At 45.0% G+C, this 72089-nt stretch overlaps 1 long non-coding RNA gene and 2 pseudogenes across 1 annotated transcript in view; all 3 read left to right on the top strand.

The window, feature by feature from the left end:
* The first annotated feature begins 13296 nt into the window (after positions 1 to 13296).
* LOC101440160 (1-phosphatidylinositol 4,5-bisphosphate phosphodiesterase gamma-1 pseudogene) lies at positions 13297 to 14576 on the top strand (annotated as a pseudogene).
* A 954-nt stretch (positions 14577 to 15530) lies between these two features.
* Positions 15531 to 35181, top strand: LOC101438001 (large ribosomal subunit protein uL30-like 1 pseudogene; annotated as a pseudogene).
* A 34664-nt stretch (positions 35182 to 69845) lies between these two features.
* The window catches only part of LOC131280767 (uncharacterized), a 4821-nt gene continuing 2577 nt past the window's right edge, over positions 69846 to 72089 (top strand). The window contains exons 1-2 of the long non-coding RNA XR_009188462.1: positions 69846 to 70272; positions 70687 to 70729. This is a non-coding gene — a long non-coding RNA (uncharacterized lncRNA). The remainder of the gene's footprint in view (positions 70273 to 70686; positions 70730 to 72089) is intronic.

Here is a 72089-nt window from a genome sequence, read left to right on the forward strand (position 1 = left end):
GTGGCACAGTGTCCCGCGGGCAGGATGAGGGGTGTGGGTGGGACATGCGAGCCCAAGGTGGACACGCAAGCCCGAGATGGGCGTGTAAGCCTGAGATGGGCGTGCAAGCCCAAGATGCAGGTATAAGCCCGAGATGGGCGTGCAAGCCCAAGATGCAGGTATAAGCCCGAGATGGGCGTGTAAGCCTGAGATGGGCATACAAGCCCGAGATGGGCATGTAAGCCTGAGATGGGCGTGCAAGCCTGAGATGGATGTGCAAGCCTGAGATGGGCGTGCAAGCCAAGATGCACATTTAAGCCCAAGATGGGTGTGCAAGCCTAAGAAGGGCGTGCAAGCCTGAGAGGCACGTGCAAGCCCGAGATGGATATGCAAGCAGGGCATTGAGAAGGCAGCGGGCACACAAGACAGTGTGCAGAGAGGCTCAGGCCAGAGTTGGGAGTGTGGGAGCTGTCAGGCACCGATGGTGTTCAAAGCCATGAGAAAGAGCTGACAAAGAAGAGAAAATGTAAAATAATAAAGGAAAATTAACTTTAGGCTCATGTGAAAATGTTAATTTCACCCAAAGAAAGACAAGGTCATAAAAATATTCACTGGGACTTTGAAAAAAAATCACAAACTATCAAATACGAACTTGGTATAAGCTATAACAGGACAGGTGAAACCTCCAGCTCTTAGTTGGGCCTCTTCCCCTTGAACCCGTTGTTTTAATCTTTAAAAAGGATGAGGGGAAGCGGACGTGGCTCAAGGGATAAGGCCTCCGCCTACCACATGGGGGACCCGGGTTTGATCCCTAGGGCCTCCTGGTGAAAAAGACGAAGAGAGCCTGCCTGTGCGGCGAGCCAGTGTTCACAGGGTGAGCTGAGTGCCTGCCTGGAGAACCGAGTACCCACGCGGTGAGCTGAGTGCCCATGTGGGTGCCCATATGGCGAGCCAGTGCCCGCATGGCGAGCCAGTGCCCACACAGTGAGCCAAGTGCCTGCATGGTGAGCTGAGTGCCTGTGTGAGTGCCCGCATAGTGAGCCAGTGCCCGCACGGCGAGCCAGTGCCCACACAGTGAGCCAGTGCCCGCATGGCGAGCCAGTGCCCACACGGTGAGCCAAGTGCCTGCATGGTGAGCCAAGTGCCTGCATGGCGAGCCAGTGCCCGCATGGCGAGCCAGTGCCCACACAGTGAGCCAAGTGCCTGCATGGTGAGCTGAGTGCCTGTGTGAGTGCCCGCATAGTGAGCCAGTGCCCGCACGGCGAGCCAGTGCCCACACAGTGAGCCAGTGCCCGCATGGCGAGCCAGTGCCCACACGGTGAGCCAAGTGCCTGCATGGTGAGCCAGTGCCCGCATGGCGAGCCAGTGCCCGCATAGTGAGCCAGTGCCCGCACGGCGAGCCAGTGCCCACACAGTGAGCCAAGTGCCTGCATGGTGAGCTGAGTGCCTGTGTGAGTGCCCGCATAGTGAGCCAGTGCCCGCATGGCGAGCCAGTGCCCACACAGTGAGCCAGTGCCCGCATGGCGAGCCAGTGCCCACACGGTGAGCCAAGTGCCTGCATGGTGAGCCAGTGCCCGCATGGCGAGCCAGTGCCCGCATAGTGAGCCAGTGCCCGCACGGCGAGCCAGTGCCCACACAGTGAGCCAGTGCCCGCACGGGCGAGCCAGTGCCCGCATGGCGAGCCAGTGCCCACACAGTGAGCCAGTGCCCGCATGGCGAGCCAGTGCCCACACAGTGAGCCAAGTGCCTGCATGGCGAGCCAGTGCCCACACGGTGAGCCAAGTGCCCGCACGGCGAGCCAGTGCCCGCATGGCGAGCCAGTGCCCACACAGTGAGCCAGTGCCCACACGGTGAGCCAGTGCCCGCATGGTGAGCCAGTGCCCGCATGGCGAGCCAGTGCCCACACAGTGAGCCAGTGCCCACACGGTGAGCCAGTGCCCGCATGGTGAGCCAGTGCCCGCATGGCGAGCCAGTGCCCGCACGGTGAGCCAGTGCCCGCATGGTGAGCCAGTGCCCGCATGGCGAGCCAGTGCCCACACAGTGAGCCAGTGCCCGCATGGCGAGCCAGTGCCCACACAGTGAGCCAGTGCCCGCATGGTGAGCCAGTGCCCACACAGTGAGCCGAGTGCCTGCATGGTGAGCTGAGTGCCTGTGTGAGTGCCCGCATAGTGAGCCAGTGCCTCCGCGGCAGGCTAGTGCCCGTGTGGTGAGCGGACTGCCCACGCAGCAAGCCGAGTTCCAGCACGGAGAGCCAGTGCCTGCGCAAGTGAGTCAGGTAGCAAGATGGTGATACAGCAAAAGAGAGACGAAGGGGAGAGTCAAGGTGAGGAGCAGCAGAGACCGGGAACTGAGGTGGCGCAATTGACAGAGAACCTCTCTCCCCATCAGAGGTCTCCAGGATCGAATCCCGGTGAATCCTAGAGGAGAAAGACGAGAAGAGAAGACAAAAAGAGAAATAGATACAGACGATCACACAGCAAATGGACACACAGCAAAACAGCAGGGCAGGGGGAAAAAAATTAAACATTTTAAAAAGGCTGAGAAGGTTGTATAAAAGGGGCATTTTACGTTGCCTTAGCTGCCAGTTATCTATCTGCTTTTTTCAGTGTAGAGTGATGCCGGCCTCTCCAAGTTACCAAAATGTTAAATTACTGACAGCAGATTGGGAAAGCGGTAGAAGGGCTCTTTGAAAGGTGTGATCTGAATTTGTTCCTAGAGATGGTATCTGTTTTCAGAACTTCACGGGCCCAGCACTGCGCAGGTTACATCTGTGGCCTGCTTGGATGCCGAGAACTCCCCGCAAGGCGAGAAGGAGCGAGCCGGCCACGAGCACCGAGAAGGAAGCCGTCCGCGTCCCTGACACCCCTTTCCTGGGTGCTGGACGTGGACCCCAAGGATTGAAGGGTTTGCCCAACCCGGGCCCAGTCCTCTCTCTACCTCGGTGTTTCTTTTCAACTGAGAAAGAGGAACAGGTTGACTCGAGGAGGGTCAGAAAAGATGGAGAGAGTTGGAGGAAGGCAGGGAAGCAAAGGGAAGCAGAGAGAGAAAGAAAACCCCCAGGGAAGAGCGGGGAGGGGGCATCAGGAAGCGCGAGGGCACAACCTGTTCCCAGGTGCCCGCCGCCTACCTGGGGCCAAGAGGCGCTCGTCTGCCCTACAGTTTGCCCCCTATTAAAACGATTTTACAAGGGTACAGCTTGGTCCCCGTCCTCCTCCTCGGTCATCCAGGGCCCTTCCCAGCCACGGCGAACGAGCCAGGCCGGCACAGGACAACCTGGGGCCTCCTGCCGGCGTCGAGCCTCCTCACCCTGCAGCCTCTGGCTGCACCGCGCTGGGTCGCACCCCCCCCAGACCCGAACCCACCTGGGAGCTCAGCATGTGCCTTCTTTGGAACTGGGGTCTTTGCGGGTGTAACTGGGTAAGTAGAGCTGAGCTCATTCAGGGTGGGGGGGGCCCTTATCATTACTAAGCCCTGGTGTCCTTAGAAGAGGGGACACAGATGCAGACCCAGAGCGAACATGGGACCTGAGGGTGGACACTGACTGCCTCACGTGGCCTCAGCCAAGGAGGCCCGCAAGTGTGAAGAGGCCGGAGGGATCCTCCTCTAGAGCCTTCGATGACAGCAGGCCCCGCGACCCCTGGACTTTGGATTTCCAGCCTCCAAAATTGGGAGGATAAATTCCTGTTGAGCTACACCATTAAGCTTGGGGTGACTTGTTACAGCAGCAACAGGATACTGACCCCCTGAGCCCAGCCACCTGCCCGCAGCCCTGGCAGGGCGCCCCTAAGCACCCAGGTGCTCCGCCTTGCTCATCTCACCCGCGCCCTCAGCACTATCCTATCAAGTCTCTCTCTTCCGTCTCTCCTGCCACCCTTCTGCCCCCCACCCGGGCTCTCCGATCCTTGTCCTAGAAGACGCCAAATCTCCCCAGCTTGCCTCCTCTGGGTGGCCTGGAGGACCCCTTCCCAAGCACAACAGTGGTTGTGTCACTTCTCCACTTATCAATACCCAGTGGCTGCCCGCAGCAGACACGGACTGCGATCGGCACACCTTCACAGCAGCCTGCCCCACCCTCCACCCATTCTCACCCCAACCCCTGCCTATGGCTGACGAGTCCATCCAAAGACCCCTGGCCCCAGTACTGAGGGGTCAGTGTCTCTGAGAAGTGGACACAGCAGAGGGACTCAGCCCCAGACGAGTTCCAAGGGCAGCTCTGTCTCCACCCCGCTTGGCACGGGAGCTAACGAGCTCCCCTCTGGCTCGCTGAGGTTGGCTCTCTGTCATTTGCAGCCTGCAATCTTGATTAAGTACACCCACGAGCGGACAGATTTCAGTGTCAACTCTTTGGCGCCCTCCCCTAATGGGCGGTGGTCCCCTCCTGGCTCTCGCTTCTGCCCTCCAGGTGCCCACAGGGCCCCAAGCCAGCCCTGTTCCCAAAACGCATCCTTGGGCGCTCTTGCCATCCTGCCCACTCCTTCTGCTGCTACCGCCCCATTCCCACCTCATCCCTCTCCTCACGCGGTTAAGCTCGCGCCCTGCCCAGGTGTCACCTCCACCAGGGAGCGGGCTCCAACTCGACCCTCTGAGATGCCGAATCTCTGCTCCCTCCGCCTGGCTCCGGCAGCCTTCCAGCTTGCGCCCCGTGGTTGACCTGCGGCCTGTTAGCCTGATATCCAGGTCAAGTACCCCCACTCCTTTGCTTCCCTGGTCTGAATTTGGTTTCTGGCATGCCACCTAAAGCATCCTGACCACATAAACCATCTCAGCTAATCCCTGCAACAACCCCACTTTACCGATGAAGTAATTGAGGATTTGTGGCAGTTTGAGATTATTTGTGAATTCCAAAAAGAGATATAGATTATGTCTGTGAACAGCTCTGTTCCTCTGGGCATGAGCCCCTTTGATTGTATTCCATTCAGCTGAGATGTCTGATTAAATTACATTAGGATTAGGGCTTTGCTTCAACCACATGAGTACAGTATGACTCAGCGTTGAGTCCCAGCCCCCTTAGGGGCTGATAAGACAGGTTCTCACATGGAAGTAGACACAGAGAAGAAGAAGAGAGGAAGAGAGACAACTCATTAGATAGGGCAGAGGCTCCAGGAAGAGAGATGAGCCTGATAGTTTACAGCTGAGCGGACCTTGTGGCACGAACAGAGCAGCTGAGCCTGGAAAGAAACAAGCCCAGAGGACAGAGATGAGCCCTATGCCAGACTCCAGCTGAGATCAGAAGAAGCTGGGACCACCGAGCCTCAAGGGGAAAGAGGAAGCCTGAACCCTTACAGACACCACTGCCATCTTGCTCCGACACGTGGCAACAGACTTTGGGTGAGGAAGTACCTCTTTTTTTTTTTTTTAAACACTTGATTTCTTTTTTTTATTTCTCTCCCCCCTCCCAGTTGTCTGCTCTCTGTGTCCATTCGCTGTGTGTTCTTCTGTGACCATTTCTATTCTTGTCAGTGGCACCTGGAATCTTTGTCTCTTTTTGTTGCATCATCTTGCTGTGTCAGCTCTCTGTGTGTGCAGCACCACTGCTGGGCAGGCTGCCCTTTCTTTCGCACTGGGCAGCTCTCCTTAAGGGGCGCACTCCTTGCTTGTGGGGCTCCCCTACGTGGGGGACTCCCCTGTGTGGCAGGGCACTCCTTGCATGCATCAGCACTGTGCATGGGCCAGCTCCTCACAGGTCAGGAGGCCCTGGGTTTGAACCTTGGACCTCCCATATGGTAAGTGGATGCCCTATTGGTGGGCCAAATCCGCTTCCCAGGAAGTACCTCTTATGGTACCTTGAGCTGGACTTTCTATGGCCTTGTGACTGTCAGCTTCTACCTCAGATAAATACCCTTTATAAAAGTCAACAGATTCCTGGTACTTTACATCGGCACCCCTTTGGCTGACTAATACAGGATCAGAAAAAGTAACTTTGCCAAAAGCTGCACAGACGTAAGTGGTGTCTGCAGTTCGCACCTGGACAGGCCACCCAAAGCTCAGGACTCTCCCAAACCTTTGTCTTATCTGATTCTCAAAGCAGTCTTGTCCTGTCAGGTGGCCTGCCTAGGGTTCTTCCCAAGTCAGACATTAACAAATAGGCCTCAGAAGCACTAAGTGAATTTTCTTAAGATATGCAGCTAAACAGAAGCAGAGCCAACATCTGAGCCCAGGTCATCTGGCTCCAAATCCAGGCTCTCCTGGGCATCTGGGATCAGTTTTCACCCCTGATCTCCCACTAACATTTAGTGGAAGAGACAAAACTTGACCAGATGAAATGGCGGGCAGCGCCTGCCATCTGGGGCCATCTGGAATGTTGTCAAATCCTAGCGACCGGGGGAGCCTGGCCACGTCCTCGGCCTCTGGACACACTCCTGGATATGCCTTGGCACCAGTATCTTTGACCCCTTTGCCAACTCCCCCCCCATAAAAATTATCTTCCCTTTTATCCTAAGGACTAATTAGTTATTTTGTGAAGACGTAAACACCCTAGAAGACTCCATGGCCTACAATCGTCTCCACCACTGAACATTCTACTTATCTCACAGTGGGATGAACCTCAGAATGAACCCTCCATGGCGGGAAGAAATGCTAAGATTTCCCGTGTGCTCATTGGGCAGGCTCAGGGGACATATCTTCACACCAGCACTTCAAAGCGGCAGGCTCAGAGCTAATCGCCCGAGAATCAAAGCCCTGCTTCCCATCCTGCCCCGCCCTTCATCAGCCGATGACCTTGGAGAAGGCCTTCCCTTACCTGCATCTCATCCACCAGTGGGAGATGCAGCGTGCCTGGCCCGTCTCAAAAGGACGCTGTGATCCAAAAAGAAAATGAACTCGTTCAATAAGTGCTTGGTAAATTATGTATGTGGGAACGCTGTGTACATTATAACCAAAGGACAGCTGTTGTTACTTCTTCAGCAGAAGGCAATGAACACCTTGTTCTCTTGATATTCCAGATTTCAAAGGCCTACAGCACCCTCTGAGTGTCAGCAGAGGCGGGAAGAGCTCTGCGCAGTCCCACGTGGGGCTGTAGGTACACATTTGCTGAATTTTCAAAGGAAGGAACAAATGGTTAGCGACTACCTGCTACATATTGCCCATTCACATTTTTGTTTATTTAGATCACCGCTGCATCTCCAGCATTTTGAAAAGTACCCGACACATACTGTATCCCATCACATCTAAGAAGCTTCAGTTGTAACAAGCACCATTGTTGGCGGCAGACTTGGCCCAGTGGATAGGGCGTCCGTCTACCACATGGGAGGTCCACGGTTCAAACCCCAGGCCTCCTTGACCCGTGTGGAGCTGACCCATGTGCAGTGCTGATGCACGCAAGGAGTGCCCGGCCACGCAGGGGTGTCCCCTGTGTAGGGGAGCCCCACGCACAAGGAGTGAGCCCCGTTAGGAGAGCCGCCCAGAGCAAAAGTGCAGACTGCACACACGGAGAGCTGACACAAGAAGATGACGCAACAAAAAGAAACATAGATTCCTGTGCCACTGACGACAACAGAAACGGACAAAGAAGACGCAGCAAATAGACACAGAGAACAGACAACCGGGGTCGGGGGGAGGAGGAGAGAAATAAATAAATAAATAGATCCTTAAAAAAAAACAACACCATTGTCTATGTACCACTAAGAAAGAAGAAACTGATGACTAAACTCTGATATTCCATTAATAATAAAATATATCCCAATTCAAGAGATGAAAAAGTATGCATCTTGCAATCAATGAAATACAGTAGATGCATTCAAATAAATATTTCCAGAATGATTCTACACTTTTACATAAATTGCATTTTATCATTTTTTTTTTTCCTGTGTAGTTAAAACTATATGCTGCCTGGGCACAGGGATTGTGTCCTGTACTTGTATGTCAGCACTATGTCTCAGATATAGAAGGCATTTGAAATGTTTTCCTTCAGTGATACTGAAAGTAGATATTGTGAAAATCCGAGATTGTTTGGGAAAAAATTATTTCCAAAACCAGACACTCATCCCTTATTTGGACAAAACTATCAGCAGAGGTTCTCTGGGTAAGTAATATGTCTTATTCAACTTCGTGTCTCTAAAACCAGACAGTAAAGAGATTTACGAAAATGTAAAACAATGCTCACTAAATGTTAAAAAAACTCACTAAGTATGACCAATAGGTCATAAAAATATGCCATTTACATTAACATATAATGGACTCAGTACTGTTATTTTCAAATTAATTAATACATATTTTTTAAATTTCTCAGCTTTAATGTAAGTAGATATAATCCACATAAACCAAAGCTCTTTGGAGTCTTTATTTTTTTAAGCAGTTGTAACTGTGAAATTCTCACTCCAAAAGAAAAAATTATGTGTGTTTTTGCCTTAAATTATTAGAGTTCTTTTTCTGGAACAAATACTGAGCTTCTACAATGTGTTAAGCATGGATTCAAAATATATAGAGATGTAGATTATGTCAGATTTAGAATCCAGTAGCATCAGCTCTTTAACTAATTTCAGAAGAATGTGGGTAAATTAATGAACAGCTAAGCCACCAGGAAATAGAGGGAAGATGAGGATATTGCAGGGTCAGAGTTTTCTTTTTGTTTTCTTGTTACAGAAATTATTTTACCTAGAGAAGATGTTGGTTTACAGAAAAAAAAAGTAATGCTGAAAATACCGAGTTACTGTATAACCCCGTTACCACCACCTTGCATTAGGGTGGTACTTTTGTTACGTTGATGAGAGAATACTGTTATGACTGAACTGACAACCATAGCCCAAGGTTGATGTAATGGGTCACTGTGTTGTACAGTCCTATGGCTTTTATCTTTATTCTAGTAACATATGCAACCTAAAATTTCCCCTTTTAGCCACATTCAGCTACACAATTTGTGCTGACAATTCTGTTCACAACGTTGTGCTGCCATCACTACCATCCATTCATCCATTACCAAAATATCTCCTTGCCCCAAACAGGGGTGATGGGGTCTTCAATTTTTAAGAGCGTAAAGGAGTTCTGAGACCAAAATGCTTGAGGACTGCTGGTTTAGAGACAAACAATAAATAGGTAAATAATAATTAGGGGGAAGTGGATTTGGCTCAACTGATAAAGCATCCGTCTATCACATGGGAGGTCCAGGGTTCAAACCCAGGGCCTCCTTGACCCTTGTGGAGCTGGCCCATGCGCTGTACTGATGTGCACAAGGAGTGCCGTGCCACACAGGGGTGTCCCTGTGTAGGGGAGCCCCATGCACAAGGAGTGTGCCCCGTAAGGAGAGCTGCCCCGCACAAAAAAAGCACAGCCTGCTCAGGAGTGGTGCCGCACACAAAGAGAGCTGACACAGCAAGATGACACAACAAAAAAGAGACACAGATTCCTGGTGCCACTGACAAGAATGTGAGCAGACACAGAAGAACACACGGTGAATGGACACAGAGAGCAGTCAATGGGGTGGGGGGAAGGGGAGAGAAATAAATAAAAAATAAATCTTAAAAAAAATAAGTAATTAGGATGTGTCAAGCACCATGAGCTTATGTCAATCCCAAGGGAAGTTCTCCCCCAGAAGCTGAGTGCTAACAGACAAGAGCTGCAAAGCCTGCGGACGAGGGTACCGCACGGAGCGCACAGTCGGACAGGGAAGGGGCCTGGCGTTTCCTTAGACCTGATTAAAGAAAAAACAAACAAATCCCGTGAAACTGAATGGCAGTGAGCAGGAGACAAATTGCTAAGAGGACCAGACCTCACGGGTCTGGAGAACCATGGAACCGCTGGACATGCTAGAACCATCTCTCTGGTTGCTGAGCGGAAACTGTCCTGGACGGAGGCAGGGGGTGCCCGGTGCAGGAGCCCCAGCGAGAGAAGGCGGTCTGGACTGGATGGGCGCAGCAGAGATGTGACGTGCTCTTTAGAGCGCTTTAAGAGGGCCCAGGTATTGGCAATGCCCTTTAAAGACTCCCCTCAGCAGCCGGCTCCTGGCACACCTGTCCTCTAAGTCTTTGCTACTCAGCTCACTGCTGGGATTTGCAGTTCCTTAAGAGTAAGAACATGGATCAACCGAAAGGGTAAGAGTGACTTGCCGCAACAACCCGCAGTCAGCATCAGAGCCTGCACTGACACCGGGCAGCGGAGCTCAGCATCCAGGGAAGAAGCCTTTCTATGCGGGTGGGGCCCAGAGAGGAAGAGCAGTCCCGAAGGTGTTTAAAAACTCGCCTCAGGTGGACTATCCTACTGTTTCTTTACTGCGACCTTAATCTCACTCTCTTTCTCTCTCTCTCTCTTTTTTTTTTTGCTTGTTGTCTGCTCATTGTTTGGCCTTAATCATTTTTGAAAATGTAATTTACAGTTACTATTCCTGTTTTGTTCTTGAAAATAGTGTGAGCTTATAAAACTGTCACCATCCTGTCTCCTAATATCTCTCAGTACAGGACAACTAGCCATTAAAAGGACTGAGGCGACTCGACGTGGTTGCTGTGGAATTGTCAAGGGAAAAGTGCAAGGTATGGCACTGGAGCGGGTGGTGGGGGCTGGGGAGACAGCTCTTCACCAGGGCAGTTGGGCAGCATTAGTCACTCCCGTTTTAAAGAAAAAGATGCTAAGCCATGTTCCTCAAAACCAAGACACAAATACTGTTAGGGGGCATTTATTGAACGCTTAAAAGCGGGCAAGGAACCCTTCCAACTGATTTACCTGGATCATGAGTGTAGTCTTTTTTTTTCTTATTGAATGGACTTTATTTCTTAGAGCATTTTTAGGTTTACAGGAAAAATGTGCAGAAAGTACAGAATTGTCATATATCTCCTCTGCCCCATGGTTTCCCCTATTATTAACATTTTTCATTTACAGGTGTACCTAAAAGAGAATGAACGTTCACCCAATTGTGGAGAAGAAACGAATTTATTCATGATGTTGCAAGAGCAGGCGCATAACCTGAATAAAATGGCTGGTGAGCCAAGCAAGAAGACACAACATTTTTACCCTAAGTTTAACAAGCAGGTCCCTACCCTGCTCCCCACTGATTGGGTACATCAGTGGTTACAGCTTGTTCAAGAGGTCTAACTAATTTACATGAGTTCCCATTCTCAGTTACCACTCCCATTCCCCATATTGTGGTGACTTGGTAGTTGGCACCACTTTGAAACTTGGTGCTAATTTTCAGGCTTACATTAGAGCTCCTCCTCCTCATGTTTTTATCCACATAAGGAGTTAGTGCCACTTTCAAAGTTGGCACCAAACATTAGAAACCATGAGGCTGGTTGTAGTTCCTATTTCCCTGATCCCATGTCACCTTCATGTGAAAGCTAAACTTAACCCTTTTCTTACAAATCCCCCCTTTATTTTATTTTATTTATTCTTTAAAGATTTATTTTTTATTTATTTCTCTTCCCCCACCCCTCACCCCATTGCCTGCTCTCTGTGTCCTTTCATTGCTTGTTCTTCTGTGTCCACTTGCATTCTTGTCAGTGGCACCGGGATTCTGTGTTTCTTTTTGTTGCGTCATCTTGCTGCATCAGCTCTCCGTGTGTGTGGCGCCTCTCCTGGGTGGGCTGCACTTTTTTTGCACAGGGCGACTCTCCTTGCGGGGACACACTCCTTGTGCATGGGGTTCCCCGATGCGGGGGACACCCCTGCATGGCACGGCACTCCTTGAGCACAACAGCACTGCATGTGGTCCAGCTCACCAAATAGTCCAGGAGGCCCTGGGTTTGAACCCTGAGCCTCCCGTATGGTAGACAGACACTCTATTAGTTGGGCCAAATCCACCCTCCCCCTCCCTTTCTTTTAGACCCTTTTTAGTTTTCACAATTTAGTTTTTCAAATTTGCTAAGAGCTTCCTCACATTCTTCATCATAGAGATCTTCCTCTTTAAGGGGTACAAGTCGTTTTGCTTATTCTGCATGAGCGTCTGTTTGGTTAGGGCTATTTCAATGAGTTTTTGAGCTAACCCTCGGGCACATGGGATGATGTAACATCCAACTGCTATGAGTTTTCCAGCTATAATGATAAGGGAAGTCAGGATAGACAGTACAAACCTTTTCCATTTTCCAAACCAGCTTTCCAGCCATTCTGTGAGGGGGTTGTCAATGCCAGAATTTTCTGCCAATTCCTTGGATGCTGTTACACCCTGCAAAGCTCTGGTGATAGTCCTGTCTGGTGCTGTATTATTGGGGATGAATGTATAACAACTACTCCCAATCATAACGCAGACACCCCCTTTTCCATTTAGCATCATGTCCAGGGTCATCCTATTTTCCCAAAGCATCTAATAGCATCTAATTGTCCTGCTATTCCTTTGACTGCATCTCTGGTGTAATTAATAAATCTTTGCAGATTGGCTGGCTCAGGATCCCTCTTCCTATTGGTTAGTGCAGGACCCCTCTGTTTAGGGGTGCCAGGGCCAGTTACCTGCTCGCTCTTTCATTCCCCCCTTTTTCTTTTATGGAAGATGGGGTGCAGTTTCTGAGTCCAGCTACTTCCTGCTCTACAGAGTCATAATTAAAAGGGAGGAGGGTTTGGCACAAAGGGTTAAGCAAAGGATCTGGCAGCCTGATCCAGTTTCCCCAGGGCAGGTTGGAGTGCAAGCTGAGATTTCAGGGCAGCCACCAGAGAGAACCGGTGAGAGTGTAGAGTGGCTCCAAAAGCCACTCCCAGCAAGAAGAGGCAGAAGCAAGAGAGGCAAAACATAACTGTGTTTAAAGAAAGAGAGGGATATGCAAGAGGAACACAAAAACAACACTACACAGAAAGGGTCAGCAAGGAGAAGGTTAGGGCTCTCCAACATCAAGCAGAATTTTTCTGGAACATGAACTTGAGATCTTTGACAGCCTCCTAGGAATAGGTGGGGGCCTCCAGAATTTCAGCAGCAGGGCCCTGGAATCCTTGGAAGAGAGTATTTCTGGATCCAGCAATCTAGGATGGAGTTGAAGCATCTCTGTCTGAAATATATGACCAAAAATGAGAAACAGAGCTACCATCTGTCCAAGCAAAAATGTGGGGGAGCCCTGGACAGACCACAGACCCACTTGATGCTGTACTAGACAGCCTCATCAAAACCAGTGCAACAGGTGGCCTGGGGCCAATAAATGCTGAGGTGATAGCAGACGCTGCTGCAGCCCCGGCCTCCGGAGGTTGGTTTCAAGCAAGGTCATTGGAAGGATGTGCAAATTCATGGACAAGACATGCCCATCTCCAACTCCCACTCCAGAATATCATCTCACATGGGATGACATTGCGTGACACCCACATTTTATTTGCTGTTTGGTACCAGCAAAGTCAGCTGCCATCATTGCCCTCTGATCCAGTCACTGGGACAGGTCACGCTCTCCTGGCTCCCATGAGAGGGAGACCTCTGCTTTCATGTCTCTGGAAACAGTCACAGAAGCCCTGCTGACCAGGGACCAGTTCTCCAGTGAGTCCCCCCAGAGGCCTACACTCGCTACCTGCAGATAGGCCGCCGCTGCGATGAGCTGGACCGCTGGGATGGCCCTGAAGAGTTGCTGGTCATTTACCAGGGACACACACTTACCACCAAGATCAGCTTCTTGGGCATCCTGCACACCATCAAGGAGCACGCCTTTGTGGCCTCAGAGCACCCAGCCATCCTATTCACCAAGGACCACTGCGGCATCACCCAGCAGAGGACCATGGCCCAGCACTTCAGGAAGGCGCTTGGGGACACGTGTCTCACCAAGCCCATGGACACAGCCGCCCACAGTCTCCCCATCCCCAACCAGCCCGAAAGGAAGATCCTCACTGAGCACAAGAGGCTGGCCAAGGGCAGTGCCTGCGAGGAAGTTCCCACCTCGGTGATGCACGCTGAGAACAACGTCAGCAATTCCATCAAGAAGGGCATGCTCTCCGAAGCAGGATGTCTATGACTAAATACTTGGTACTAATGAGTTAAAGTGACTCAAGGTGTACCAGAGAGGAAAAGTACCAAAATAAAGAGGCCCAAGAGCAAAAAAAAAAAAAAAAAAAAAAAGAAGGGCATGCTCTACCTGGCCGATCCTGCCAGTAGCATACGCTTGTTCCAAAGATTAAGCTGTGCCTGTCTAAGTGTGCACAGCTGGTACAGTGGCCCACGAATGGGGCCCCCACTACTTTGTTCTGATCAGCAGCAAGATCTACTTACTCTGAGGAGACCAGCAGTGCCCAGGGCAATGAGGATGAGGAGGCGCCCAAGGAGGCCAGTGGCAGCACAGAGCTGCACTCCAAGGAGAAGTGGTTCCACTCCAAGCTCGGGGCAGGACGGGACAGGTGGCACATCGCCAGGCGGTTGCTCCCCAAGTAATGCCTTGAGGCCGGTGCTCTGGACAGCTCCTTCCTCGTGCATGAGAGGGAGACCTTTGTGGGCGGCTACACGCTCTTTCTGGCAGAACAGGAAAGTCTAGCGCCGCCATATTCACTCCCGGCAGGATGTCAGGCCCCCCAAGTTCTTCCCAACGGACAACCTCATCTTTGATTTCCTCGATGACCTCATCACACACTACCAGCAAGCGTCCCTGCACTGCAATGAGTTCAAGATGTGTCTTTCAGAGCCTGTCCCTCAGACCAATGCTCACGAGAGCAGAGTGGTGCCACACGAGCTTGACCAGAACTCCCCCTCCTTGGGCAGCCGTGGCTGTGCTGCAGCCTGATGAGGTGAGCTTGCACTCTGCAGGCACTGCACTTCTTGAAGAAAAAACCTGCACACCTTGGACAGTCTCCGGACATTCAATGACAAGAGTCCTGAGGAAGTATTTATGGCAATACGGTATCCTCTGGAATGGCACTGCAGGTAAATGGATCATTCTGTTGGACTCAGTTTCAACTCTGACTAGCTTTGCACTGGTTGGACACCTCTTCAAAGGATATAGGCATCCTTCACCTGCTATTGTTGCAAGAACAATCAGAATTCTGCACATGTTGCTAACTCTGGTTAACAAACATGGAAACCGGGACAAATTTGAGGTGACTACCCAGAGCGTGGCTTATTTAGCAGCCTTATTCACAGTGTCAGAGGAGGCTCAAAGTCGCTGCAGCCTAAAACATAGAAAAGTCTCTACTTCAATAGAAAATGTTCTATGGGTATATCCCACTCACCATGGTGACCCAAGCTATAGGACACTCAAGGAGAATCAGCCGTGGTCCTCTCCCAAAAGTTCTGAAGGGTACCTTGCAGCCACCGATCCAACCATGGGTCAAACCAGTCCCCAAGCAAGGAAATCCACGAGCCCAGACATGGGACAGCCCTCCCAGGCTAACACCAAGAAGCTGCTTGGAACAAGGAAAAGTTTTGATTACTTGCTATCAGATACCAAAGCTCCCAAAAGGCAAGAAATGGAATCGGGGTTCGCAACACCCCCTATTTTTCTGCCAGGTTCTAGATCTATCTATTGATTCCTAATTAGCCAACCTGTTCCCTTCAATGAAGAGAAGACTGACATAAAACATGCCCACCATTGAGTCATGCCATCCCTCCCAGAAACCAAGGCTGAGAAATACATGAACAATGCCAAGGGTAAGAAGTTCCTCCAGTACAATCGGCTGCCGCTCTCCCACGTCAACCCAAGGGCTAGTGGCTGGAGTCCTCCAGTTATGACCCCTTGCCCATGTGGATCCACAGCAGCCAGCCAGCCCTCAACCTCCAGACCCCAGGCAAGCCAATGCAGGTGAGCTAGGCACTCTTCCTGTCTCATGGGCACGGGTATGACATCAGAACGCCGATTCTGGACAGTGTCCAATAAGTGGGAAGCACCCACTGTCTATAGTGGTGTCATCCTGGGAAGTAAAGACAATTTAACAAGCGATTTGGTTTACATTCTTAAGGCAAAAGATTGGCACGCAGTGCTGCCGAGGACTGTGCGCATGCCAAACAGCCATTTGCTGCTTGTCTGGAGTTGTCAATAGAGTTCTCACTGAAACTTCATCAGGTCTTGCTGAATGAGATGCTGCTTTTGGAATTTTTTTTTTAAGATTTATTTATTTATTTCTCCCCCCCCCCCCAAGTTGTCTGCTCTCTGTGTCCATTCGCTGTATCTTCTTCTGTGACCACTTCTATCCTTATCAGCGGCACTGGGAATCTGTGTTTCTTTTTGTTGCGTCGTCTTGTGTCAGTTCTCCATGTGTGCGGCGCCATTCCTGGGCAGGCTGAACTTTCTTTCGCGCTGGGTGGCTCTCCTTACGGGGTGCTCTCCTTGCGCATGGGGCTCCACTATGCGGGGGACACGCCTGCGTGGCATGACACTCCTTGCGCGCATCAGCACTGCGCATGGGCCAGCTCCACACGGGTCAAGGAGGCCCGGGGTTTGAACCGCTAACCTTCCATGTGGTAGGTGGACGCCCTAACCACTGGGCCAAGTCCACTTTCCTGCTTTTGGATATTAATACAAATGAAGCTGGAACTGGGCAATCTGGAGAGAGACTGCCCCCCAACCTTATTAGTAGGGTTTGAGGATATCTAGATGTGAGGCTCCCCTATATTCCTCCTCGTCAAGATACAGCTGAGGAGTGGGTTGCCTCTATGTTAAACTAGACAGAAAATGAATACCTTATGCCACAAGTTCCTACCCTTCTGCTTCAGAATAATCCAAATGTAAAGCCTGGACAGCCTCCAGCAGCTACACACACAAAAACCTCCAGGCCCCAAAGAAAGCAGATGGACTGAGCCCTGCGTGACTGGCCAAGACCCTTCACTGCCAGATCAGTAAGCCGGAGTTGCCTCCTGCGCTTCACGGTGTATGAGGAAGACATGGTTTATTTTTTTTTTTTTTTTAAGATTTATTTTATTGCCCACCCCCCCAGTTGTCTGTTCTCTGTGTCCATTTGCTGCGTGTTCTTGTTTGCTTCTGTTGTTGTCAGCGGCACGGGAATCTGTGTTTCTTTTTGTTGTGTCATCTTGTTTCAGCTCTCCATGTGTGCAGCACCATTCCTGGGCAGGCTGCACTTTCTTTTGCGCTGGGCAGCTCTCCTTACAGGGTGCACTCCTGGCATGTGGGGCTCCCCTACACGGGGGACACCCCTGCGTGACACGGCACTCCTTGCGCGATCAGCACTGCATGTGGGCCAGCTGCACATGGGTCAAGGAGGCCCGGGGTTTGAACCGTGGACCTCCCATGTGGTAGGCGGATGCCCTAACCACTGGGCCAAGTCCGCTTCCCTGAGGGAGATATGTTTAGTGACCAGAACTTCCTGGCTCAGGCCACCCTCCTGACCAAAGACCTGAAGACAAGGTATAGAACCTTTGAAGAACAATTACAGCGAGGACCTGGAGTTGGCTTCCCTGCTTATCAAAATCCCGTTCTTGCAGCCTGGAGCCTATATTCCAGCAGCAAATGCTAGACAAAAACCCAAGCCCCTCTTCTTAGTGTTCTAGCTACCCTGGTAAAATATGCCACAATGAATCTGACCAATGACTTCCCCATGAAGACCCAGCAGAAGCAGTGCTGTCCTCCACAAAGTCCTTCCCGCTGTGCACAACCTGCTGGACGAGGGTCCCATCAAGGTCCTTCCAGCAGCCATCTTGTGGCGTCTCCAGGGCCACGTGTTTAATTGCAGTGGTTTTCTGCCAGGTTGCCAATTTGTCTCTTTATTCCCTAATCTAGCCTGCCTCAACTCCCCCTGAGAGTTTACACCTTCATTCTTAAAAGGGTGCTGAAGGACGATGGCCAGTCTTCTGTAACTGCTTCCTGCTGGTTAGGGGCAGTAGGCCTTACCTGGCAAGGTGTAAAACCCTCCTGCTAGTCTCTTGTGGTTGGAGGAAGTCAAATCCGGCACCCTGGATGAAGCTGGATGAAATCCCTGTATGGCTAACAAAACATTGATTCTGGAAGAAATAAACTTAATTAGAATTTTGAAGATAGAGGGTTTCCCTAAAAGGATACTGGACCACAAGAGTAGAAAGGGCCAGGTGCTAGGAAGGCTGCACCTTCCTAAAGTTGATGGACTTTATTTTGCAGGTTTTAAATGCTAAACTACAGGAAATGAAAACAGACAAGGTTTCTTAGAGGTGTCTGATTTGCCCTCCCCCTAGGCAATAGGCACTTGGCTTAGAGTTAGAGGGAACGGCTGACTTTGACACAGACACTACTTAGCTTGTTCCTTGAAGAGGTATTTCAGATTGTCCAATGACTGGCACTTCTTTGACCCGTCAGATGCTTCTGGTGAGCTGGAACTTCCTTGGATAGGTGGCATAAAAAATGTCATACTTTTGAAGAAAAAGGCAACAGATTAGCTGATAAAAGGCCAAAGAGGCTTCCCTCTGTTCCCCTCTGGAACTAATGGTCCTGATACCCTCCATCCCCAAAGAAATTGGAATCCTTGTATTCTCTGAAAAGAAAGTAAAAGAACTAAAACAATTGAGGGCAACCTTGGATGGCCAAGGGAAGTGGCTCCTCCCAGATGGCCGGCAGATGTTGAAGAAGCAAATAATGAGGGAAGTACTAGCTGGTTTGCACTAAGGGAGTCACTGGGGAGTACACGCCATGTGTGACCTGGTGCTCAAGCATTTCGGGTGTGTGGGTCTTTATATATAGCCAAACAAATAAGTGAACAGTGCACAATCTGTCAGAAAATTAGTAAGAAAGTTTTAAAAAAGCAAGTGCCGGAGGGGAGGGAGCCCGGCCTCAGACCATTCCAGAGCATTCAGGTTGATTATACTGAAATGCCCCTGTAGGTCGACTAAAGTATGTTCCGGTTATTGTGGATCACCTGACAGGGTGGGTAGAAGCATACCCTCTTGCTTCAGCTACAGCATCAGGGACTTCAGAAATTACCCTTGAACAAATCATTCCCCAATATGGGTTAGCAGAAAATATACATTCAGACAATGGTAGTCACTTTACACCCAGAGTGTTGCAAAATATTATACAGGCTCCAGGTGTCACGTGGAACTTCCATACACCCTGGCACCCGCCATCCTCAGGGAAACTGGAAAGAATGAACCAAGCCTTAAAAAAACATCTCTCTAAATTGGTCTTAGAAACCAAATTACCCTGGATTAAATGTTTACCTAAAGCTATGTTAAGAATCCGAGCTGCCCCTAGGAGGGAACTGGAAATTTCTCCTTATGAAATGCTTTTTCGTCTGCCCTTCCCTGGAAAACCTGGAGAACTCCCCTCATTTGAGTTGAAGGATCTCTTTCTTCAAAATTGTCTACTGGCCTTGTCTTCCACTTCGTCATCCCTCAGACATCGGGGTTTGCTGGCTCAGACTCCACCTCTTGAATTTGCAGTCCACCCACACTGACCTGGCAGCTGGGTCCTAATCAAATCATGAAAAGAGTTCAAACTCCAACCGACCTGGGAAGGACCTTATCAAGGCTTGCTGACAACTGAAACAGCAGTCCAAACATCTCAATACACTTGAGTAAAGGGACCAGTACCTGAACCGGACACTAAATACCCAACAACTTCATCTGAGTCTTGGAAAATAATTTCAGCCCCAAATCCATTGAAGATCACATTAAAAAGATAATAATTGGGGAAGGGGGGAAGGGGTTGAGCTGTGTATTGTCCTAGTCAACAATGGCCCTAGTCCTATCAGAATACCAAAGGAGAAATTCAGACCTTAAGTTACAGGTGAAAATACTCTTACTAGCCATGATGTTTCAAACCTGAGAAGAACTAGCCCCATTAAATTAGTTATAAATGTGACTGAAGGTCTGGAGTCTCAGACCATACAGTTTGCCAAGTAATAGACTGTGGAAATTTAGAGCACCAGCGATGGCTGAGCAGGATAAATAAATGCCCAGAGCCAGTGGGGAGTGGTTACAGTCAAGCCCCTCCTTGCCCCTCCTGGGATGATGTATGGTGGACTACCCAGTGTAAGGGATAGACCGTGAATATGGGATGAGTCTCACCAAGTTTGAGGCCATTAAAGGGTAAGAAAACTTTTTATAAAGATGACACCCCACCAGACTGCAAAAGTCTTCAGCGCAATCCAGTAGTAATAATTATTAAGAAGGCAGATAAATTAGAAACTGGGGGCAGCACCAGGGACCAAGGAGTCAATAGAGTCTATGGAATGGGAGCAGACGTTACAGGTAAAGATCTTCTGGGGAGGCTCCGTATCCGAGTCCTTCCTCCCCTTGTAGATATGATGTCAACAATGCCCCCTCCAGCCTACCCTTCAGAAATACCACAGGAAACCCACCAAAGGCCAATTCAAAATGATCCCGAAGCAGTCAGGATACTTAAGGCAGAAGATTTAAAGCAAACCATAGAAATAGAGACAGAAAATGGGGACACAAATGCCTGTAGAATGGATCAAATATACAGTCCAGAGTCCGAACAAAAGCAACTGTTATGCTTGTGCAACAGGCCGGCCCACAGCTCATATTGTACCCTTTCCGCTCGGTATGGAAAAGCATGAAAAGGAGTTTAAGTGCGTGATACTCCTCTTCCAGAATGCTACTCCTGGTGAAAATTGTAGTACGTTGTCCTCTCTCTTCCCATCGGTTAAAAACGGTTAAAATACCTGCCTGCCGTCTGGGCCCAGGGAATCACTCTGCCTGTCTCTCTAGACAGGGGGAAAGGATTCCGGGACCTTAGAATATGGCCTCGTGTACACAAGTGTGGAATGTGAGCAGTGATAGTACTGACAATTTCTCCAGTTTGGTCAGACCTCAAGCAGACCTGTGGTGGTCCTGTGGAAGGGGTGTTCTCCCACCAATACTGCCTGAGAGGTGGGGCAGAACCTGTGCTCTGGTCCAACTGGCTATCCCATTCACCTCGGCATTTGAAAAAGAAGTGACAATGACATGCCAGGAAGAGAGAGTAAAGAAGTCTACTTGGTTCTTTTGACAAGTTGATCTATCTAGACAATATAGGAGTTCCCCGAGGAGTCCCAGATGACTGTAAGGCTAGAAATCAGGTAGCAGCTGGGTTTGAATCATCCTTGTTCTGGTGGGTCACCATTAATAATAATGTAGATTAGATTAATTACATTTATTATAATCAACAGAGATTTATTAATTACACCAGGGATGCAATTAAGGGAACTGCAGAACAATTAGATGCTACTAGCAGAATGGCATGGGAAAATAGAATGGCCTTAGCTATGATGCTAGCTGAGAAAGGGGGCGTCTGTGTTGTGATTGGAGGTAGTTGCTGTACATCATCCCCAGGTACACTGCCCCTGACGGAACTATCACTAAAGCTTTACAAGGCCTAACGGCCCTATCTGAGGAATTAGCAAAAATTTCTGGCATTAGCAACTCACAGGATGGCTTGAAAATTGGCTTGGAAAATGGAAAGGGGTTGCACTGTCCATCTTAACTTCCCTCGTTATCTCAGCTGGGGTGCTCACCACAGTTGGATGCTGGATCATTCCATGTGCCTGAGGGCTGGTTCAAAGACTCATTGAAACTCCCCTAACCAAACAAATGCCCATTGAGTGTAGGCCCATTCATCTGTACCCCCTTAAAAAAGGAGACCCCTGTGGTAAAGAGTGTGAAATAGCTCTAAAATTTTTTGAAGAACAGAAATGCGAAAACTAAAAAGAGCTTAAAAGAAAGAAGGGTGATTGTAAGAAATGGAGGTTAGTTTAGTTTTCACATAAAGGAAAAAAATATTAATTAATGTAACCTGGCAGCCTACTGCCTCAGTCTCCCACTCCTGGCTTAAGCAGGAACAAAGGAAACCAGCTTGAGCCAGTCCTATAGCCAGTAAAAGGGATGCACAAGAAAGAGCTACCTCAATACCAATTCAACACTAAATTCCATTCCTTATTTGACAAAAGGAGCAGGTAAAAGCTAAAATGGTTGGAATGTGATGGGGAAGCGGTGAATCAAAAACTTTTGCACTTGGGAAGGTTAGACTTCTCGGATAGGCTGTGACCTCTGAAGTATCCAATCTACAGAGAAGCAGGAAGGGCTTGCGTGCTAGGCCTAGGGGTGTAAATTGTGTCGTTTTTCTTTGTTCAGGGCTCCCGCCACGTTTTCTGGTTGTGCGCCCCTTCTTGCAAGATTGAGAATAAATTCTTTTCTTCTCCACAATCCGGTGAGCCTGGTTTTCTTCCGGAAGATGTCTTTCTTACAGGTGGACTTGAACTTCGCACGTGGGAAGCTTCCCCCACCCGCCTGCCCCTGGCAAAAGTCCTGGCGACACCTGGGGTTTGGAAACTTCTGGAGCGGGTCTAGGCTGTCTGCGGCCTGGGGGCTTCTCTGGACAGAAGGTGGGCTCTGCGCTGCCTTCTCACCCTGAGGAGGCAATTCCTCGGGGAAACTTCCAAGGGGAAGGCAGCCCGTGGGCCCAGGGGGCTGGTGGTGAGCGGGTGAGGGAGACTCAGAAAATAAAGACGAGGTGCCAAGGATAGACCCGCCCTGCCCTGGGGTGCCGGTGCCATCCTGGCCGCTCTCTAACCGGGTTTCACTGGCTGAGCTGGAAGGTAGTGGGGCCCAGAGTGAGGGACCGGGTGGAAAGCATGGGTGCTGGCTCGCCCCCACGACCCCCAGTTGTCAGGCCGCCCCCCCCCCGAACTGAAAGCCTGGCCTTAGGTTGGGTTCCCTGGAAAACAGAACTGGGAGCCTGCACGAAGAGCACGCAGTAGACTTATTGGACAGCACTTTCGCACGTGGCGAGGCAGCCAGGGAGCCTCAGCTGGGTCTGTGGGGTGCTCTGCCTGGGATGGCCGTTCAGGGGTGTGGGGACCCAGAGCTGTCCCCCTGTGTCGCCGTCATTGGCTGCAGGGGAGGAGAGAATGCTGGGCAGGGCCGCTCCCTCGGTCAAGGCAGCGCCCCCTGAAGAGCCCTCTGCGGCTGGCAGAGCCCATGCTCAGGCCCCACAGCCCCCTCCACCCCTTTAGGGCCGTCTGCTTAGCCTCCTCTCTCTGCACATCTGGTCTGTTTTTCCTGCCGTCTAAGACAGGAAATGCATCATACACATTTTTTAAAAATAAAAGTCTATTCTAGGGAAGCAGACGTGGCTCAACTGATATGGTGTCTGCCTACCATATGGGAGGTCCAGGGCTCAAACCCAGGGCCTCCTTGACCCATGTGGAGCTGGCCCATGCGTGGCGCTGCTGCGCATAAGGTGTGCTGTGCCATGCAGGGGTGTCCCCTGTGTAGGGGAGCCCCCCGTGCAAGGAGTGCGCCCCTCATTGAGCTGCCCTGCACAAAAAAAAATGCAACCTGCCCAGGAGTGGTGCCACACACACAGAGAGCTGATGCAGCAAGATGACGCAACAAAAAGAGACACAGATTCCTGGTGCCACAGAGAATGCAAGAGGACACAGAAGAACACACAGCAAATAGACACAGATAGCAGACAGGGTGGGGGGAGGGAATAAATAATAAAATAAATCTTAAAAAAAAAAAGTCTATTCTAAGACCAACCCAGAATAAGTCTGGGAGGTCAAATCTGATTTTACATCAGCCCAGCTGGCGTCAGGCTGCCCACTCCTTTAACTGGTAATGCCCTCAGGGCAGAGTCACAAATTACAAGTATGCCACACAGGGTCAGGCTTTGTAACTCTGGGGTGGAGGGCTAGGGAGCAGGTGGGTCCCTGAGAGGAGATTCACTGTGAGTTGGGTACATGCCACCAAAGGTAACGGCTGCAGCAAGGAGTTTTCAGACTGAGGAAACAACATATGCTTCAGCACGCAGTGTGAAAAACTACAGCACAATCAGGGAATTCATGCATTTCTCTATGCAACATATTTACTGAGCACCTGCTACATACCAGATGCTGGTTCAGGCAGGTGATTCAACAGTGAAGCAGACAGAGCACCTGCCCCAGTGGAGCTGGCGTTCCAACAGTGGACAAGCACAGGTGCATCGGGGGGTGTGTCTCATCGGCAGAAAAGGCTGGGACAGTGGAGTGGGCAGGGCGGCTCTACACGATCTGAGATGGTCACATGGGGAGGTGACGAGTCTGAGACAGCAGGAGGCCAGCGGCCTGGGGCCTGGGGATCAGGGCCAGCAGAGAAACGATGCCATCAAGGCAGGGCCAGGTCCACGGGGCCCTGAGAAGGACTTTGGCTCTCTGCGGGATTGGAGGGTGGGCTATATGGGGAGGAGCTGCAAGAGAAGATTGGAGGGAGAGCCTGGAACCTAACTGTGAATATTCACAAAAAGACGTATTCAAGAATGTTCTTAGCAAAATGTATTATAGATGCAATCTGGAAACCACACATGTTCATCAGCAGTAGAGTGGAGAAGGTAAACTGTGGCACTCAGTATACAGTGGTGAGCATGCACAGGCTATAGCACCTTCCATGAATCTCACGAACATAATGTTGAGCGAAAGCCAGACATGAACGAGTTCGTATGATTCCATTCATATAAGCTAGTAAAAAACTGTAAAACTAATCCCCGCTGCTAGAAGGTTAGCAGTGACCCCTTGAGAGGGGAAAATAGGGACCAGAGAGAAACACGTGGATGCTTCTAGGGGTGCTGGGACTTTTCTGTCCCTTAATCTGTGTACCGTGCCAGAGGCGTGTTCCGTTTGTGAACACTCATCACATACATTTGTAAGTTTGTGCACTTTTCTGTATTATGTTCTATTTCAATAAAAGCTTAATTTTTAAAAAATACATTTTGCACATAGACCTAGACTTGCCAATTTGTTATTTTGCCGAGTGAGGCTATTCTAACCCCAAAGAGACGAGATAGTCTTCCTCTGAGAATACACAGCCTTTCTTTCAATGTAACCTTTGGAAACCTTCCTGCCTCGTCTTTACTAGCTGTGAGCTGGCCTTGGGGCTCGCTGGGGGACGATGTGAGCTGGGGCGGGGAGAAAGGAGGCTGTTCCGTGGTTTAGCCAAGGAGAAACGTGCAGAGCTGGAGGGCGTGCAGGGCGAGGCTGGACGACAGCTCTGCCTCAGGATTAACGAGCCTTGTCGGCAACTGAGGGTGGAGGATGACTGCGCTCTTGTAGTTATTCTTTGGGATTCTGGAAGATGGTGGTGCCATTACTTGAGATAGAAGAGAAAGGCAGAGGGAAGCGGACTTGGCCCAATGGATAGGGCGTCCGTCTACCACATGGGAGGTCCACGGTTCAAACCCAGGGCCTCCTTGACCTGTGTGGAGCTGGCCCATGCGCAGTGCTGATGCGCGCAAGGAGTGCCCTGCCACGCAGGGGTGTCCCCGTGTAGGAGAGCCCCACGTGCAAGGAGTGCACCTGTAAGGAGAGCCGCCCAGAGTGAAAGAAAGTGCAGCCTGCCCAGGAATGGCGCTGCACACACGAGAGCTGACACAACAAGACGACGCAACAAAAAGAAACTCAGATTCCCGGTGCCGCTGATAAGGATAGAAGCGGTCACAGAAGAACATAGTGAATGGACACAGAGAGCAGACAACGGGGGAGGGGAAAGAAATAAATTAAAAAATAAATCTTTAAAAAAAAAAAGAAAAGAAAGGAAGAGCCCACTGAGGAAAGGTAATTTAATTTCTGACAGGTTAAGGTTGAGGTGCCTGCTGAGAACTGTAGGGAAAACTGTTCAGGAGGCAGCTGGGAAAATGGGCCTGGGGCTTGGGGAGAGATCAAGGCCAGGGCCATGGATAGGGGGTGAACAACGCTCCTCTGAAGCCAGAGAAGTATCTGGAGTTCCCCCAGGCAGATGGTGCAGTAAGAGAGCAAGGCCAAAGTCAAAACTCTAGCAAATATTTACTTTTAAGGGCTGCAGAGGATCAGAAGGGAGGAGGAGGAGGAAAAGGGGGAGGAGGGGAAGCAGGGAAGGGCAAGGAGAGAGGGTTGGGAATTGAAGTGGGTCCCCCACAAAGACGTGTTCGAGTCCGAGCCCCTGAGCCTGCAGGTGTGCGCCCCCCGTAACTAGGACCTTGGAAGATGGTATTAGTCGAGGCCCCACTAATTGTGGCAGAAGGATGGGCCATCATCCCCTAAGACTGGAGTCCTTACAGACAGAGAAAATGTGGAAACACAGGAGGAGGAGACGTGGGGACAGACGCCACAGGAGGGGGCAGAGGTGGGGATCGGCCGGCGAGCCACCCTCAGGAGGCGACAGGCGCCCAGAAACCACGGCCCAGCTGGCATGCTGACTTCGGGCTTCTGGCCTCCCAAACTGTGAGGCAATAAATCCCTGCTGTTTAAGCCAAGTCATATTTGTCACAGCGGCTCTCAAGACAAAGAGGAAGAGAAAGAAGCAGGAGGAGAAAAGGAAGAAGAGCTGGCAGAGGACACAGAAGGTGCAGTGGCGGGGGCCTGCGGAGGGAGCGCGGGGAGGGAGCTGAGAGTGAGACGTGCCCTGCAGTCTGGGAAGGAGTGAAGAGGTGGAGCATGATGATGATGTGCAGGACTTCTACGACATCTCCATCCACGGGACAGATGAGCGAATGCCTCTTCCTCTAGGATGGAAATGGATGCCCTCGTAGGGGAGGTGTCCACACTTTGGGAGCCGAATTTAAGACATGTGTTCTGAAAAAGGCAAGTACACTTCCAAGAACAAACCAGACAACGATGACCTGTGATTCTCAGATTTTAATGGGCCTGCAAGTCACCTGATCAACTTGTGAAAAAGCAGAGTCTGATAAGTGGGGCCTGAGAGTCTGCATTTCTAGCCAGCTTCCCGGCAAGGCAGGTGCTGCCCCTCCGTGGACCACAGTGAGGGTGGTAAGAAGCTACAACTGCACTGCCCACCGCGGTGCCTGCCCAGCTGCTCCTGGCCCTGGAGCCTTGAAATGCGACTAATCTGAATTGAGAAGGGCCGTAAGTATAAAATACTCCACAGATTTTGGAAACTTAATAAGAAGAAGAATGTAAAATGTCTCAATAAATTTTATATTGATTACATGTTGAAAAGATAGTATTTTGGATGGATTGGGTTAAATAAAATATATCATGAAAACTATTTGCCTGTTTCTTTTTACTTTTTAAAATGTGTCTCCTAGAAAATTTAAAATTACAGCTGCGACTTGCATTTGGACTCGCGTTAGATTTCTATTGGATAGCGCTGCTGACGCATGCTAGAAATTGAGAGATTTGAAAAAAAATCTGGGACCGTGATCACTGGTGTGAAGAGATGGAGTTGCCAGACAAAGGTTGCATCACTGAGGGTGCACTAAGAGGGTGGCGGGGGTGGGAGCCAGGTTTTGAAGGACTGAGGGTGTTGGTGACTCGCCTAGTGCAAGGTCACCTGCAGAGTGGGGTGGGTGTGCGAGCACGTGCGTGTGCCTGTGCGGGGGAGTGCTGAGACAGAGCTTGAAGAAAGACGTCAAGTAGTTGTTTTATTACTTTTTTTCTTAGAAACGTTTGTACCAGCCTGGGGGTCGTCTGCGTGGCTGAGTCAGGTCAGGTAAGTGCCGCGCTCCACAGTGCAGAGGCCCGGTTGGAGGCTGCAACCACACCGTTGTAAGAAACGTCAGGAGTTAATGGAGTAGGTGAATACTCTTGAGTGGACACGTGTGGCGCTAGCGGTAAAATTAATTTCCTCCTGAGAGTTAAACCAACATGCTGTGCATTCACACAGAGACCACGCAAAACCTTTAAGAGAGAGACAACCAGCAAGGTGGCAGCAGAGTAAGGAGCTCCTAGAGCTTCTGCTCCAGGGCAGTTAGCAAACACCCAGAGCTCTCTGGAGCTAGCTGAAGCACCTGTTTGGGGGTTCCAGGAGGCCAGAAGTGCATCCTGCAACATCCTTGGGGCAGTGGAAGGAGGAGATGCCCATCTGCAGAGAAGACTCGTGAGTAGAGGCTCCACAGCGCAGAGGCCAGTGCCAGCCTCCACTGGAGGCACAAACCGCTGTTCCACGGCTGGAATTGAAAGCTCCGCTTCCCCAAAACGGGGGAGGAAGAGACAGTTGGGTACCAACTTCAGCTCTTGATGAATAAATTCAGCGGGCTACAGTATAATCCTGAGAACAGCTAAAGTTTGAAACTGTCTGAGTGAGAAAGAGGCCGGTAGCTGCCATTTTGACTCCACCCCCAGCATGAGGGCAAGCGGGGCAGACTGAAAATCACGTGAAGGTAGGAACCAGCTTTTTTCACCCAGATTGGCCTGTAGCTCTAGCATAGGCTTCAGTCCCACCTCTAGCAGGGAGGAAGCTGGTAGGCCCTGTACCGGCCTCTCCAGGTAACTGCTGGCACAGACTGAATAGTCAGAAGTCCACTGGGGCAGCTGCGGTCATTTTGGACCTACACTGCATAGACTGCTGCCCACACCTGCAGCTCCACCCCCGCCCCAGGCAGGGGATAAAGGGAAGCTTCATCAGTCTCTCTGGGTGACTACAGTCTAGGCCTGCACGACTTGGATTATTATACAGGGTTATATCTCTGTCCCTATCCCTGGCAAAGGAGAAAGTTGGGCGGAGCATCATTGGTCCCTGGGGCAATGAGAGCAGCTTGAGCCTCCACAGCTTACAGCACCAACTTCATCCTTGGTTCCTACTACACAATCAGCAAGGGAGAAAGGGCAAGGAAGTCCTAAACTAAAGAGAGAAACTGTACCCAGAATAAATACATCTAGTAAGCCAGATACCAAGACAGCACAAAACTTACAATCCACACCAAGAAACAGGAAACTATGGCCCAGTTAAAGGAATAAGATAAGCCTCCAGATGATATAAAGGAGTTGAGACAATCATAGATGTTCAAACAAACCTCCTTAATAAATTCAATGAGATAGCTAAAGAGATTAAGGATATTAAGAAGACACTGGGGGAAGCAGATGTAGCTCAACTAATAGAGCATCTGCCTACCATATGGAGGGCCCAGGGTTCAATACCCAAGGCCTCCTGATCCATGTGGTGAGCTGATCCACGCACAGAACTGCTGCGTGCAAGGAGCGCTGTGCCACACAGGGGTGCCCCCATGTGGGGGTACCCCATGCTCAAGGAGTGCACCCTGCAAGGAGAGCCGCCCTGCATGAAAAAAATGCAGCCCACCCAGGAGTGGTACCACACTCATGGAGAGTTGAAGCAGCAAGTTGACGCAATTTCCCAGTGCCACCAAGGGTGCAAGTGGACACAGAAGAACACGCAGCGAGTGGACACAGAGAGCAGGCAATGGGGGGTGGGGGAAGGGGAGAGAAATAAATAAATAAAAATAAATCTTATTTAAAAAAAGACACTGGATGAGCACAAAGAAGAATTTGAAAGCATACATAGAAAACTAGCAGATTTTACAGGAATGAAAGGTGCAAAAAATAAAATTTAAAATACACCGAATTATACAATAGCAGATTTGAGGAGGCAGAAGAAAGAATCGGTGAGGTTGAAGAAATGCTCTCCAAAAGCAAACATACAAAAGAACAGATTAGGGAAAGAATGGAAAAAATAGAACAAGGTCTCAGGGAACTAAACAGCAGCAAGATATTTGCAAACATACATGTCATGGATGTCTTAGAAGGAGAAGAGAAGGGAAAATGAACAGAAGGAATATTTGAAGAAATAACAGTAGAAAATTTTCCAATCCTATTCAAAGACATTGTGATGGTTAGGCTATTGTGTCAACTCAGCCAGGTAATTGTACCCAGTTGTTTGGTCAAGCAAACACTGGGTTAACTATAATACAAGGGCATTTATGGACTTTAGTCACCACTGACTTCACTGCAGTGGTAAATCATAGATAGCTGGTTATAACGACATAAGTCAGGGAGATTTCCATCAGCAATGAATGACGTTTAACCCAATCAGCTGAATGCCTTAAAAGGGGAAGTGATTCCAGCACTGAGAGAGAACTTCCCAGCTAGTCTTTGGACAGCCAATATCCCCCAGAAGTCATCAAGAATCTTCACTGGACTTTCATTGCAGCCCCTGATTACAGCCTGCCTGTAGAACCTGGACTTGTGCATCCCCATGGCTGTGTGAGAGACTTATAGAATTGCATACTACTGACAGATATCTCTTGTTGATTCTGTTTCCCTAGAGAACCCTGACTAATACAGACATAGACATCCATGTCCAAGAAGCACAACATACTCCCATCCAAATAAATGTGAACAGACCAACTCCAAGACACATACTAATCAGAATGTCAAATGCCAAAGACAAAGAGAATTCTGAGAGCAGCAAGAGAAAAGCAATGTATAACATATAAAGGATACCCAATAAGATTAAGTACTGATTTCTCATCAGAAACCATGGAGACAAGACAATAGGAGGATGATATATTTAAGACATTGCAAGAGAAAAACTTCCAACCAAGAATCATATTCAGCAAGATTGTCTTTCAAAAATAAGGGTAAGTTTAGAATATTCGCAGATAAACAGAAACTGAGAGAGTTTGTAACCAAGAGACTGCCTTTACAGGAAATACTAAAGGGTGTGCTACAGCCTGAAAAGAAATGACAGGAGAGACTTGGAAGAGAGTCTAGAAATGAAGATTTTACTAGTAAAAGTAACTAAAATCTCAAAAGAGTGGTGAGAATAAAATATGACAGGCAAGTGTATGTAGCTCAAGCAATTGAGCTCTCACCTACTACATAGGAGGTCCCTGGTTCGGTTCCTGGTGCCTCCTAAAGAAGACAGTGAGCTGGTACAATGGGCAGGCACAGCAAGCTGATATAACAAGATGAAACCATAAGAGACACAAGAAGAGAAACATAATGAGAGACACAACAACACAGGGAGTGGAGGTTCCTGGAGCCTCCTAAAGAAGACAAGCAAGACAGTGAACTGACGCAATGGGCAGGCATGGCAAACTGGCACAACGAGATGATGCAATAAGAGACACAGGGACAAACGTAATGAGGGACATGACAAAGCAGGGAACGGAGGTGGCTCAAGCAATTAGGTGACTCCCTCCCACATCAGAGGTCCCAGGTTTGGTTCCAGTGCCTCCTAAAGAAACAAAGAAGATGAACAGACATAGCAAGTGCAAACAATGAGGGGGTGGGGAGAAATAAGTATAATAAATCTAAAAAAGAAAAAAAGTGACATTAAAAAATATGTATCTGACCGATAAAACCCAAAGGTCAAAATGGGTGAAATAAGAGCTGCCTTTACGGTAATAACATTGAATGTTAATTGATTAAACTCCCCAGTTGAAAGACACAGACTGGCAGAATAGAGAAGAAAATATGAGCAAGAGACTCACCTTAGACCCAAGGTTACCAATAGATTGAAAGACTGGAAAAATACTCCATGCATGGAGTAACAACAATTTAAAAATCTGGAAGAGCTGAACTTATATCAGATGAAATAGGCTTTAAAAGACACTGTAATGTGCAATCTGAGGAGGAAGTCAAGGGGAAAAAATTCCATTTACAATAGCAACTAAAAGAATAAAATATTTAGGAATAAACTTAACCAACCATGTAAAGCTCTTGTATTCAGAAAACTCCAAGAAATTTTAAAAAGAGCCATACTCACAGATTAGAAGACTAAATATCATTAAGATGTTAGGGAGAGGGAGGAGGAGATGTTACATGGGGCATTTTTGGGACGTGGAGTTGTCCTGAATGATACTGCAGGGACAGATGCAGGACATTATATATCCTGCCATAACCCACTGAATGGACTGGGAGAGAATGTGAACTACAATGTAAACTATAATCCATGCTCTGTAGTTGTGCTCCAAAATGTAGTCATCAATGCAATGAATGTGCCACACTGATGAAAGAGGTTGTTGATGTGGGAGGAGTGGGGGTGGCGTGGGCAGTGGGTATATGGGAACCTCTTGTATTTTTTTGGTGTAAAATTTTGTGTGATCTATGTATCTTTTTTTAAAAAAAGAACAGACCTAAAATAAAAGGACATATTTGTTCAGAGGGGGAAAAAAAGTCAATTCTCCCAAAACTGATATACAGATTCAAAGCAATCTTGATAAAAATTCCACCAGCAAGCATTTTTTTTCAAGTCAATGGAAAACACAATGATCAAATTTATTTGGAAGGGTAAGGGGTCCTGAATAGCCAGAAACATCTTAAAAAGGAAAAGCGAAGTGGGAGGACAGTGACTTCAAGACTTTAAGTCATATTACCTATTTACAGTGGTAAAAACAGCATGATACTGGCATAAATACAGACACATAGGCCAATGGAACCAAACTGATGGTTCAAAAACAGACCCTCATATGTATGGTCAAGTGATTTTTAACAAGCCTGTCAAATCCACCCAGCTCATTCAACAAATGGTGCTGGGAGAAGTAAATAGCCATAGCCAAAAGAAAGAGAACACCTATCTCACAAAGATTATACAAAGATTAACTCAAAATGGATCAAAAACCTAAATATAAAAGGAAGAATCATAAAGCTTCTAGAAGAAAATGTAGGAAAACATCTTCAAGATCTGGTGATAGGGAAATGGACTTGGCCCAGTGGTTAGGGCGTCTGCCTACCACATGGGAGGTCCGCGGTTCAAACCCCGGGCCTCCTTGACCCGTGTGGAGCTGGCCCATGCGCAGTGCTGATGCGCGCAAGGAGTGCCGCGCCACGCAGGGGTGTCCCCCCGCATAGGGGAGCCCCACGCGCAAGGAGTGCACCCATAAGGAGAGCCGCCCGGCGCAAAAGAAAGTGCAGCCTGCCCAGGAATGGCGCCGCCCACACTTCCCGTGCCGCTGATGACAACAGAAGCGGACAAAGAAACAAGACGCAGCAAATAGACACAGAAAACAGACAACCGAGGGAGGGGAGGGGAATTAAATAAATAAATAAATAATCTTTTTTTTAAAAAAACATCTGGTGATAGGTGGTGGCCTGTGGGTGAGAACCCCGCCCACCCCCCAGCCCTGAGGGGAACGGCCTCCGTAAAACCTGTGGCTGAGTGGCCAACAGAGAGGGGAGAGGACAGATTCCTCCCAGGGAAGAGGGAGGGTGCGGTGGAGGGCTGAGTGTGGTTTCTCTTTGGCAAATGTAGCCACCATAACTTGCTAGCTCGAAAGGGGTAGTGGAAATTAAAGGATTCATCTCCGTGGAAGGGTTTGCCAAGAAGCACCATTTGGTGGCCAGCCAGGAAAGTGAAGGAAGACAGGCGGATCTCTCCTGATTCTTTCCCAGGCATGGTAGACTTAGTTTGGCCCCATTCGTGGCTCCATGCCCCAGTTTTAACTACTTAAACAGGGCAATACTAAAGTTTTAGAAAAAATTAAACTAAAAATCATAGAAGAGCTGTGAAATAAAACCACCAGGCAAGAAAGAAATTGATCAACAGAGCAAAATCATCAACATAAGCAGATGCCTAGGTCTCAACAAAAGATAACAACCCAAACTAAAAATCAGAAAGATATGGCCCAGTCGAAGGAACAAGTTAGTTATCTAGATGAGACTCAGGATTTAAGTCAACTAATAAATGATGTTCAAACAAGCCTCCTCAATCAATTTAAGGAGGTGAAGGAAAATATGACTAAAGAGATTCAGGATATTAAGGTGGCACTGTGTGAGCATAAAGAACAGTTTGAAAGCTTTCAGAAAAAAGTAACAGAGCCTACAGGAATGAAAGGTACAATGGATGAAACTGAGATGAAAAATACATTAGAGGCATATAACTGCAGATTTGAGGTGTCAGAAGAACAAATAAGTGAATTTGAAGACAGGACATTTGAAATAGGAAAGATTGGCAAAGAGACAGCTAAAGGAATACAAAAAATTGAAAGGTTCTTAGGAAATGGAATGACAACACGAAATGCACAAACTTATGCATTATAGGTGTCCCAGAAAGAGAAGAGAATGGGAAAAGGGTAGAAAGACTATTTAAGGAAATAGTGACTGAAAATTTTCCAACCCTTACAAAATACATGAATATCAATATCCAAGAAGAACAACAATATCCCAAATAGAATAAATCCTAAGAGACCTACTCTGAGACATTTACTATTCAGATTGTCAAAGGCCAAAGATAAAGAGAGGACTTTGAGAGTAGTGAGAGAAAAGCAATGTGTTACTTACAAGTAAGCCTTATTAAGGCTAAGTACTGATTTCTCTTCAGATACCATGGGAAGGGAAAGGCAGTGGTATGAAATACTTAAGGCACTGAAAAAGAAAAAACTGCCAGCCAAGAATTCTTTATCCAGCAAAACTAACCTTCAGAAATAAAAAGATGAGTTTTAAGTCTTTACAGACAAAAACAGTATATCACCAAGAGACCTAATCTATAAGAGATATCAAAGGGTGTGTTACAGCCTGTATTAGCCAAAGAGGTGCTGATGCAAAGTACCAGAAATCTGCTGGATTTTATAAAGGGTATTTATTTGGGGTAAAAGCATATAGTTATAAGGCCCTGAAGAGTCCAACTCAAGGTTACTTCCTTGCCAAACTGTTGCCACATGTTAAAAAGCAAGACGGCAGGCAACATCTGCAAGGGTTCCGCCCTCCTCTTCCCTCTTAAGGTTTGGTGGGTCCTGCTTCTTCCAATTTCAGCTGTAGGCTGGCATAAGGCTCATCTGCTCTGGTGGCTTCACAAGGTCAGCTGTAAGCTATTAGGCAAATGGCGCATCTCTCTTCCTGGGGTCAGAGGATCCTCTTCTGTGTCTACAGAGCTCTCTCTTTTCTTGCATATCTGTGTTCTCCTTGAGTGAGTGTCTGTTTTTATAGCCCACCAAGGGGGCAGGGACTCAGCCCTGCATGCCCTAATGATGTGGTGGAATCAAAACCCTAATCGTGGCACAAGCAATAGCTGCAGCCTGGGAAAGATGGTGGAGGAAGAGCCAAGAAAGGATCCCTTTGGTTCCAGAAAATCTCCGGAAAAAGAGGAAGACTTCTCAGGCCCTCAAAGCCACCCAGGCAAAACAGGCACTTTCGGAAAAGAAGCAGAGGAAAGCGAACCAGCTCAGGCTTAAGCGACTGGAATCATTCTTAATTGATTCTCAACGGCAGCAACGTGACAGGCTACGCCTCAAATGGCTAGAATTGAAACCTCATGGCTTGGAATTGCCAGACGAACACTCCTTGGCCTTTGTAATACACATCCAAAGGGTCAATGGAGTAGGTTTACCGGTGTGGAGGATCACTGAAAGACTGCCTGAGGAAGATTTTCAATGGTGTATTTGTGAACATGACCTCCACAAGCCTAAAAACGCTGTACACAGTGGAACCTTATGTGACCTGGGGATTTCCAAATCTGAAGTTTTTCCAGGAACTCATCCTGAAACATCGACAAGCCAAGGTCATGAGATAATCCCACTGACAGACAACACAGTATTTGAGGAGCACTGGGAAGCTTTGGTGTCATTTGCTTGTAAGATCTCATTTATGAAATTGCCTTCCCAGGGAAGTATTTCGAGAGTATCTCCCAGTTCTTATGCCCATTCCACCTCTCGGTGGCCCGTCATATTACCAAGAATAAAGTGGGCTTTTTCAAGGAGATGGGCTTACCTGGTTATCGGGGCGAAAGCATCAATCAGCTCATCAGACAGCTGAACTAGACCCAGAATCTGAGAGCGCATTGCATTGGAGGCAAGTATTTGTTTCCTGGGTTGTTTTCCAGTATCTTCACAGAATATTATTTTCTGCTCTATCTTTGGAAACTGGAAGGGAAGGATCAGGCAAAAGATGGTGGTGTATGTGGCAGGCACCTCTAATATCACAGCCTGGTTCTGAGAAAAAGTTCCAGTGTTTTCCATGTGGCCCCTTCTTTTTCTGAAATCAATAAAGGACACATAGTTGCCTTGGGGGAGGGCGTTCTGCTGTCACATCTTCTGTTCCTGGGGTTTAATGTTGGTGAATACCCGAGCATGTATACAAAGCTTCCCGACACCCTGCAGCGTGGACCAAACCCAGGGCATACATGAACCTGGGGCTTCATTCCTAGGGCCTTATTTTGGAAAGAACTTGAAATACAGTTAGAAAAACACACACACAAAAAAAACCACACACACACAAAACAAACAAAAACCCTAATCTTAACATAAGCAAGTAAATGCAAAACTTTTTAATTTAATACCATCAAAGGGTATCACACCCAGAGGAACAAACCAGTTTCCAAGCATAATCAATATATATTTTGGGAATTTATAAATAATATCAAACTGCCACACAGCCTGATCGGAAAAGACAAGGAAGTGAGCCCTGGAGAAGAGTTTAGAAATGAAGAAGATAAGTAAATTGAAAGGGAAATTGAAAGAGTTAAAACACAGACAATAGTAAGATATGATGACAGAAAGCCAAGGGATAAAATGAATGAAGTAGGTAACACCTTTACAGTAGTAACACTGAATGCTAATGGATTGAACTCCCCAATTAAAAGACATAGACTGATAGAATAGATTAAAAAAATAAAAAAACATGAGCCCTCTATTTGTTGTCAACAAGAAACTCACCTTAGATGCCAGGACACAATCAGGCTGAAAATGAAAGTTTGGGAAAAGATATTCCATGCTAATAGCAACAAAAAAGAGCAGGTGTAGTGGAGCGGGTGTAGCTCAGTGGTTGAGTGCCTGCTTCATATGTACGAGATCCCAAGTTCAATCTGTGATATCTCCTTTAAAAACATAAGCAGATATAGTTATACTAATAGCAGATAAAATAGATTCTAAATGCAAAACTGTTATAAGAGATGAAGTAGTTTACTATATATTAATAAAAGGTACAATTCACCGAGAAGAAATAACAATAATAAATATTTATGCACCTAACATAGGTGCCCAGAATTACATGAGACACACATTGGCAAAACTGACGGGTTTTTAAATGTTTCTGCAGTAAGAGTTGGAGACTTCAGTACTCCACTGTCAGCATTAGATGGAACATCTGGACAAAGGATAAATAAGGAAACTGGGAGCTCGAATAATATGATAAACGGGCTAGATCTATAGATATTTATGGAGGATTACAGCCCAAAATATCAGGATATACATTCTTCTTAAATGCTCATGGATCTTTCTCCAGGATAGACCAAATTTTCGGACATAAGTCAGAAACCAATAACTTTAAAAACATTGACATTATACAAAACACTTCCTCTGATCATAATGGAATTAGGTTGGAAATATTTGGAAAATTCACAAATATATGGAGATTAAACAATACACTCTTTTTTTATATAAATTTTTTTTTTGGTTAAGATTTATTTATTTTATTTAATTTCCCCCGCGCCCCGCCCTGGTTGTCTGTTCTCTGTGTCTATTTGCTGCGTCTTGTTTCTTTGTCCGATTCTGTTGTCGTCAGCGGCACGGGAAGTGTGGGCAGCGCCATTCCTGGGCAGGCTGCACTTTCTTTCGCGCCGGGCGGCTCTCCTTACGGGGGCACTCCTTGCGCGTGGGGCTCCCCTACACGGGGGACACCCCTGCGTGGCACGGCACTCCTTGTGCACATCAGCACTGCGCATGGGCCAGCTCCACACGGGTCAAGGAGGCCCAGGGTTTGAACCGTGGACCTCCCATGTGGTAGACAGACGCCCTAACCACTAGGCCAAGTCCGTTTCCCCTACACTCTTTTTTTAAGATTTATTTTATTTATTTCTCTCTCCTCCCTCCACCCCCCGCCCCAGTTGTCTGTTCTCTGTGTCCATTTGCTGCGTGTTCTTTGTCCGCTTCTGTTGTTGTCAGTGTCATGGGAAACTGTGTCTCTTTTTGTTGCGTCATCTTGTTGTGTCAGCTCTCCGTGTGTGCGGCACCATTCCTGGGCAGGCTGCACTTTCTTTCTTGCTGGGTGGCTCTCCCTACGGGGTGCACTCCTTGCGCATGGGGCTCCCCTATGCAAGGGACACCCCTGCATGGCAAGGCACTCCTTGCGCATCAGCACTGCACATGGGACAGCTCCACACGGGTCAAGGAGGCCCAGGGTTTGAACCGCGGACCTCCCATGTGGTAGACGGACATCCTATCCACTGGGCCTAGTCCTCCTCCCAAACAATACACTCTTAAATAATCAGTGGGTTAAAGAAAAAATTACAAGAGAAATCAGTAAATACCTCAAGACAAAAGAAAATGAGAAAGCAACATACCAACACTTATAGGCTACAGGAAAAGTACTGCAGAGAGGGAAATTTATTGCCCTCAACGCTTATATTAAAAAAGAAGAGACCTGATTGTAGCCCTGGAGGAATTAGGAAAAAAACAGCAAACCAATCATAAAGCAAGCAGAAAGAAAGAAATAATGAAGATTAGAGCAGAAATAAATGAAATGGGGGAAAAAATAGAGAAAACCAACAAAACTACAAGTTGATTCTTTGAGAAGATTGACAAAATTGGTAAACCCTTAGCTAGATTAACAAAGAAAAAAGAGAGAAGATGCAAATAAATGAAATCAGGAATGAGAAGGGTGACATTACCACTGACCCAGAAGAAATAAAAGTGATCGTAAGAGGATATTCTGAACAACTGTATACCAACAAACTAGAAAACATAGATGAAATGAACAAATTTCTTGAAACATGTGAAAAACTCAAACTGACCCTAGGGAAAATAGAAGACCTCGACACACCAATCACAAGTAAAGAAATTGAAACAGTCATCAAAAACCTCCCCAAAATGAAAAACCCAAGGCTAGATGACTTCACAGATGAATTCTACCAACCATTAAAGATCTAATATCAATCTTGCTCAAACTCTTCTAAAAAAAATTGAACAGGAAAGTACACTACCAAACACATTCTATGAGGCTAACATCACACTAATACCAAAGCCAAATAAATATATTACTAAAAAAGAAAATTAAAGACCAATTTCTCTAGTGAATATGATTGCAAAAACCCTCAACAAAATACTTGCTAACCAAATCCAAAAGCACATAAAAAAATCATATATCATGATCAAGTGGGCTTTATACTAGGTATGCAAGGGTGATTCAACATAAGAAAATCAATCAGTGTAAAACACCACATTAATAAATTGAAAAAGAAAAATCACATGATCATTTCAATTGATGCAGTAAATTCATTTGACAATGTATGACATCATTTCTTGATAAAAATGCTCTAAAAGATAGGAAAAGAAGGAAACTTTCTCAATACAATAAAGTACTTATATGAAAAGCTTACAGCTAACATTGTATGTAATGGTGAAAGAATGAAAGCTTTCCCACTGAGAAAGGCAACAAAATAAGGATAGCCACTCTTCCTACTATTATTCATTGTTATGCTAGAAGTTCTAGCCAGAACAATTAGGCAAGAAAAAGAAATACAAGGAAAAAGTAAAATTTCTGCTTTTCACTGTTGATATGATCCACAACAAAACTATTAACAAAGTGGTGGAAGACAAGATTAATACCTAAAAGCCAATAGCGGGAAACGGACTTTGGCCCAGTGGTTAGGGCGTCCGTCTACCAAATGGGAGGTCCACGGTTCAAACCCCGGGCCTCCTTGACCCGTGTGGAGCTGGCCATGCGCAGTGCTGATGCGCGCAAGGAGTGCCGTGCCACGCAAGGGTGTCCCCCGTGTGGGGGAGCCCCACGCACAAGGAGTGCGCCCGTGAGGAAAGCCGCCCAGCGTGAAAAGAAAGTGCAGCCTGCCCAGGAATGGCGCCGCCCACACTTCCCGTGCCGCTGACGACAACAGAAGCGGACAAAGAAACAAGACGCAGCAAATAGACACCAAGAACAGACAACCAGGGGAGGGGGGGAAATAAATAAATCTTTTTTAAAAAAAAGCCAATAGCATTCCTTTTTATATGTAATTATTTTTTTATTTTGAAAGAAGTTTTAGATTATATAAATGTTACATAAAAAAATATAAGAGATTCTTATATGCCCCATCCTTCCCTCTCCCACACTTTTCCATATTAACAACATCCTACATTAGTGTGGTTCATTTGTTACAATTGAACCCATGTTGAAACATTGCTACTAACCATGGACTACAGTTTACATTAGAGATTACACTTTGTCCCACACAATTTTGTAAGTTATGACAAAATATACAGCGGCCTATATCTGTCACTGCAATGTCATGCAGGACAAATCCAATGTCCCAAAAATGCCCCCACATTACACCCTTTCTTCCCTCTCCCATCCCAGAACCTCTGGTGGCCACTGTCTTTTACATCAATGATAACAGTTCTTCTATTGCTAGAATAATAATGTCTTTAGTAGAATAATAATAAGTCTACTTTAGTCCATTATTCATTCCCCAATCTTGAGGATTTGGGGATGGTGATGCCCACTCTGTTTCTAAATAAGAGGGGACTTAGATATCATGGGGCAGATGGGTATAGTTATCTTACTTGCAGTTGCAGACACCCTCTGTTCCTTGGGATGGGCATTGTCCATCATTTTCTCCTTGTCAATTGTCCTGGGTGAGTCCAATGAACTGGAAAGATGGTGTTGCAAATCTGCTGAAATTCAGGGCTCAATTGGTACATGGACAGACCAAAAATTTAAGTCTCTGAGACACATATTTATCAAATCTAGTGCTAATTATGGGTTTAAATAAAAGGGGCAGAAAAGCCATGTGTAGAGAACATATAAATGAGTCTAACTCTGTTATACTAGGAAGCATAAATTCCAAAGTAAGGCCCACTGATAGGGTGCCAAATTCCTAAGCTGTCTGCCCTGCTTATGGTTTCTGGATATCTCTAGAGCCCTCAGGAGCCCCGCTAATTTGAGGCACTGTTTACCATGGCAGTCAATGAGATCCTGATGAGACTTGCACAAATGTAACCTCTGGAATGACCTCCTGACTCACTTTGAAACCTCTTAACCATAAAAACTCATTTGTATTTACTATTTCCCCCTTTTGGGCAAGGGCTTTTTCCAGATACATTGCTAGTTGGTGCTTGGTAACAAGTCCTTGGTGCCAGAGAGGCTCATCCCTGGGAGTCATGTCCCACACTGGGGGTAAGATAGTGTGTTTATTTGGTGAGTTTGACTTAAAGAGAGGCCACATTTGAGCAACAAGGAGGCTTTCAGGAGGTAACACTTAGGCAGTATATAATACTAGGCTACGTTTTCTTATGATATTGATTTTCTAAGTTTAATTTCATAAAAAAATAGTTTCATAAACACAAGCATCAATGTTAAAGGCCTGGCACAATGATCTGTCTTCCTTTACTAGACATTGCCCTTGCACTCAGGGGATTCTTGCTGTCCTATCAGAGAATGTAGCAACTCAGGGGATTCTTGCTGTCCTATCAGAGAATGTAGCAGACCTCCCCAGGATGGGAATTCAATATTTTTTCTGTTATTGTGTGGATCTCCACCCACCAAGACAATATCCCATGAACACTTGAACATAGTCATACTTCTTAGAGGCATGCCCCAGGTAAGCCCCTTCCCATGCATCCCCACATCACTGACACCCCACACCAGTGTTCCTCCCCTGCCACTGCTATGACCCTTCCGTGATTCAAAACCTCTCCAAAAATGAAGCCAACAAAATAACTGAACAAATTTAATAAGAAAATGAAATAATACTTCAAAAAATAAAAATAAAACACAAAAGATTTAAAATAATTTGAAATATATATTTTTTAATTTAGATGTGTCTTTCATCACTGTAAGATCTGTTGTCTTGTATGTACAGTGACATTTTCTTTCATATATTCCCCCAGTGTCTTTTTTTTTTTTCATTTTATCTTCAAAGAAGCTTTAGAATACAGAAAAGTCACGCAGAGAATACAGGTGTTTCCTATATACCCAATACCCTCCCCTCTTTCCCCTCTCCCTTCTTAATAACATTTTACTTGTGGATGGTACATTTGTTACAATTGATGTACAACTATTGAAGCATTGCTACTAACCATGGTCAATAGTTTACATTATGGCTTACATTTTGGATCGTACACTTTTACAGATTTTGACAAAATTTGAAGTGGCCTATAGCCATTATTGCGACATCATGGTGAACAATTCTAATGCCCTAAAAATGCCCTCCATTCCATCTCTTCTATTCTTCCCTCTCCCTCCCCTCAGAACCTATGGTAATCACTAAGTTTCAGTTTTGAAGAAGATTCAAAGTTACATGCAATAATACTGAGGGCTTGACATATTAGTCTGTTTTCTTTTACTAGGCACTGCCTATGTTCTCGAGAGATTCTTGCCCCTCTAACTGGAAGCACAGCAGGACTCCCCAGGATGGGAGTTTAATATTTTCCTGTATATTATGTGGGTCTCCACCCACTGGTATAGCACACTATGACAAGATGAACACTTAGATATTCCACAGAAGCCTGCCCCAGGTGTACACTATCCCATGCACCCCCCACACCCGACCCCCTACACCAGTAACCCTCTTCTGCCATATTTGTTAAAAGAACATTTCCAACATTATAGGTTTAACCACAGGCCTGAAAATCCCCAGAGTTCGTATGCTCCTTCCTTTGACCCTGCCCCCAGTCCCATGAATAGTCCAACCCTGCTCCACCTCACAGACCAGCACCACCGAACCCAATCATGTCCTGCACCACCGTCACACCCTTCCACTGCCCAGCCACACACTTCCACCTTATCATAGATTTTGCCCCTATGGGCATCCGCTCACCACCCTCTACACCCTTTCTGTCTCCTGTAAACCTGGCTTCCAGACTCTAGCTCTGTGAGTCTTCTCAATTTGATTAATTCCTATCAGTGAGGCCATGTAATATTTGCCCTTCAGTGACTGGCCTACTTCACACAACATAAGGTCTTCAAGATTCATCCATGTTATCCCGTGTGTTAATACTGCATTCCTTCCTACAGCTGAGTACTGTTCCATTATAGGTATATACCACAGTTTGCTTATCCATTCATCTGTTGATGGACACTTGGGTTGCTTCCAGCTTTTGGCAATAATGAGTAATGCCGACCAATAGCATTTCCTTACACTACTAATGAGCAATCTGAGGAGAAAGTTAGAAAACAAATTCCATTTAGATAGTGAGTAAAAGAATCAGATATTTAGGAATAAATTTTACCAAGGACATAAAGGACCTGTATTCAGAAAACTATAAAGTATTGCCAAAAGAAACCAATGATGATCTAAATAAGTGGAAAGAGTCCATGTTCATGGGTTGGAAGACTAAATATCACTCAGATGTCAATTCTACCCAAACTGATCTACAGATTTAACACAATCCCGATAAAAATTCCAATGTCCTTTTTTATAGAATTGGAAAAGGCAATTATCAAATGTATCTGGAAGAGAAAGGGGCCCCAAATAGCCAAAAATATCTTTAAAAAGAAGAATGAAGTTGGAAGGCTCTTACTTCCAGACTTTAAAGCATATTATTTAGCTGCAGTGGTAAAACCAGCATGGTACTGGCATTTAGATAGACAGATTGACAATGGAATTGAATTGAGAGTTCAAAAATAGGCCCTCACATCTATGGTCGAGTGATTTTTGACAAGGCTGTCAAACCCACTCAGCTGGGTCAGAATAGCCTATTCAACAAATGGTGCTGGGAACACTGAATATCCATGTGTAAAAGAAAGGAAGAGGACACTTATCTCACAGCTTATACAGAAATTAATTCAAAATGGATCAAGGACCTAAATATAAAAACGAGAACTATAAAACTCTTAGGAATAAAGGGGGAAGTGCTTTTGAATCAAGCTGTTGGGTGCCTGCCTACCACGTGGGAGGTCCCAGGTTCAGTTCCCAGTGACTGCTAAAGAAGATGAACAAGACAGCAAGCTCATGCGACCAGCTAGCACAGCAAGCTGATGCAACAAGATGACACAATGAAATGGCCCAGTGAGGAAACAGAAGAGACACAGCAAACAGGAAGTGGATGTGGCTCAGGTGAATGGGCACCTCCCTCCCACATGGGAGATCCCGGGTTTGGTTCCTAAAAAAAGAAGATGAACAGACAGCAAGTGTAAACAACAAGGAGGGGCAGGAATAAATACATAAAATAAATCTTCAAAAAAAGAAGAAGAAAAGGTAGGGAAACATCTTCAAGATCTTGTGTTTGGTGGTGCTTTCTCGGGCCCTCACACCCAAAGCATGAGCAACAAAAGAAAAAATTGATAAATAGGACTGCCTCAAAATTAAATACTTTTGTTCTTCAAAAGACTTGGTCAAGTAAGTAAAAAGGCAGCCTACTCAATGGGAAAAAAATCTTTGGAAACCATATATCTGATACAGGATTGATCTCATGTTATATAAAGAGATCACACAACTTAAAGACAAAAGGACAGGCAGTTACGTTAAAAAATGGGCAAAAGAGAGGGGCGGTGGACTTGGCCCAGTGTTTAGGGCGTCCGTCTACCACATGGGAGGTCTGCAGTTCAAACCCCGGTCCTCCTTGACCCGTGTGGAGCTGGCCCATGCGCAGCGCTGATGCACACAAGGCGTGCCGTGCCACACAGGGGTGTCCCCATGTAGGGGAGCCCCAGGCGCAAGGAGTGCGCCCCGTAAGGAGAGCCGCCCAGATTCCCGTGCCGCTGACAACAACTGAAGCCGACAAAGAAGACGCAGCAAAAAGATACAGAGAATAGACAACTGGAGCGGGGCGGGGGGTGGGGGGTCGGAGAGAGAAATAAATTTAAATAAATCTTTTCTTAAAAATGGGCAAAAGAATTGAACAGACATTTTTCTGAAGTGGAAATACAAACAGCCAAAAGACACATGAAAAAATGTTCAACATCACTACCTATTAGGGAAATGCAGATCAAAGCTACAATTAGATATCATCTCACACCATATGGAATGGCAATAATTAAAAGAACAGAAAATTTGAAGTGCTGGAGGGGATGTGGAGAAATAGGAACACTCCTTCACTCTTGGTGGGAGTGTAAAATGGTTCAACCTTTGTGGAAGACGATCTGTTTGTTCTTTAGGAAACTAATTATAGAACTGCCATATGATCTGGCAATTCTGCTACCAGGAATATATTAAGAAAAACTGAAGGCAAGGATGCAAACAGATATTTGCACACCAATGTTCATAGCAGCATTATTAACAATTGCTAAAAGATGGAAACAACCTAAGTGTCCATCAATCGAGGACTGGATTAACAAGATATGGTATATTCATATGATGAAATATTATTCAGCTGTAAGAAGAAATCAACTGGGGAAGCACATGACAACATGGAGGAACCTTGAGAATATCGTGTTGAGTGCAATAAGCCAGGCACAAAAGGACGAATATTGTGTGGTCTCACTGATAATGAACTAAATACAATGAGTAGACTTATGGAATTGGACTATGAAGTGGAGATTGGTGGGAGATGGGATGTGGGGTGAGCAGGAGAGAAGATGTTGGATGTATGTAGAATGTTTAATAAGGTCAAATGTAAATATCTGGAAATGGTTGGACTTGATGGTAACACATTATAATGAATGTAAAAGACTGTTGATTTATGGATGTGATTGTGGCTGAAATGAGTAGTCCAGGAAGATTACTGTTAGTTGGAGGACAGCTGGAGGATGATATTGGGAATGTATAAATGGTATTGGAAATAGATGAGGATTGTGGTTAATAATGTAAATATAGGGATGTTCTACTACGGAGTGTTAAAAATATGGTGATACATGGGCAAAATATAATTTATGGACTATAGTTAACAACAAGATTGTAATATTTTTATGGCAAAAGTAAAGTTGTTGGGGAACAGCTATGGCTGGGGCAGTTGAGCACCTGCTTCCCATATGAGAGGTCCTGGGTGCCTCCTTAGAAAAAAAAAAACAAATGGAAAAATCAACTCAGGGAAGCTGATGTGGCTCAGTGGTTTAGTGCTGGCATCCCACATACAAGGTCTGGGGCTCAATCCCCAGCCCTGTTACCTCAACAACAAAAAAAGAGAAGAATAAGATAGTAACAACTTTACCTTTTTTTTTGAGGTACCGGGGGCCAGGGATTGAACCTGAGACCTCATATGTGGGAAGGTGGTGCTACATGGACTCCCCTGAGTTTGTTTTTTCGTTTCTTTGCTTGATGTTTGCTTTTAGGAGGCACCAGGGACTGACCCCTGGACCTCCCATGAGGGAAGCAGGTGCTCAACTGCTTGAGCCACATCTGCCCCCACTATATTCATTCTAAAGGTTAAAAAAAGAATATAGGCTTTGATTTTTTGAGATATGAATACAATTAAGCATTTTTTTCTCTTCTTCATTTTTTTCATTAATAAAGAGACCTTGAATATGTCACTTGACTAATCTGTGTTCATCTGTGTATCTTTCTGAACACCAGAGGAACAACTGAGTTAGCAGTTGCAAGTAGATGAGATAAAAGTACCTGAAGAAAAACTTTTTAGAAGTGATGTTTCCATAACTCGTTGAGCTGCCTTTTTCTGTTCTTTTATTTTGTGAATTTTAATAAAGTTATTATTTTAAAAAATCATACATGGCATTCAGCAATGTCTCTTAACCCCTCTTTTTATTTAGAAGAGTCCACCCCTATTTTGTTCCCCATGGCATTGACTTTTTGGAAGAGACCAGGACTTGTAGACTCCAAGGTTTCACTGAGTTACTTCAAATTACCCAAAACTTAGTAGCCTAAATCAACAGACATTTACTATTTCACACAGTTTCTGAGGAAATCAGGAGAGGCTCGGCTGATTGGTTCAGGCTCAGGGTCCCTTATAATGTTCTAGGCAAGCTATTGGCCAGGTCAACACTGAAGACTTGACCGAGACTGAAAGAGCCACTTCTAAGGTGACTCATTCATGTGGCAATTTAGAGTTGGTTGTTGGCTGGGGTTCTCAGTTCCTTCTCATGTGGACTTCTCTACAAGGCTGCTTGAAGGTCTTCATGACATGGCAGCTGGCTTACCCCACCGTGAGTGACCCAAGAGGCCAAGGCAGACGCTGCATTGTCTTTTATGACTTAGCTTCATGCTGCCACTTTCACAATATCCTGTTTTGGTTAGGCAAGTCGGTCCCGTTCAACTCAAGGCTGTGATCAGTGGTTGGTGAGGACCACTGGGGGCTGGCTACCTCACCCATGTTCTGGGTTTCTCAGAGTGCTTCCTTGTGGTGACATTTAACATGTTCCTCTATACCCAGTATTTACAGGTAACTGGAGGTTGGATCAAAAGGCTGGATAAGATTCCAATTGAAAGATTTTGGCAAGAATGCTTCTTTAAGGAAGCCACATTCTTCCTTTTGCACCACTTCAGAAGGCCCAAAATGTCTAGGGCCCCACCCATTGTGAGGCTGTGTGATCACTGGGTTAAGGTAGTGATGGCCACAGCTGTCCATGGTCAAGGTACGTTTTTTTTCCCTTTATGGCCAGCAGGTTATCTGTGGGTGATACATTGGTCCCACATGAGAATCCAATTCTCCATCATGTTTCCAGTTGATGGTTTAAGTTTTCATTGGTGATCTTTACTTGAATCAATTTTTAGAGTAAGAGTTGAAAAATTGTACTTTCAAATTCTGTCATTTCTCCGTGTGTTTTCCTTACTAAGTGGAACTATTTCTTTACTCTGAACTATAGTTCCTGCTGATACAGCAGTACAAATGCTTAATTCTTTCCCTTTAATTATAAAGTTCATCACCTTCGATGATGGCAAATTAATTTGGGTGTTTTTTTTTCAAGTTACCTCTTTTTATGAGGAGGGTTTATTTGGGGGTGTTTTTTTTTCTAAATTTATTTATTTACTTTTTTTTTTTACTTTTTTATTTATGCCCCCATGCTCATTGTTTTGCTTGCCTTCTCCAGGAGGCACCAGGAACTGAACCTGGGATCTTCCGATGGCCTGAGCCAAATCCGCTCCCAGTGGGCTGCGTCGTCTGCTGGCTTGTGGCATCTGCTCATGGTGGTGGGGTCAGCGTCTAGCTCATCTTCTTTTAGGAGGCACCTGGGACCTCCCATGTGGTAGGCAGGCACCCAGCTGGTTGAGCCACATCCACGTTCCTGAGGAGTCATTTAATACAATAAAATTCACCCTTTCTAAATTATAATTTGTTGTGTTTTGACAGATATACAGTCATGTAACTGCCACCACAATCTAGAGACAGAACATTTTCATCATCCCCCAAAAGTTCCTTGTACCACTTTGCATTCAATTCTCTTTCCTACCCCAACCTTCTATCGATTTGTTCTTGTTTTTTGTTTTCTCTTTTTTGAATATTATAATGGGCTCATAGACTTTTATAGATTGGTGTCATTTAATTAATCACAGCCACTTTTCTTTTTGATGCTCATATTTTCTCCATTCTGGATGGTGGGGGCCCTTTCCAGTTGGCTCCTGGATTTTTTTTCCCCATCATTTCTCCATCATCCACTGAGTGCTTCCTGTTTTCAGGTACAACAAGATTATTGCGGGTTCATTTTTACTTCCCTGCCACAGACCTGAAATCAGCCATTTCTCCAAGGAGTCCGGGTTCCTTTTAGTGGAGAATGGTCTGGGCAGGACCCTTATGATTACTTTATCCATCTATCGAATCAGAGCTTCCCCCAGAACAAAGTTGTGTCTCTGGAACAGTTGAGAAGCATAACAGCATTATGCCAGACCATCAAATCAGGTAAAGCCTTCCTGCCAGCAACAAGATCATATGTAGGAATCTGAAAAGTCACTCTTTAGGGAAGAAGTGAAGGGGCATCTGTCCATTTCTGCTTCTAAGCAGAAAGTACTGCATTCAATAAAGATGAAATAAAAGCTAGGGGAAGAGAAGTGTAGCAAAGTTAGCAAAATCAAAATTGAGAATAGAAAGCAGATGTATTAGTCAGGGTTCTCTAGGGAAACAGAATCAACAGGAGATATCTGACAATAGTATGTGAATCTATAAGAGTCTCTCATGCAGCCATGGGGATGCACAAGTCCAGGTTCCACAGGCAGGCTGCAACCAGGGGCTGCAGCGAAAGTCCAGTGAAGATTCTTGATGAGTTCTGGGAGATGCTGGCTGTCCAAAGACGAGCTGGGAAATTCTCTCTCAATGCTGGAATCACGTCCCCTTTTAAGGCATTCAACTGATTGGGTTAAGCCGCACTCATTGCTGATAGCTATCTCTCTGATTGATGTAATTATAACCAGCTATCTATGATTTACCACTGCAGTAAAGTCGATGGTGACTGAAGTCCATAAATGCCCTTGTATTACAGTTAGCCCAGCGCTTGCTTGACCAAACAACTGGGCACAATTACCTGGCCAAGTTGACACAATAGCCTAACCATCACAGTCCACAGCTTGTCAACTCAGCGACCATACACATTACGTTAAACCACACTTAGTCTCTAAGTAAAAACAATAACAGACATGCATATATATATATATATTTCTGCCTAACAATGTTCAACTCTCCTGCATATAACCGGAAATGCATGAATTCCATACAGACTAGAGTGCGAGTTCTTGGATAATATTCACTCTCAAACTTGACATCCTCAAATATTATGACATGAAATGGATAAAACTTGTTATATGATAAGGGGAAAGTTTGAGGAATGAGACAAAGAAATTTGTTTTGTGTACATATACAGTCATCATCATAATGAAACAAGGAAGAAAGATTCATGACCATTATTGTGGGAAACAAAGGCATGTTGTTTCCATAACAGCAAGTTATCTCCTTAACCACTGAGTCACCCTGTCCTTGGAGATATAGGTGCAGGTCATAAATCTATCAGGGAAATGTAACATTCTGGTGGAACAAGGACTTGCTAGAACAGAATGACCTGAGCAACAAGATTAATAAGTATATTTGTTTCAATAATATACTAGAACATTACGAGCTTTGGTAACTATCTAATTCACTGTGTTAGTAAGAATGAGGTAATGGTAATAGTTATCTAGAATAGTTCCTGCTTCCCATGGCCTGTTGGGGTATATAAGCAAGCCCCTGAGATTAATAAATTTGTCCGATGAGCTTGATAAATCAATGCTCTCAGATCCCCTGTTCCCAATCTCTCTTTGTCTTTCATTCCCGATACCCTTCGAGTCCGTGACTCTGACATCTGGCACCCAACGTGGGGCCCAAAGCAGTGACTGCAGCAGAGATTCTTCCACGACAGTATCAGGAACGCGGAACTGAAAACCTTCCTGAAAGGTTGAGGCATCCATCAAAGGGTGACTCGAGTCTGACCATACAGTGGTAAGAATTTTAATTAATCCTGTTTTCCACTAGCATCAGGGTATGGGTAATCAACCAGGATGGCTGGAAGAATATGCACAGGTACTAAAAACTCTCTTAAATACTGTCAGAGTCTCCGTAAAAACTGCTGATTTACTTCAACTTTTTGCTCTAGTTCAAAAACACTGTTATTGGTTTCAGCCACAAGGAAAAAATCTTTTAATCTTAAACAGTGGAAACAAGTAATGAAGGCACCACTTAGAGCATACCAGAAAAGAAAAACTATACCCCTGTCAGTGTGGGCTTTAGGACAACAAATTGCAGCAGCCTTAGACCCTTTACAGTGTAAAGAAGGAGAGAAAGATGAAATTACTATATTTTCTAAGCCCATAAGTAAATTTGTAATGAAAGAAAGTAAATTGGAACAAGAACAGGAGCTTGAAGCGAATGGAGAACCATCAGGTTTTTTCCCTCATCCTGATATTAACCCTTTCGTCAGTAAAAGCTCAGTGAAGTGTCCTAATGAAATATCTTCTGTGTATCCAGTACAACCCTCTGCACCTACTGAATTACCTTCTGGTACTAAGCCTAAATTAGAAATGTTTTCAGATGTTGCCGATGTTTTGCCTTATGTTAAACAACTATTATCTGCTTTCCCCATAACATTACATGCGATACCACCAGATACAAATAATTTGCAAGGGGGTGTCGAGTTTCATCCTGAGCCAATACCTTTTAAAGTATTAAAAGATTTAAAACAGGTAAGAATACTAAATAAAGTCCTTGTTAGTGAAATCAGGTTTGTAAGAAAACTCTCTGTTAAAGTGTTAACTAAGAAAAAGAAACTATTCTGGCAGCAACTCTGCAAACCCCCTGCTGTCTACATGACAGTGCAGCTGTGGGCTAGTGGGGGTTATAATAGAGTTAAGCCACTGGAAAAAGAGAAAAACATGGCAACATTGGTGTTCTGTTTTGTTTCCATGCTAATTCTGATTAGGCCTAGTTAACCAAGATAATAAAACTAGTACAAAATTTTTATCAAGGTTTAAAAAGGAATTTTCAGTTTTAAATCAATAGTTTACTCCTGAACTTCAAGTCTCAGTATAATCTTACAGAGTAATAATCCAAAAATGTGTGTTAACGGTCTGTCTAAACTGCTAAATTAAAGCTTAACTACATTTATGCTGCTCAAGTTATCTTAACTGATTGCTGATAACTAATAAAAATGTTTCCAAGTACAAGCTTGCATGTTACAGGCAACATGGATTCCAGAAAAAATCTTAAAAAGTCAAATCTAAAATGTGATATAACAGAGAACTTAAAAACAGCTATACCAAGAAAGTAAGAATTATGAGTTAATTGCAAACTGTATGTTTCTGTTAATGTGTTGTCATTGTTTTGTGTCTGTCTGTTCGTTCAATGTCAGTGTATATTTTGATACCTCCGGATGGTAATATAAAGTAATAAATAAAAATTTTTTAAAAAGAGCTCTATTCAAATGGCCAAAAATTAAATAAGTGCTTATATTAATACATAAGTCTATATGTTAATAAGATCTCTACAATGATAAAAATTGTAAGTCTTGATTAACAAAATTACTATAAGTCTTTTCATAAAAAGTTGTTCTTGCCTAGATTGAAATGAATAGCTTATTTTTCTTCACAGGATAAAATGAAGGATGTAAAACTTAAATGAATATTAAAGAAGGTTAAAAGTTTGTGGAAATGCTGACTGGAATTTAATAAGTTTTTTCTAAAAAGTGTGTTTTGTCCTAAAGTAGGATGGCTAATTTTCATAAACTCTTGGAACTTAAATGCATGTGGCAAGTTATAGAAAGTATTGTGGTAACTTTAAGTAAGGAAATGTGTTCTGTGAAGGTAAAATTTGTCTTAAATAATATAATTATAGTCTATATGATTATAAATAATTTTAAGAAATTTAACGAAGCATTGTTTAAAGTGTTTAAATGGCTAATTCCAAAAAGTCATTATTAAACAAAACTGAATTAATAATAATAATAATAAAAGGCAATTTTATCATGGGAAAATTTGGTGGCAGCCAGCCTCACCTGACAACTTGCTTCTAGGGGACTGTTTCTAATATTGCATGCTACTAAGTATTTAAAGTGAAGAAAAGTTTATTATTTTAACAAACTTGTTTAGTATTAATGGCAATTATATGTTGTAAGAAGTTTGCTTGATAACTTCGCATGTGGGCTATATAGAATGTGTTTTTATTATTAAGGAAACAGGAGATGATTTTGTCCTAAGATAAAATGATTGATTATTGGGAAAGAGTAGAGTGTGAAACAAAACTTAGGTGAATACTAAAGTGTAGAAGGTTTGTAGAAAAGAAATTTTTATGATTAAAGTTAAATAAAATTTGATGGGTCTATCTATAAAATTTTAAAAGGTTTAGTATCAAGTAGTATACTAATGCAAAGTTAAAATTTTGTTCTTTCTCAAAGCCTCTCAAATCATTAATCTGTTTTGATAAAAGCTTTTATCCTGAATAATCAATACACAAAGAAAGTCTGTTTTATCAAAATTGCTTCTTGTGCTTTAACCTCATCATTTCCTCGGTGTTCCAAGAAGGAAAAGTTTTATCTCTTTTAAAAGAACATAACGTTCAAACCTGCTTTCTCAAAACCAAATCCTGAAAAGTAACCTTTTATTCAAAACTAATTATAAAAGATTTGTTCTTTTACCTTGAAAGAAAAATTAAAGTAATAGTTAGGTTCATCGAATATGTTATAAGTCAAATAAAGGTGTTTAAAAGTGTTATAAAATTAACAGGTTTTTTTTCTTTAACCCTCTGTTAATTAAAGTTGTATGAGTAAAATGTTCCTATGAATGCTTAAGAGTGTATAAAGTTACCAATATTTCAGCATAATATTAAAGAGAAGTACAATGTGGTTAATTATTATAAAAGAGTATGTGTCACAAAAACAACCTCTTATCATAGATTAAAATAACAACGTAGTATGCAGCAATCCCCAACACTGCTAGTTTGTTGCAAAAAGTTAATGTCCAGCTGTGTTGCTATCACTTTGTTTTAAAACTTGCTAAGACTTTCTTTAGTGTCTTCTTAAACAAGTCAAGCCAGCTGCATTCCTCTATCTTTAAAAATCCCAACAATGAACTTTTGCAGTGCCTTTCAGGGCTATGTGCATAGCCCAACCATCTTGTACAGTATTTACTGATGGTAGTAGTAATGGAAAAGCAGCATACGTTACGTCTCAAAAAGAACAGGTGTGGCAAACTCCTTATTCATCTGCTCAACACACAGAGCTTTCAGCCATCATTAAGGTTTTACAAACATTTCAAGAGCCCTTGAATGTTGTCTCTGACTCCGAATATGTGTGTCTAACTGTAGCTCATATTGAAACAGCTCATATTTTTATTATTAATATTTTTGCTGATCTTTAAGCTCTCATTTGGCAAAGAAATCAGCCCATATATATTACTCATATCCAGTCTCATTCTTCCCTTCCTGGTCCTCTAGCTACCCAAAATGCAAAAGCTGGATGTTTGCAAGATGCCAGTAAATATCATGCATTAACTCATATTAATACTAAGGGACTTAGACATAAATTTCCTCAATTAACAAAACATCAAGCTCAAGAAATTATTCGCACCTGTCCCACCTGTGGATCCTTAACTACAGTGCCTTTTCAGACTGGGACTAATCCCAGAGGCCTGGCTCCTAATCAGCTGTGGCAGCTGGATGTTACTCACACGCCATCATTTGGTAAATTACGATATGTCCATGTTTGCATTGATACTTACTCTCATTTATCATGACCAAAAATCCTTTTTATGATTGTCGCAAAAAGAAAGTAGGGATAAAGAAGGATGGCAAGAGTGCCATATGGGAAGAGGATCTGTCATTTTTAATATTCCTATGGAATAGTATGGGAGAGTGCCCCAATGGGGAGTCCCTCTCCATATTATGGCAGATTTATTTGGCATGGTCTAAATAGTAAAGGACAACAAAAAATAATTTTTACTAAAAATAATAGTGTTTAGAAATCTGAAGGGAAATGGGTCCCTTCTCCATAGTGTAACATTACATCTATAAATAAACAAAAGAATTTGTGGAAAGTTTTTCTAGGAATAGCTCCTATTATAGAATGGATTGGGAATAATAGTAAAAATAGTCAATATCTGCATTTAGATCAAATTCATCATTTTCAATCGTGTATAAGAGAACCTTATGTGTTTGTGGTCAGAAAATTAACCATAACCGAGAATGCTCTATTTTATAAAAGTGGGGCTTTGCATACCTGTTTGTCTGAGAACATTTTACAGAATGGAGATTTCCTTACAACGGCTCGAAGGCGGCAAGGAATTTGGCAGTTGTCACCTGAGAGTCAACTGCTGTTCCATATGGCTCGAAAATCCTGAAGCGCTCGAAGCAATTTGTGGGACTGATAGTAGCTAGCATACTAAGACTTATTGGTGTCATTGCAGGTGCCACTACAGCTACAGTGGCCTTGCATGAGACGGTGCAGACTCAACAATATGTGCATGATGGGCATAGAATGCTAGTGACTTATAGCATAGTCAAAAATATATTGATGGAGAATTAAACAGTAGAGTTAATGATTTAGAATCAGCAGTTTTACATCTTGGAGATCAAGTATATAACTTAATTCTACTTAGGGGATTGAAATGTGATTGGAATGAAAGTAAATTTGCATTACTCCACTTGCTTATAATACTTCTATGTTTGACTGAGAAAAGATTAAAAATCATTTGATAGGTCATAAAGGTAATATGTCATTAGAAATAGAAGAATTACAAAAAAGAATATTAGAAATGTCTCATAATCAAATTGATGTAGCTGATGATAAAGGTATCTTTAATGATTTAATTTCTCATTTTAATAAATTTAATCCAGTAAATTGGTGGAAGTCTCAACATTTTTTGTCAGCATTAGGAATAGGACTTTGTGTGTTAATCTTGTTGTTCATTGTTGTTGCTTGCCTGGGACGAGAAGTATGCTGAAGACTGTATCATGTTGATGCAATAGGACAAGCTAATAATTTGGTACTTGCAAAAAACCTGATATAGTTCCCCATGGTCAGAGTGCTTGGCTGATGGCCAATGACAGGTAAGACTCTCAGAGGAGGGAAACTTAAGACAGGCAGAGTCACCCTGACTAAAACAAAAAGGGGGAAATGTGGGAAACAAAGGCATGTTGTTTCCATAATAGCAAGTTATCTCCTTAACCACTGAATCATGCTGTCCTTGGAGATAAAGGTGCAGGTCATAAATCTATCAGGGAAATGTAACATTCTGGTGGAACAAGGACTTGCTAGAACAGAATGACCTGAGCAAAAAGATTAATGAATATATTTGTTTCAATAATATAATAGAACATTACAAGCTTTGGTAACTATCTAATTCACTGTGTTAGTAAGAATGAGGTAATGGTAATAGTTATCTAGAATAGTTCCTGCTACTCGTGGCCTGTTGGGGTATATAAGCAAGCCCCTGAGATTAATAAATTTGTCTGATGAGCTTGAGAAATCAATGCTCTCAGATCCCCTGTTCCCAATCTCTCTTTGTCTTTCATTCCCAATACTCTTCGGGTCCGTGACTCCGACAATTATAGTCCTTGTTTCTGTAAGTGGTCACTTGGTCGAAGTTCATATTTATCACTACCCTCTTTCACTACCCATTTCATGTTTCCATTACCCTTAGAAAGCATTTCAGCTAGTCGTGGTTCTTTGCCTGGTGGGGTGACTCAAAGTTTCATTCCTGAAGATTCTGGACCATTGTTAGTTCTGCTTGGATTGGGTTGCAATTTTCCATTGACTTTAATCACAGGACATGGCAGTACTAGGAGATGCCCTAGAGGATCTCCTGTATTCCAGGCAAACTGTTCTTTATTCCCATCATGTAGATACAGTCCTATTTCCCTTGATAGTCAGGATCAATCACCCAACCAATACAGTAATTCCCTTCTTTGACTGTTTATTCAGAGGTCAGAGGAGCCCAAAGTGGCCAGGTGACAATTTTAGCTTCCAGTTCAATGGAATCATGTTGTGTTCCCTGGTGACAGCACTCCTCCTTTTGGGACTAAAACCTGTAGACCAGCAGATTTTGAGGTTACAGGCACAGGAAGCAAAAATTTTCCTAGTGGGTCACTAGGGGTAATAGTGAGTGGTGCCACTCCCATTTCCATCCCTTGATTCCTGGACCCATGGATCCTGGTTATGGGAGAAACAGCACCATAGAGTGGATGCTGATTTAGAGCATACACAGCCTCCTGGAGAACATTGCCCCAGCCCTGCAAGGTATTGCCACCTAGTTGGCGCCATAACTGAGTCTTCAAAAGGCCATTCCACCATTCTATCAATCCAGCTGCTTCATGGTAATGGGGAACATGGTAAGACCAGTGAATTCCATGGGCATGCGCCCATTCCCATACATCAATTGCTGTGAAATGGGTTCCTTGATCAGAAGCAATGCTGTGTGGAATGCCATGGTGGTAGATAAGACATATGGTAAGTCCACAGATGGTAGTTTTGGAAGAAGCATTGTGTGCAGAAAATACAAACCCATATCCAGAGTACATGTTTATTCCAGTTAAAATAAATCACTACCCCTTCCATGGTGGAAGTTGTCCAATGTAGTCAACCTGTCACTAGGTAGCAGGCTGGTCACCTTAAAGAATGGAGCCATATCAGGGGCTGAGTGTGAGTCTCTGCTGCTGGCAGATTGGGCACTCAGCAGTGGCTGTAGCCAAGTCAGCTTTGGTAAGGGGAAGTCTGTGTTGCTGAGCCCATGCATAACCTCCATCCCTACCTCCATGGCCACTTTGTTCATGATCCCACTGGGCAATGACAGGAGTAGCTGGGGAAAGAAGCTGAGCATTAACCACAGAGCAGGTCATCTTATCCACTTGATTATTAAAATCTTCCTCTGCTGAATTCACCCTCTGATGAGCATTCACATAGGACACAAAAATTTTCATGTTTTGCCCGCTCAAAAAGATCCATCCACATACCTCTTCCACAGAACTCTTTGTCACCAATTTTCCAATCATGTTCCTTTCAAGGCCCTGACCATCCAGCCAAACCATTGGCAACAGCCCATGAATCAATGTACAAATGCACCTCTGGCCATTTCTTCTTCCAAGCAAAATGAACAACCAGATGCACTGCTTGAAGTTCTGCCCACTGGGAGGATTTGCTCTCACCACTGTCCTTCAGGGATGTCCCAGAAAGGGGCTGCAGTGCTGTAGCTGTCCACTTTCAGGTGGTACCTGCATATCGTGCAGAACCATCTGTAAACCAGGCCCGAGTTTTCTCTTCCTCAGTCAACTGATTGTAAGGGACTCCCAAAGAGGCCAAAGCTGTGGGCTGGGAAAGAGAAGGTAACAAGGCAGGGGTGGTGACTATGGGCATTTGGGCTGCTTCCTCATGTAACTTACTTGTGCCTTTAGGACCTGCTTGAGCCTTATCTCATATATACCACTTCCACTTTATTATGGAGTGCTTCTGGGCCCACCCAACTTTATGGTTTGGTGGGTCAGACAATACCCAGCTCATGATAGGTAACTCAGGTCTCATGGTAACTTGATGGCCCAGGGTTAAGTGTTCAGTCTCTACTAAGGCACAGTAGCAGGTCAAAAGCTGTTTCTCAAAAGGGGAGTATTTATCTGCAGAGGATGGCAGGGCTTTGCTCCAAAATCCTAACGGTCTGTGTTGTCATTATCCTATAGGGGCCTGCCAAAATCTCCAGACAGCATCTCTATTTGCCACTGAAACTTCCAGCACCATTGGATCTGCTGTATCAAATAGCCCAAGTGGTAGTGCAGCTTGCACAGCAGCCTGGACCTGATGCAGAGCCTCTTCTTGTTCCAGTCCCCAAAACTAGCAGCTTTTCTGGTCACTTAGTAAATAGGCCTGAGTAGCACACCCAAATGAGGAATGTGTTGTCTCCAAAATCCAAAGAGACCAACTAAGCTTTGTACCTCTTTTTTGATCATAGGAGAAGCCAGATGCAACAGCTTATCCTTCACTTTAGAAGGGATATCTCAACATGCCCCACAGCACTGGACACAGAAATTTCACTGAGGTGGAAGGACCTTGTATTTTAGTTGGACTTATCTCCCATCCTCTCTCACACAAATGCCTTACTAATAAGTCCAGAGTCTTTGCTACTTCTTGCTCACTAGGTCCTATCAACACGATCTCATCAATACAATGGACCAGGGTGATATCTTGTGGGAGGGAGAAACGATCAAGATCCCTGTGGACAATATCATGAGATAGGGTTGGAGAGTTGATATACCCCTGAGGTAGGACAGTGAAGGTATACTGCTGGCCTTGCCAGCTGAAAGCAAACTGTTTCTGGTGTTCTTTACTAACAGCAATTGACAAAAAAGCATTTGCCAAATCAACAGCTTCATACCAGGTACCAGGGGACTTGTTGATTTGCTCAAGCAATGATACCACATCTGGGACAGCAGCCTCAATTGGAGTCACCCCCTGGCTAAGTTTATGATAATCTACTGTCATCCTCCAAGATCCATCTGTTTTCTGTACAGGCCAAAAAGGAGAGTTGAATGGGGATGTAGTGGGCATACCACCCCTGCATCCTTCAAATCCTTGATGGTGGCACTAATTTCTGCAGTCCCTCCAGGAATCTGGTATTGCTTTTGGTTTACTATTTCACTAGGTAGGGGCAATTCTAGTGGCTTTCACTTGGCCTTTCCAACCATAATAGACCTCACTCCATAAGTCAGGGATCCAATGTGGGGATTCTGCCAGTTACTGAGTATGTCTATTCCAATTTTGCTTTCCGGAACTGGGGAAATAACCACAGAATGGGTCCAGGGACCCACTGGACCAACTGTGAGATGGACCTGAGCTAAAACTCCATTAATCACCTGACCTCCATAAGTCCCTACTCTAACTGGTGTACCACAGGGATGTTTTGGGTCTCCTGGAATTGATGTCACTTCTGAACCAGTGTCTAATAATCCCAGAAATGTTTGATCATTTCCTTTCCCCCAATACACAGCTACTCTGGTAAAAAGCTTTAGATCTCCTTGGGGAAAGGTGGGAGGAAGATTAACAATATAAATTTTAGGCAGTTTAACAGGATCCTACCCCAAGGAGATCTGGCCTCCTCCTCATTCAAGGGGCTCTGGGTCTGTAAACTGTCTCAAGTCTGGGAATTGATTAAGGGGCCATGATTCTCTGCATCTGTAATTTGAGTTAGGGTTTCATTCACTTGATCTAGAACTCTTCTGTTTGTACAGATCTTGAAGAAATTTAGTAGACTGCCCATCTATTTCATTGCTAGGTACTCCATGATGTATTAGCCAATGCCATAACTCTACATGACTCAGACTATTTTGAGTGCTTTTTTGAATCTGCCTTTCATTGCAGTAGCCATGCCCACCTGGACTTTGGCGATTAACTGCCGATACTTGACTTTTACCAAACCATCATCCAATCATCCCCATAATGTTTAAGGATTCTAAATCCATCACAGCCCTCCCTACATTAATATCTGGACTACAGAGAAGAGCTTTTCAGGGAAGATGGAGTTAGTCTTACAAATTTACTCCTCACAGTCCTGGTTAAAGGTGTGTCCTCTGTACATTCCTGGGGTAAGTGGGCAGCTCTCAAATGGTAAATCCATTCTAGCATTCCAATCTCCCTAAGCCTTTGAATTCCTCCTTCTACTGTGTACCAGGGCAAATCCAGCATCTCAACCTCAGGCATGCTAGGCCATCTTTTGGCCCATGTTTCAATTAGCCACCCAAACAATCTGTTAGAGCCCGTTCTAACCCCTTGAGTTACAGCGTTGCATCCATAATTTCTGCTTAGTGGGCCCATATCAATAAATTCAACCTGATCCAACTTTATATTCCTTCTACCATTATCCCTGTATTAGTCAGGGTTCTCTAGGGAAACAATCAATGAGGGATATCTGTCAATAGTAAGAGATCTATCAGAGTTTCTCATGCAGCCGTGGGGATGCACAAGTCCAGGTTCTGCAGGCAGGCTGCAACCAGGAGCTCCAAAGGAAGTCCAATGAAGATTCTTGCTGAGTTCTGGGAGATGTTGGTTGTCCAAAGACGAGCTGGGAAATTCTCTCTCAATGTTGAAATCACTTCCTCTTCTAAGGGATTCAACTGATTGGCTTAAGTATCACTCATTGCTGATGGCAATCTCCCTGATTGATGTAATTATAACCAGCTATCTATGATTTACCACTGCAGTAAAGTCAATGGTGACTAAAGTCCATAAATGCCCTTCTATTACAGTTAGCCAAGTGCTTGCTTGACCAAACAACTGGGCACAATTACCTGGCCGAGTTGACACAACAGCCTAACCATCACAATCCCATACTCTTAGTATTCATTCCCACATATATGTCCCTGATTTCTGTCTATATAAGTTGAAAAACTCATGCAGTTCTTTCTGAGTGTACCTTACTTCCTCTGGGTCACACTTTCACCTTTAGGGGCTTGTTGTGTGATTTTAGTCTAGTAATAGGTCTCGAAGACAAGAGAGGTAGTAGGGGTGGGAAAGGATTAGAAATACCTTGCAAACTACTGAGCTCAGGGCATTCCCTTGCATTTTCTGGTGAGACAGGATTAATCTCTTCAGGCAGAGGTTGGAAGGCAGTTTCCTAGGGCAGACTGGAGGCTCAGCAGTGCATGCTGGAGTTTGGCTAGTACATGCCTCAGGGCTGGGAGGAGGTCCAGACTTCTTGGGGCAGGCGGGAGGCTGGGCAGGGCAGGCTTCAGTTTGGCTGGTACCCACCTCAGGGCTGGAAGTTGTTTCAGACTTCCTGAGGAAGGCTGGACGCTGGATGTACAAGGTTGAGAAGGCGTGTTTGGGACAGGGCAGGCCATGGCAGGCTTATCTGGTAAAGTCTCAGCAGAATTCAGGGTTCCAACTCCATCAATATCATCATCATCCCACATGTCTCCATCTCATTTCTCTGGATTCCACTCTTTTCCAATCAATGCCTTTGCTTTAACTGCAGATATCCTGTGGGGTAGAGGTTTTAGTTTCCTTTGAAACTCTGCTCCTCATACAATGAGAGTCTGAGTTTGGTTCTCAGATATTTCAAGCCTGTGGCTACAGGAGACAAGATTTTCTTTCAGAGCACACACAGAAACTTTCACATCATCCATTCAGTGTTTAAGTTTCAAATTTGAAGCCTTTAACTCATCTCTTTCTTTTGTAACAGTATCCAGAGTATTTAGGAGGAGCCATCCAACATCATTATATCGTTTGATTCCACAAAACTCTGTTAAGGTGTTGAAAACACTCTCACCCAGATCCTTGCTTCTTATAAGTGTGGAAGTGGGGGAATCCAGTGACGCTATTTTGCATATCTCGATTGCCAACTCTCGCCATGGACTTTTAGCAGCCTCTTCGTTATTGGAAAGGGAGCCGTCAGTACCCTTGAGAGACAACTGCAAAACTCCCAGAACCACCTCAGACACCCTATGTTTAAGACTCTGTTCCTCAAGAACCACTCCAGGTACCAAGCTGTATTAGTCAGGGTTCCCTAGGGAAACAGAATCAATAAGAGATATCTTCCAATAGGATGCGATTCTGTAAGAGTCTCTCATGCAGCCATGGGGTTGCTCAAGTCCAGGTTCGACAGGCAGGCTGCGACCAGGGGCTGCAATGAAAGTCCAACGAAGGTTCCTGATGAGTTCTGGGAGAATTGGCTGTCCAAAGATGAGCTAGGAAATTCTCTCTCAATGCTGAAATTACTTCCCCTTTTAAGGCATTCAACTGATTGGGTTAGACATCACTCATTGCTGATGGCAATCTCCCTGATTGATGTAATTATAACACGCTATCTATGATTTACCACTGCAGTAAAGTCAATGGTGACTAAAGTCCATAAGTGCCTTTGTATTACAGTTAGCCCAGTGTTTGCTTGACCAAACAACTAGGTAGAATTATCTGGCTGAGTTGACACAATAGCCTAACCATCATAGCAGAGAACAGAGAGTTAGCTCACTGGTTAAGCACCTGTTTTGCACGTATAAGGTCCCAGATTCACTCCCCAGTACTTTCTAAAAAATAAAAAAGAGGGCCAGTACCATACACATCTGCCAGAGAATCTAGTTTGTTTTGGTTTGGTTTTTTTTAAGCTTTACTTATTTATTTATTTTCCCCCTTCCCCTCCTCACGCCCTGCTGTTTTTGCTGTCTGTGTTGTCTTCGCTTCTCATTTTCTCTCCTCTAGGATTCACCAGGATTTGATCCTGGAAACCTCTGATGGGGAGAGAGGTTCCCTGTCCATTGCACCACATCAGTTCCTGGTTTCTACTATGCTTCACCTTGACTCTCCCCTTGTCTCTCTTTTGATGCGTCATCATCTTGCTGCGTGACTCACTTGCGTGGGGCACTGGCTCACCACGTGGGCCCTCACGTGGGCACTGGCCTGCCGCATGGGCATGGTTTCTCTTCTTTTTTTCCACCGGAAGGCCCCAGGGATTGAACCCAGGTCCTCCTATATGGTAGGCAGAAGCTCTATGGCTTGAGCCACATCCACTTCCCAGAATCTGTTTTTTAAATCCTACTTTAAGAATGCCTTAACTGTGAAAATCCACACTTGAAAAATGCATAAATTCTGTCGGGTTATTTTACAAACTTTTCAATTATTATTTTTTCTTTTCTTGTTGTGGCAAAACAGACATAACTTTAAAAATTTACCATTTTATACACTTTTAACTGTATAATTCAGTGGCATTGATTACATATTCAATTTTGGGCAACCATAGTCAGTATCTATTTCCAGAATTTTTTCATTACCCCAAACAGAAATTCTGTGCCCATGAAGCAAGAACTTCCATCCTTCCCCTCCTCTAGCTCTGATAACCTCTAATCTAAACTTCTTATCTCTATGAATTTACCTATTCTAGATACCTCACATAAGTAGAGTCATATAAACTTTGTCCTTTCGTGTCTGGCTTCTTTCACTTGATACAGTGTTTTCTAGGTTCATCCACATATCAGAACTCCTTTCTATGGCTGAACAACATTCTACTGTGTGGAGAGACCACATTTCCTTTATCCACGCATCTGTTGACGGACCAAAGGTTGCTTCCACCTTTGGGGTAGTGTGAATAATGCGCTATTTACATGGATATATAAATATGTGCTCAATTTCCTGTTTTCAAGAGTGGAATTGCTGGGTCATATGTTAATTAATTTTTAATCAATTAACTTTTAAAAGGTTCATCCATTTTTAAACAGTTTCCTTTGGTGGAGAGTTCCTTTTGTGGGCCTCCACTGCACACTCTGGTCACAGCCCTGGTCAGAGTGTTGTCATATCTCTCGTCTGTGTCGGTGATTCCTTGAGGGCATTTCTGTATCCCCGGCCTTTGGCACTTGGAGCAGCACATGGCCAGGGCTCTGGAACTCCTGAATCAACACAACACAACCGTTAAGTGGTACCTTCCTTGGTTAATTTAAAATCTGATTTCATGACAAATATTAGCCACCAAATTGCCAGGAACCTGTCAAGGACACATAAATTGTCTAAGGCAAAGTTCACCTTAACATACTTATAAATACACATGAAATCACCACACTTGAGAGCTAAAGGGCTCAATTACCATGTTGTTAACAAAACTATCTCATATCCCCATGCTTTCGCCTACCTCCTTTCCCTGTCTCAGGATCTCTGAGTCTGTAAAGTGAACCTTGAGAAAAACTAAATGATGTCTTAAATGTTATATATAGGGAAGAAAACAAGATTAAAGGAAGTGCATAGGGTTGGTTCTGTTTGGAGGTCAAATTTGGCCCATTTATTCTACCTGCATTCTTGCTCTGTCCTTTGAGCAGGTCACCTGTCAATAATAAGTGCTGAGGTTCCTTCCAGGACAGCAGCAAGCACAGGCCACCCAGGGAGAGGCGGTGTGATGGTTAACTGTGTGTCAGCTGGATTGTCTGTGGTGTCCAGTTGTTTGGACAAACGCTGGTCTAGTTGTTGTGTGGAGGTATCTTGAAGATGGGATTAGCATCTGCATTCCTTGACCTGAAGTAAAGAAGATGACCCTCCACAATGCGTGTGGGCCTCATCCCATCAGCTGGAGGTCTTAACAGCAAGAGCTGAAGGTTCCAGAGGGCAGAAGAATTTCTGCCTCAAGATTACTTCATCGGTTCTTACTGAAATTTCCAGCTTCTTCTAAGGAGTTTGGCCTCCAGGCTTCAACATCATCTTTACAGGAATTTCCAGCCTTTGGCCTGCCCTATGGAATTTGGACTTTCCAGCCACCAAAATCGTGCAAGCCAATTCCTTGGACTCTCCAGATCTCTTTATTAATATACATATAATGAATTATTATATAGGTACTAAATATACGTGTAGCCTGTAGTTCTGTTTTTCTGGAGATCCCTGACTGATACACGGGTCCTTATACAGGTGCTGGAGGAACGGTCCAGGAGCTGCTGGGTCCCCCTCAGAAAATGCACAGAAATGGCCCCTGAAGCCTGGCAAGGTGGCTTGTCCCACACTCCACCTTCAAATAGCATATACCCCTTCATCTAGAATGTGAGAGCCTTGTGGAAGGATACTTCCCGATACTCCCATTCATCCTTCCTACTATTTTTGTCATATATTCAAATCTACTTGTTATTAGCTCTCTCAGTGTTTTATTGTTTTTGTTTGAAATAGTCAATTGTCTTTTAAACAAAATTTAAAATGAGAAAAAAATTAATATTTATCCAAGCACCTGTCATTTCTCTTCAATATTTTCAGTAGATCCAGTTTTCCATCTGGTATCATTTTCTTTCAGCCTAAAGAACATCTTTTAATAGTTCTTGTAGTGCAAGACTGCCAGCAATGAATTCTCTCAGCTTTTGCTTGTCTGGGGGGAAAAAATCTTTTAAAAAAAATATACCCTTTATTTTGGAATACTTTTACATTCATTGAAAAGTTGAAGGAAGCAGACTTGGCCCAGTGGTTAGGGTGTCCATCTACCACATGGGAGATCCGCGGTTCAAACCCTGGGCCTCCTTGACCCATGTGGAGCTGGCCCATGCACAGTGCTGATGCGCGCAAGGAGTGCTGTGCCACCCAGGGATGTCCCCCGCGTAGGGGAACCCCATGTGCAAGGAGTGCGCCCCATAAGGAGAGCTGCCCAGGGCAAAAGAAAGTGCAGCCTGCCCAGGAGTGGCACCGCACATATGGAGAGCTGACACAGCAAGATGATGCAACAAAAGAAACATAAATTCCTATGCTGCTGACAACAACAGAAGCGGACAAAGAAGAAGATGCAGCAAATAGACACAGAGAACAAGACAACCAGGACAGGGAAACGGAGAGAAATAAATAAATAAATAAATCTTAAAAAAAAAAGGAAAGAAAAGTTGACAAGACAGTAGTGAGAGTTCCTTTATGACCTTCACTCAGATTTACCTAATGTTAACATCTTATATGGTACATCTGTCAAAAATAAGAAATTATCATCAGTGTATTTACTATTAGCTAAATTCCAGACTTTGTTCTGATTTTACCAGTGTTTCCCCACTAAAATCTGTTTTCTGTTCTAGAATCCAATCCAGGATGCAACTTCTTATTTAGCCACCTTCATTTTTGAAAGACGTTTCACTGGGTATAGTATTCTAGGTTGACGCTGTTTTCTTTCAACACTTTTTAAAGATTTATTTAATTATTTATTTCTCCCCGCACCCCTCATTGTTTTGCGCTTGCTGTCTGCTCTCTGTGTCCATTTGCTGTGTGTTCTCCTGTGTCTGCTTGTCTTCTCTTTAGGCGGCTCCAGTAACTGATCCTGGGACCTTCCGAAGTGGGAGAAGGGTGCTCAATCTCTTGCGCCACCTCAGATACCTGGTCTGCTGTGTCTCTTACCTCTTACTCTCTCACTTCTGTGTCTCTTTTTGTTGCATCATCTTGCTGCGCCAGCTCTCCACTCATGCCAGCTCACTGAGCCGGCCAGCTTGTCATCACCAGGAGGCCCCAGGAAGCAAACCCTGGACTTCCTATATGATAGACGGCAGCCCAGTGGCTTGAGTCACATCCACTTCCCTCTTTTAACACTTTGAAAGATGCCATTCCACATCTTCTGGCTCAGATGGTTTTGGACAAGAAGTCTGTAGTTATTCTTATCTTTATCCCCTTATATGTTGACCCGGCCGCAGGTCAAACGAACCGGCACCTGAAAGAGGGAGTGGGAATTGGGGGACAAGAGGCAAGAGAAACGGAGACAAGACAGGATTCTGATCAAGTCTCCGTTTACTGAGGGTAGAGCATCAGAATATATACTAAGGGGAGGGTATTAGCAGGGGGTGATAGGCTGATGAAGCGGCTCTTCCATATAAGGCAATAAAAGGCTGTTACACCACTTGCTATAGGTTGCGAGTCTTCAATGCTGGTCATGGCTTCAGCATCTTGTTGTGCAGGCGCGACACTTTTTGCCCGGGAAACTGGGGAAAGGGGAAGAAGAAGGCGGAAGCACAGGGGTGGAGTCGGTGTCCTTATGAAAACCGCCATGTTGCTGGAGACCGCAAATGCACGTAGCTCCGGGCGGCTCCCCACAATATGTGACATGTTTTTTCTCTTATTGTGATGTACATTGGTGTGGTTTTCTTTATGTTTATCCTGTTTAGGGTTCGTAGGCCTTGTAAGTTTCTAGTTTTCTTCAAATTTGGAAAATGTTAAGCTATTATTTCTTCTAATATTTTTCTCTTCCCTATTTTTCTGGGACTCTAATTACACACATATTAGATCACTTGATATTGTCCCAGAAATTCCTGTTTTTTGGGGGGCAGGGGAGCTTATTTTGTTTGTTTGATTTCGTTTTCAATCTTTTTTTCTCTCTATGCTTCAGCGTGGATAGTTTCTTTTTCCATGTATTCAAGCTCACTGATTCTTTCTTCTGTAGTGTTTAAGCTGCTGCTAATCACATCTAAAGAATTTTTTCTTTCAAATATTCTATTTTTCATCTCTGGAAATTTGATCTGATTCTTTTATCTTCAATTTTTCTTCTGTATTCATAGTTCCTTTAATCCTTGTGTGTGATATAATATTTCAAATAGCTGAGTTAAAGTCTTTGCCTGTTAATTCCATAAGTTTTGTACGTGTCTGTTTTTATTGACTATCACTTCTAGTTATGGGTCTCCATTTTCTTCTTCAAATATCTAGTACCTTTTTTTGGAATGCTGTAAATCATGAATTTTATGTTGTTGAGTATCCAGATTATGTTGTCTTCCTTTAAAGAGACTAAAGTTTTGCAGAACAGATTAATCCTTTTGAGGCTTGTTCATTAACTTTGTTAGAGCAAATATAGAATAGCTTTCCTTTAGGGATAATTTAGCTCTACTACCAATCGTGACCATTCTGGAGTAAGAATCATCCTTGGAGAATTTTACCAAGAAAAAAGACCTGGACTTACTGACAGTAGGGTTCCCCAGTGAAATGGCCCAACAAGATTGTCTCAAAGTGAGGCCCTCAGCCAGGCACCCACTCAAAGCTGACAGTCAGCTGTGTCTCCTCTCCTTTAAGATGCACAATCAGCTGGGTTCTGAGGGCAGGAGACTGGGAGAATTATTATAGCATCGACTCAGAGCAGCAATGGGGTTGTCATATAAACTTTCCCCAAGAAGTGGTACAGAAGGCCCATCCTGATCCGGATGGCAGAGCGAGAGGCTTCTGGACCCTGTGCCCCCACAAATGCTTTGAACAATAAGCAAGAACCAGCAAAAACATACAGGACAAGTGCTGAATCAAGACAAATTCCACTTACAAGCAGCTGAATTTTTTTGCAGGCCTTTATTTATTTGCCATAGTAGTAAGTCCTATTGCCAGACTAGGTTACTACAAAAAAATTATATTCTGAAGGAAAAATCAATGACGTTATATATAACCAATTAATTTAAAGTATTGTCATTTAAATGACACACCCATAGCATTTCCTATTCAGACACAGATTTTTCTGTTCATTTACTTTTCTTTACTGCAGTGGATTGATTTGATAAATAGATGTGTTGAATTACTACCACCTTTGCTGTACGTATTATTTCATAAACTTTATAAAAGAATTTTGTGGCAAAAAAATAAAAAAAAGCAGTAGGATTTTGTGGCACCCTGGCTGGCCCTTTCACCACCCTTCACCAGCTCAGCAGAACCTGCCTGTGCTCCTGGTGCACAGTGCCCGGGCTCGCTTGGTTCCAGAGGGAACAGGAGTATACGTCCTGGAGCTGGAACATTGGGCCGATCTGTCCGGTGGTGGCTGAGGGCCTTGCCGTTGCAGAACTTCGCCTGCTGTAGGAAGCCGCTCACCGAGCTCTCCTGCAGAACGCTGTGGGCGAGCAGACAAGTCATGCATCCTGGGACAAGAGGCTGCTGGCCGTAGGACATGCCGTGCCCGGGACTGTGAGGAAGCTGTTTCGTAGTGAAGAAGGGACTGCATCCCTGTATACGGGAATTCCCAGGGCACACGCATGCGCTGAGAGTGCTACCGAGGTCCCTAAACTTGGGCCTGGAGCTATTCTCTAAACTCTTGGTGTAAATAAGCCCTGAAGGAAATAAGCCCTCACACGGGTCGATCTGCAATACTTGGAGAGGTGTTTCATTTTTCCTTTTTTGGGGGTAACTCTGGCCTTAAGGAAAGCTCTGTCATAAAACTAACTAGATACAAACTTAAGGAATGTCAAAAGGCCCACGTTGCAACAAGATTACAAAACAAACATCTTAAATTTCTTGAACTTGACAGCTCCACTTAAGATGGAGATACATAGCTGCGGTGGCTCAAGTGATTGCGCGCCTCTCTCCCACATGGGAGGTTCCAAGTTCAGTTCCCAGAGCCTCCTAAAGAGAAGGCGAGCAGACACAGAGAGCACACAGTGAATGGACAGAGAGCAGGCAGCAAGTGCAAACAACGGGAGGTTGGGGGATAAATAAGTAAAATAAATCTTAAAAAATGTTTTTTAAAAAGATGGATACATCAGTGACTATCCTTGCTCTTAGGAAATGCACATGGAAGCATTAAGGTTCAGGGAGCATGATGTGTGCAGCCTACTGTTAGACTGTAACTTACTCACCCTCAGCTCAAGCTCTGTGCTCAAAGGCAGAATGTCGGGTTCAGGCCCCTGCTGTTATCTCACCCCACCGACCACAGAACATTCTCTCCTCCAAAGATAAGGTCGTCCTTGGAAAGTCACTCCTTCCCCTGAGACCAGCAAGCCTGGGACTTTTCCCTATCTCCACCACCCTCTCCAACCCTGCCCAACTCGCCCTTTCAAAAGGTACCCGCGGCTCAGTGAGACGGGCTGGCGTTTCACGTCAGACCCCGGCCGTGCTGCTGGCTAATGAGCTCCTGCCTGAATCGTGGTCTGTCTCAAGCCTCCTTAACCTGCGATCTAACTCCTGCCTCAAGTGTTCAGAAAACGGACTCAGAGATGGACTGATAGATAGACACAGAGCAATGAATACGCACACAGATGGCTTGTAGAAAGATGGACAGCTAGAACGAGAGGGCACGTATGTTAAAATGGTGAATCTGGGTATCTGGGAGATGGGGTATGTTGGAATTCTCTGTATGGGGATTGTTTTATTTTTCTAGCTGTTCTGTAAGTTTAGGGTTATTTCGAAATAAAAAGTTAAAAATAAGACGCGCAATCAAGAAAGTGAAAGAACAGGCAATAATTAACAGAAAACAGTTGTGCATAAAAAGAAAAGTTATCATTGTGTACTTTGTGATTCAGGAGTCAACAGTGTTTACAGAATTGGAACACTAAATATTGAATGTTGATCTAGTCAAGGATAGATTTTTATCTGCATTTGGAGGGTGGAGGCAACCAGCACAGGAGGAAAAGAGCCCAAAATCCTCACCTTCTAGACAGAGAAGCCAACTAATAATGCCTAAAACTGGAGATCCAAGTAGAGACAATGGAAGCATGTTATTTTTTTGTATGAGAATTTATTATTTTTTACTGTATTTTTTGAAGATACCTAGATCACGAAAAATGTTACATTAAAAAATATGCGGTTCCCACATATTCCACCCCCACCCCACCCCCCAACTCCTCCCACATCTACAACCTCTTTCATCATTGCACCATATCCATCGCATTTGGTGAATACATCTTGGAGCACTGCTGCACCACATGGATTGTAGTTTACATTGTACTTTACACTCTCCCCCAGTCCATTCAGTGGATTATGGCAGGATATACAACGTCCAGCATCTGTCCCTGCAACATCATTCAGGACAACTCCGAGTCCCAGCGTATTATTTAGAGATAAGGAACGTGCATGTTTTCTATGACGCATCACAAATTTCTACAAACGTAGTGGCTTAAAACAACACAATCATTATCTCAGAGTTTCTGTGGGTCAGGAATTGCGCATGGCTTGGCCTGTCCTCCACTCAGTCTTCCAAGGCTGCCCTCAGTGAAAGTGCACTGCCCTTCTTGTGGGGAGGAGGCTGTCCTAGGAAAAAGCCCACTTCCAGGCTGGTTCAGGCTGTTGGCAGACTTCAGTTCTTGGCAGCTGTAGGAGAGCTCCAGTTCTTTGCTGGCTGACAGTCAGAGACCCCTCTCAGCTCCCGGAGGCTTCTAGAGGCCCTGCCTGCCAGGCCAGTGGCCCTTTTCACAGGCAGTTTGCTTTTTAGGCCAGCAGGAGAGCAAAAAGGTATAAGGTAACATAATCTCATTCTGTCACTGTTGCTAGATACTGTTTGTTAGAAGCAAGTCACAGGTCCCGCCCACACTAAGGCGAAGCTGCTAACAAGGGCGGGAGCACCGGGAGCTGGGGGTCACTGAGACCCCTTAGAGGGTGTGCCCCTGCCGTGTGGAGTTAATGCTAGAAGAATCTGTTACAACCGCTGCAAAGTGGTGGCCCCTGGGAGCAGGGAGTGGTGCTGGCTGGCTAGTGTCTGCTGTCTTCTTTCTGTGACAAACCTTGTTTTGTCAAGTCTTGTGTATGTGTAAGAGATATAAATAGAAACTAACTTTAAAAATAACTGAGATGGATCACTTCCTATCAGGATCTCATTCCATTATCTCACCAACTCTCTTAATCAGGAACTGTTCTTTTTATTTGCAGATGAGGAGTCTGAAGCACACAGCAGTTACCTGCCTTGCCCCAGGTGAGCAGAACTTTGCTTGCAGTGACACCTGTCCCCATCTGTACTTAACGAGAGTTCCGAAATCTAGGGACTGATCTTTATCCAGGCCACCCTGTTGCACACCCATTATTTCTAATCTTCACACAGCCTACACCCTTCAGGGAAATGGATTAGTCAGCCAAAGGGGTGCTGATGCAGAATACCAGAAATCAGTTGGTTTTTAGAAAGGGTATTTATTTGGGGTAGGAGTTTACAGATACCAGGCCATAAGGCATAAGTTACTTCCCTCACCAAAGTCTATTTGGAGCAAGATGGCTGCCGACATCTGTGAGGGTTCAGGCTTCCTGGGTTCCTCCCTTCCAGGGTCTTGCTTCTCTCTGGGTTCAGGTTTCCTCTCTTCCCAGGGCTTGCTTCTTCCTGGGCTCAGGGTTCCTCTTTCTGGGGCTTGCTTCTCTTTCCTCTGTGTGCTTACTTCCCGGGGCACCAGCTTAAGGCTTCAGCATCAAACTCCAACACCAAAAACCCCCAACTCCATCCTTTGCCATGCCTTTTATCTGTGAGTTCCCACCCACCAAGAGGCGGGGACTCAACGCCCAATCAAAACCCCAATCATAACTCGATCACGCCCAGGTACAGACCAGATTACAAACATAATCCAACATCTCTATTTGGAGTTCATAACCATGTCAAACTGCTACAGCATCTAAACCAATTTTTTTAAAAACACCATGTAGGCAAAAAAAAAATTGTAAACCTGTAAACCATATTGAGGCAAATTGCAAGTTGGTTAGTTTACAACCTTGCCGCATAGGGGACAGGACTGGCGAAAGAGAGAGACACCCACACAGAGACAGAAACAGAGAACGGGTTGCACGACGAGCCAGGGGGCGCTCCAGACTCCTGGGCAAGAATGTGGAGTCCTGGTGGGGCTGTGCAGTCTTGGAAAATGGGGACTCGGATGCTGGGTGGCAGGAGTCAGGGTCCATGCCAGGGTGGGGCTGGGGACCAGGGCAGAGCCTGGATCCCTCTGGAAGGAACATGCTGAGGAAGTGAAAACATCCAGTTGCTTCCCGATGGGGAGACAGGCTGCTCCATTCCACCGAGGAAACCAGCCCACACTTTGATGGGCTCTCCTGAGCTTTGTCTTCTCTCTCAGCTGGTGGCCAGGACCAAGAAGTACACGTTTACCCCAAATAAACAGAAGCACCCCTCTTCCCCACTCCAGCCCAATGCTAAACAAGCCCTAATCAGTTGAAATGGAGATGAAAGCAACATAGGAGAGCTGTGAGGGTAGGCCCTCGCTTCACCCTCTTTTGTGACCTTTTTTTCCCTCTTCTCCTTTTCTAATTTGAGTTTTATAGCTCTTTTCTTTTCCTAATAC

The sequence above is a fragment of the Dasypus novemcinctus genome, chromosome 12, assembly GCF_030445035.2.
Source record: "Dasypus novemcinctus isolate mDasNov1 chromosome 12, mDasNov1.1.hap2, whole genome shotgun sequence".
Taxonomy (NCBI): Eukaryota; Metazoa; Chordata; class Mammalia; order Cingulata; family Dasypodidae; genus Dasypus; species Dasypus novemcinctus.